The following is a 70602-nucleotide window of genomic DNA, read 5'->3' as shown; positions in this document are numbered from 1 at the left end:
AACGGTGAGGGCCAGGGGCAGCAGCAGGCGTTGTCGTCGGCCGGATCGGCGGCGGGCGGCGCGAGACCCCGCCTCCACTGTGGTGACAGTGACGCCGCTGTTCGGCAGGCGGCAGGGGCGTGGGTGCCGCGGGTCCGCCGGGCCCGCGGTCGCCCGGCGGCAGCCTCCACTGGCCGGCCAGCGGGGCCGGAGCGTCCGTCTTGTCCGCCGCGATAGCGACCTGCGCAATGTTTCCGCACAGATGGTATGCGTGCATTTTACGCGGGTGGTGGTACGAAGTACACGTTCCGTTTCCGCGACGTGCGGCTGCTGTATCGTGCTGGGTCTGCGGCGGGAGCAGATGTTCTGCGCTGCGGGACGTGTGTCGATGCCGTTCCTCGTTGCCAAACGCCCTCTTCTGGTGGCAAAATGTGACGTCACAGGCGCATCACGCACACTCGGACGAGTGTTCCATGCCAACCGTGTTGACGTGGCGACCTTTTAGGTCACGTTTACCGATCGGGAACGGTGTCTGCCTAGGAAGAGCGCACATCGCCTGTTTGTAACGGCCCGCTGCCGTGCGCCGTTCGGCGCTCCTGGGCGCCACACTATGGATTGTACAGCGTGCCCGCGATTGGGCTGGTGTCGGCGCCTGGGGCTGGGTCGGGTCCGTGCTGTCGCTTTGGACAGAGCCGTGTGATGTGGGCCGCGGCTGTTTCGGTCTGTCTCGTCCCCTCTGTCGCGTTCACATGGTGCGATGGGGACTGACGTCAGCTGCGAGGACGGCAGCGCACTGCTCCCGCACACCCAGTTATTTCCCCAGCGAATATCGTGATGTCGGTGCACTGCGTGCTATTCTGTGTCGCTCAGCTGGTGATATACGTCCATATCACCGCCGCCGCGCGCCTACCTGCTCCACTGTTCTCCCGAGCGTGGAGGAACGTCGAGTGAGGGAGGGCGGGTGGTCGCCGCAAGCGCCTACTCTCGCCTGCATATCTGCCGGGACTTTGTAACGTTGCCATTATACCGACATACCTTGCCACGTATACGCGATGTAAAGAGAATACAGATTGCCCAAGAGCAGACTGCTGATGAAGTCAGTCGTGCCTGTTCAGTGTTGAGGTTCGCCGTGAAGCCCGAAGGACTCGCCCATGTCGATGCGGTCGGTGGCGCTGGCTCGCGGATTTGGGTGGGAGCCATCCGGTGACTGGCTCCGGCGCGAGGCGCCGATCACTACTGTTCCCCGAGCGACCACTCCTGCCGCGCCAGTCGCAAACACGGCACGCACGCGTCCACACACATAACTGACGGACCAGGTGGCCTGGCAGCCGGCGGTCGTGCCGTCAAGGGATGCACTGTCAGGGGATGATTTGAAGAAGACAAGCTTCGGCCGACGCGAGATCTGCATTGCCAGCCGGGAATGCTCTGACAGTGACATTAAGTGCACAAGGCTGCACCTCGCGCGCGCAAGTTGTTTCAATGCTCGCGCGGTCATGCTGCTGCTGTCATGCTGTCATTCTCCGAGGGCCGAGCCACGGTTAATTTGACTCCGTTTTTGCCCTGGTTGAATATTATTATCAGCGAAACGGTGAAGGTGGAATATCAGGATCAAGTGTCCACAACAGTACTCGGAGAAGCAGCCGTACGTGGTGTCTGAACGGCCCTACGATCCTGTATATTCATCGGTCACCCGGTTCATTCTAACACTGTGGCTCACATATGTGTATTGATATCGGATCTGCGGGAGTTTGTACGTGCCGAGTTGTGCACTTGATTTCATCCGACTCGTAGGCTGATCAATGCACTTCTCACATTAATTCTGTTCTCGTGAGGTGGCTTGTGCGATGCAAGCCCAGCGACATCGGTGTCGATTTCTTAAAATTATTGGGAGAGGCCAGATTCGTGAAAGTTGTCAGGGAGAAAGGTCCAAAAGCTTCCCGGATTTTGCGCCTTATGTTCTGGCTATCCATAATGCACACGCACATATATATATATATATATATATATATATATATATATATATATATATATATATATATATATACTATCAGAACCGAAGGCAGCGGGCACAGAGGGCACGTGCCCCCCATCCCAATTTGAGAGCCCGAAGGGCCCGAAGGCCGACCGGAGGTCGTATTCAGAGACCTGACCCGCAAAGCCGGGCGCTCCAATCTCAGCCAGAGGGCCATGCGCGCTGACCAGGGGTCCCCTGAGTCGTACAGGGCCCATATGTCGGTTAGACACCAGCCACAACACACAGTCGGCTCCATGTCGGCGAGGGTTTGAGGGCCTATTCTCCAAGCAGGGACAAGGGAGGAGCCAGCGGTTTACCTTAGTTAGGGCCCCAGCGTCTGTCAAGGCCCCGCAGCGCCTAACAGGGGCCCTGTGTTGGTAAAGGCCCCAAAGTCGGCTGAGAAGCGTTCGAGGAGGCCCGAAGAGCATGGAGGGCTTACCGGGACTGGCGATCAGGGACCAGATTGGAGGACTTAGGGGCGCAAAGGGCTGGTCGGAGTCTTTTGCAAGGATCCCGGCATGCGGGAGCGGGCCCTTCAATGACAGTCGGAACAATTTGTGTCCCAATCGAAGGACCCTCTGTGTCGATATGGCCTATACATTGGCAAGGCATCACGAGTACCGCATAGCTGGCTTCGTGCCAGTATGGGCCTAGGGGCCAATTTCCCAGTCAGCCACAAAGCCGGGCCAGCAACTTACACTGATCGGGGACCCTGTATCTATCAGGGGCCAGAGTGCTTAACGCAGGGTCTTGTGTTCGCAAGGGGACCGAGCCGACCAATGGCAGTGTTCGATGAGGCCTGAAGAGAGGCCCGAGCGGCCCACCTGAAACGACGATCAACGACTCGGTTGAGGGCCTGAAGAACTGGCTGTAGGTCACATAAAGAATCGCGGCCCGTAGGGTCGTGACCTGATGTACCGGTCAGGGGTCCTTTTGCACATTTGAGGACCCCTGAGACAACGTGGTTGTCTCCTGGGGCCCCATTTCCTAAGCAGGAACGAAGTCGGGGGCCACGATTTGCATTGGTGTGGGTCCCTGAACCAATGGTTGGGCCCCGATGTCGGTCAAGGGCCCACAATGCCTAAAAGGGGATCATGTGCTGGCTAGAGGCCCCGAGTTGATTACAGGCATTGTTTGAGGAGGTCCGGAGGTGGGAGCGAAGGGTCTTAAGATCAAATATCAATGGCCCAATTGAAAGGCTGAAGGGCCCGAGGGGCTGACTGTGGGCTACCTGAAAGACGGAAGGACGGTCGAAAGGTCCCCACCCGCAGGATCGTGATCTCAAATTTCAGCAAGGGGGCCTCTTGTGCCGACTGAGAAACCCTGACACAGAGCGTCGCTCTACTTCGGCCAAAGGTCACCAATACCGAACAGTCGGCTCCTGACCAGTTCTGATCTCTTAGGGCCCACTTCCCAACCAGGGACAAGGCCGAGCCGACGATTTGCCTCGGTCGGGGCCCCTGCAACAACGCTCGGCTCCTGTATCGGTCAAGAGCCCGTTGCCTGACAGGGTATTCTGTGTCAACAAGGGGCCTCGAGTCGGCCAGGGGAGCATTTGTTCAACAGGGATGGGGACCGGACCCCGAATGACAGAGGACCTCTTGCGTTAGTCGGACCCTCTGGCAATGAACGGAGGCATTTTAACTTATGAGATTAATCAAATTAGCAATTATTAACTAGTAAATTAATTAATTAAAATATATGATTGATATAATAATTAACTAAAAAAGAAAATGACATAAAAAATAAAATTAAAGAAATAAACAACGAGGCAATGGAAGGGCACTGTCACAGTCAAGGCCCCGAGTGCGGAACGGTGGGTTATCCAGCCTAATTCCAGCGTGGGCCCGTTCAACCGAACTGGAGTCTGCGTGCCAATGATTGTACCACCTGCGCCGATCAGGGATGTTGTTGCGCCAATGAGGGTTCCTGCGTCGACCCGGGGCCAGCCGCGCGGGTCAGAAGGATTTCCGCGTCAGGAAGGGGCCAATGTGATATGATGTATCCCTCTAAGGGCCTCCGGATCGACCAGGGAATTCCGCCCCATGTCGGCAGAATGGCAGCAGCAAGACACACCGCGGTGGAATGGCATGGCCCTTCAGCTCCTGATCGGGAACAGTAAGGCGTTCCCTAGTGTCCTGCTCGAAAGGCCCCCTTGCCCGCAAAAAAAAATAGTGGTCCTATCAGTGTTGAAAAGACTGGATCGGAGTGAACAAGACGACCCATGTTTGCCTGTAGACGTTCCTTCTTTTGTAGAGTCGATCAGGGAAACAAATTACATGAAAACATTTAAGTCTGTGCGCCCGCAATCTCGGGAGCCATGACAGAGATGGCCTAGATTGCCGTTTCCGTAAAAATGAACGGCGTTGGCCACTGCAAGTAACACCAGGGAGCAAAAGCCGTGCGAGCAAGGACGACCGTTGTGAAATAATGGTTTGAAAGTCTTTCAAAATTAATCGTACCATTCAAAGTTTGGACCGGGCGTATCATTATTATAACTTTGAGGTTTTCTTCTGCACAGATGAACAGTTACAGCAATATAAAAAATAGACATTCTACCTTTACCCCGTCCAGTTCCACCACCAGATTCCATCCAGCACCACCCCCAGTGCTGCAAATGCCAATCCGTTCATAACATCAATCTAAAGACAGCACTGGTGAAATAGACGCCCGGATTACCTTTAAATATGTGATCTGATGTCCTGAAGCGTTTAAAGTACTTCTTTCAGATCCGTCATCATTTTTGTCCATCCGTTGGCCACGGGTCAGTGTCAGCAAAGGGCCGACGATGCGCAGCCTACGTAGACTGCAGCGCCGGGCGTCGGGGCTCTTGTTTATTAAGATTTTGCGAGTGCGCAAGTTCAAAACTACCGACGTGATTTGTACCACTGGTCGATTCTGAATTAATGCTGAACATTTGCAGGCAAACGGGGTTTGGCCAAGTTATACAAGTCGTTGAGCCATTTCGATCTACAATCAGCATTCCCAGGCTGTTCAGTCAGCATTCGCAACCGTTTAACACGTGATTTCTTCAGTTTATTGACTACAGAAATGAGTCAAACTTTATTTCGCGGTAGCGTCCGGCTTCAATCCCAGATATAGAAGTAAGTAATGAAGAGTATAAGTGGGAAGCACGCCTCATTAACAAATAGGCTATATCCGGCGTTTTTTCGGGAGCTCTTTTCACGATCAGGGGGGCCTTTGTCAACCCGCTGCCCCCCCCCCCCCCTGTCAAGGCTCTCGCTGCGCGCCTGCACTCACCAACATATTTACAGCCCCTTCTCGTTGAGGTATGTTTGTCAAATCTCATAAAATCACGGCTGGTCACGGACAAACATTCAAAAAGCACTGTACACCGAGAAACGGTTAACTCAACCGACGAACCTAAATCACCACCACAAAACATTAAGTGGAAGTCATCCAGAGACCAGCCTGAATTTCACCTTCAGGTTGACCATGAAAGGGACATGACTTTCGACGAACATTAGTCTGGCGCTTGGTAAATATTCCAACGCTTCGAGTCGAAATCAGACGGCAATCTTTTCGGTGGCAGGGACTGCCTCTCCTTTGAGTTTGACCTTGACCTTGAAGCGTGACATTGAGAGGTCGTCAGCTTTTGACGGACGCTATTTCTTTCTGTGGCGAATAGTCTGGTGCTTTCAAGTTTAAACTGGCTGGTAATTTTTTTGGTGATATAGAGTTTCCCGTCCTTTAAGTCTAATTTTGACCTTAGAGGGTGGCCTAGAGAGGTCAGGACTTTTTGACGAATGTTAATTCTTTTGCAAGTGAATATTTTGATGTTTGCAACTTTCAAATTGGCTGGCATTTTTGGTGGTATGGAATTTCCCTCCTCTGGACTTGCTTTTGACCTTGACGGCCATATGACATTGCAAAATAAATGTCGTTTTCCATGTTCTTATGCCCTTTTCCATAATAAGCTAAAACTGTACAGGAGGGGACCCCGAACGCCCGACGAGAGAGTTGTTTTTAGCGCATCGTGACGCATGTCATCGAGACCTTCCGCTCAGCAGCGCAGGCAGGGGTACCGAGGGCACATGCCCCTGCACCCCTGCCTGCGCTGCTGAAGCGGAAGGTCCCGACAAGCATACATTACAAGATGCTAAAACAGCTCTCTCGTCGGGTGTTCGAGTCCCTCTAGTACAATTTTAACTTATTTGAGGGCCCGGAATGCCTGAAAAGCCAGCCAGAAGTCTTATTCGGGGGCCCCGTAAGGACGGGTTGACCTTCCGTAGGGACGGGTTTCTAAATGCGAGCCAGAGGGACTTGCGCGTTGATATGTCCGTAAAGTTAGCGATTTATTCACCGATTTTTTAGCGATGAGTTGCAATTTCTCTGAAAAAGAGTCTCAAGGTCAACTGTGGCATGAGAACACCAAAACGACCCGTATTTTGCAATACCATATGACTTTCAAGGTTAAAAGCTGGTTCAAAGGACGGTAAACTCGATATCACCCAAAAACTACCGGTAGAGTTGAAAACTGTGAGCATCAAAATATTTACAAGCGCAAGAGCTAGCGTCCATCAAGAAATTCTGGCTACTCAAAGTCACCCTTCAAGGTCAAACGCCAGCTCAAAGAACGGGGAACTCCATACCACTCAAAAATTACCGGCCTATTTCAAACTTCTAACACATCAGCATATTTCCCACAGAAAGAACTACCGTCCGTCAAAATGTCCCGGGTCCTCTCAAGGTTACTCTTCAAGGTCAAACGCGGTTCAAAGGACGGTAAGCTCTATATCACCTCAAAAATACCGACTGATTTTAAACTTTCAAACATCAGAATATTCACCACCGAAAATGCCACCGTCCTTCGAAAAGTCCCGACCTCTCAAGGTCACACCTCAAGGTCAAACAAGGGCTCGAAAGACGGGGAGCTTCATATTACCGAAAAATTACCGGTCGATTCCATACTTGCAAACATTGGAATATTCACCACAGAAATAACTAGCGTCCGTAAATTAGTACTGACCTCTCGATGTCACATTTCAAGGTAAAACACGGACTCCAAGGACGGGGAACTCCATATCACCCAAAAATTATTGACCGATTTTTAACTTACAAACATCAGAATATTCAACACAGAAAGAGGTAGCGTCCGTCAAAAAGTCCTGACATCTCAAGGTTACCATTCAAGGTCAAACTCAGATTAAAAGGACGGGGAGCTCGATATCATCCAAAAATTGCCGGCCAATTTGAAAACTATAAGCATCAAAGTATTCACAGGCTCAGGAGCTAACGTCCGTCAAACAGTTCTGACATCTCAAGGTCATCCTTCAAGGTCAAACACGGACTCAAAGCATGGGCAACTTGACATAACACAAAAATTACCGACCGATTTTCGATTTACCAAGATCAGAGTATTCACCACAGAAGAAACTAGCATCCGCATCCTTTGAGCCTGTGTTTGATCTTGAAAAATGACGTTGAGAGGTCAGGACTTTTCGCGGACGTCATTTCTTCTTGTGGTGCATATTCTACGGTTGAAAGTTTCAAATCGGGCCGGTCGTTTTTGAGTGATTTTAAGTTATCTGTGTTTGTGAGCCCACGTTTGACCTTGAAGAATGATCTTGAGAGGTCAGGACATTTTCCGGACGCTATTTGCTGTTGTGGGGATATTCTGACCTTCGCAAGTTGAAAATCGAGCGGTAATTTTCGGGTTATATTAAGTTTCTTGTTCTTTGAGCCCATGTGTGACCCTGAACAATGACCTTGAGAGGTCAAACAATTTTTCACGGACGCTAGCTCTTTCCATGATGAATATTCTGATGCTTGCTAGTTTAAATCGGTCGGTAATTTTGGGCGACATGGAGTTCGCCGCCCCTGGAGCCGGCGTTTGACCTTGAAGGGTGACCTTGAGAGGTCATAACTTTTGACGGACGCTAGCTCTTGCGCTTTATTATATGTATATTTTGAATATTTTGATGCTCACAGTTTTCAAACTGACTGATAGTTTTTTACATGATATCGAACTCCCCGTCCTTTGACCCAGCTTTTGACCTGAGGACACACGTAATTGCAAAACAACGGTCATTCTGGTGTTATCATGCCACAATTGACCTTGAGACCCTTTTTCAGAGAAATCGGAACTCGTCGCTGAAAAAAAATCGCTGACGAAATCGCTAACTTCACGGGCATCGCGCTGATCACAGGCCCAGAGTCGATAGGGGCCTATATTCGGTCAGAGATGCCACCAGTACGCACGGTCGGCTCCGTGGCGGCAGTGCCTAAGGGTGCAGGAATGGAGGGGGTAGGGGACCAATGATCCCCCTAATTCCTATTTGTTGCTAAAATTTGCGTGCGCGCATGCTCAAAACTGCGGTACGTAAGTTGTATCACCAATCGATTGAAATGTTCAAAGGTACTTCTTCCAGAACGTCATAAGTTTCTGCTTGCATACAAAAGGAGATCAAGCCGGCAATTGGGTGTCCGTTTGGAACAATTCGTGCCTAAGGCAGGCAGCTTCCCCGAAAGCTTTTCTGCGGTGGTGTGGTGTAAGGGAAGATAGTTCAGAAAAAGATAATGCTGCGGGTGTCTAGCAAATGTTTGCATACTCATAAGTAGTAATGCTAATCCATAAATAGGCAGTATTCGAGTCTGTCTCCGCGAAGGTGCACACGAGCCGGCGGTCGGAACTAGACTGTATTTCTGTGCCCGCGAGACGCTCTGCCATCTACCGTTCGGACTAGACACTACTACTCGCGCGCTGTATTCGGTACTCGCACATGCAGCAGGGCGGCCATGTGGGTGGTTTGCGGTCGGCCCTGGGGGGATGGGGGGGGGGACTGCCGGGCTGGAGAACTGGCTATTGACGGCGGACGGGAGCAGGTTTTAGACAAGGAATTTATGACAGAAGAGCCTTCTTTTATGGCTTTTTAGAAAAAAACTCCAGTTTTTGTGGTTTTGTCACTCTGTTTTTGACAGTTAACATTTCAAGCTTTCGAAATTTCTTTCCGCCTAAATGCTGCAACAAATCCTATCTCTGTAACGTAGCTCGCGAAATCTAGGGGCGCATGAAAATCAGGCGCACTGTGGATCGTCGATTCGCATTCAACATTTTGACCAACTTATGTCGAGGTCGTATTTTGGTATCTACTCTGTGGAGGTAGGATGCTTCCTCAATGACTCAAAATGCCTACACGCTCGTGGTATTTCGGGTCCCCTGGGAAATAATGTTGAAATGGACGAATAATCGTGGGCAGCTGGGTAGCCTTCTTTGCCAAATGGCATAGATGAGTCGAATAGTCAAGATTGCGCACCAGTGAGAAACGGCTGTAGGTGTACATCTAGCCAGCAATGACATTTAAATGTTTTAAAAATCTTATGTGAATTCAGAGCGGACAATAGTCTCCGTCTCTGTCCCCTCGGTCAACGGGCTTGCTTCACAGAAAAAGTTCCTGAAGCATACCCTAAGCCTTCCCCCCTCTTTTTGAAACGTTTCTACGCCTACGCATAAGGGGCCATTTCCCAAGTACGGACAAAGCCGGAGCCAGCGATTTACATTGCTCGGGGTCCGACAGCGCCTAACAGGGTTGCCAAGGGGCCCCCAGTCGGCCAGAGGCAGTGTTCGAGGACGCCGGAAGAGCCTATATGGCCCACCGAGTCCGACGATCAATGGGCCAATTGGAGGGTATAGGGGCATAAAAGACTAGCTGGAGTCAAGTGGGTCGAAATGAGTTCAAAACGCACAAGGCCATCCCATGTTTCCTTGAGAACGTTCGTTATTTTGGTAGAGGCGACTAGTGAAACAAATGCCATAAAATTGTTTGAGCCTGCGCACCGGGTGCAGGCAGCGTGACGCACCGGCAGTGTACGCGCAGTTGTTAACGCACCTGCGTTAACAACTGCTACTTTGTTGCAGTTGTTAACGCAGGTAAGTTGCTAACAATGTTGCAAGGTAAGGTTGAAATCGCTAACAACAACTATCGTGTATTGAAAGCAAGTAAGGTAAGCAATTACTTGCTCCACAGGAGACTACTGGCTTTTTATGGGCACAGTTCTTCCTGCTTCTCCCAAATAGCAAGTCAGTGCCTTTGGCATGGTTTGCTGACAGATGGTCATTCCACCCACCCCCAAATAGAAATATTAATCACGATCGTCCACCTCCAAATTGTGCGTGGTAAACTGACGCGCAGGTGGCATTCATTCATCTTGTTAATTGCCCGTGCCGGCGTAGGTTGTTTTGGCCCCTGTGCGTAGGCAGGGGATGGTAATGGGCTGACTGGGATTGAAAGGAAGTTGTAATATTTGTTGTCGCTTACACGTGGGGTAAGCCTGGTTTTGTTTGTTGCCTTAGATCGCTGAATGGATAAAATAGTATGCTACCCGTCAATAGGGGTTGGAAGGGATGGAAGCGGGAAAGTTGGGCTTATGCTGGACAGTAGAATGCTTTGATCCAGCTGTAAAGACGTACCCTATAGCAAAGGTGTTTGATATCCTTACACTTTGAATTGTTAATCCCATATATCATTATCGTTGTGTTCCGCTGTACTCTTTCCAGCATATCCTTATCTTTTTGGAAGTGTGGGGAACCAAGCCATACACAATGTTCTAGGTGTGGTCTGATATAAGCTATGTACAGTTTTTTTGACAATATCCCTTCTCATGCAGTGGGTGTTCCTGTTATGAATCCTGGCATCTAAAATGCATTGCTCCTAGCAGCCCCACATTGCTTTTCAGCCTTCAAATCCCTTGAAAATGATGTCCTCCATGTCAGCAGCATGTTAGCAACAGTTGAAGCACATAAAACATGCTGTAAATTGAAGCTTTGGAAGTTTGGCACACAGTTAGCACTTATGTCAGAGGTTATCATGGAGAGGAAATGTTTCTAGAAATTCTGATACTCTGATCAAAGGGAATTTTGGGTAAAAATATTTTGGTAGCATTTCTGCACAAAAAACATGTGATGTCTGCCATGATTTGGCCTACCTGAAGATCAGTGCATTGATGCATGTTGTGTAGGCATTCAATGTAGTAGATAGGCCTCTTGCAGGGTGGGCTTTGTGTACTGGCTGTTGTCAAGCTCCAATCATGTGCAAACATAAGTATGTACATGTCTGGCCAAACTATGTACATGCCTAGCCAAATAATGTACATGCTTAGCTTCACTGTCCGTGGATTGATACTTTGATACTTTGAAAGGCTCAGAACTTGTTTATTGCACCTTATCAATGGGGATTTCTATGGCTTGGACTGAGGAATATATTTGAAGGTTTGTAAACACTTTTGAGTCTGCCATTGGATGCTGTGATATTATTGGAGCAGACTACACTTATGAGTACCAGATACAATGCAGGGTAGGCTGTTATGTCCCACTGTTCAGAGTGCAAGACACAAATAAGTGGGAAGTTTCAGTGCAGTGGGCTGGTCTTGAGGTCTGGTCACCTTTCCTATCATCCATAGGTTATGTTGGCCATCTAACTTGTGCATGCAGAGGGCTGATAGATGATGAATGGAGTCAAGATAAAATTGTTCTATATTTTATGAGATGCTGTCATCATGGGCTTGCACAGAGTGCCTATGGTGCATAACACAAATTTTGGTATAGATTTGGGTGCTAACGTTATATGACATTCAACCGCAAGCTGATTGCAAACATAATAAATGTGAGGTCGTATCTGCCCTGTCACCATTGTCACCTTGCTGTCAGACAATTCCCATTTTTGCACATAGCATGCATGCTGGAAAAGTTATGTGCTGCAGCTAGGGGAAATGTGTGTATGCAAGGGATTCAATTGGTTATACAACTATGACCATTCTGTTTAGATCTGTTCAGACATTTTGCTTTTTATAATTGACTGAGGGAAGACTTCTGGTTGACTCCATTCCAGCAGATTAATTCTGATCAACTCACATTGCTCTGTGACGGCGATTGACTCGGACTGTTAGCAGGCATCCCAATTCTGGCAACTGGTTTGAACTCAGCGATGTGGCTGTCTGTAATATATTTTTGCAGAGTTAATGCTGTTATCAGCAGTTAATCATATAAAATTGTCCTGTGGGCTTACATTTTCTTCACCAAGATCTCCATAGGTGCCACCTGTTTAGATGACTACATGGGGATCAAGCACAGGTAACTGCCATTCTTAACAGTGTGTTCCATTCTGTCACTTTCAGTAACCCAGCGTTGACACGGCCACCATGGAGAGCTGGCTAACCGAGGCTCTGGACGGCGCCGGCGCCGGCTCCACGCTGGAGGCGGCGGGCGGTGCCGACCCCGAGCTGGCCCTGCTGCAGGACCCCAGCCAGCTGCAGCTAGACTTCTCTGTACCACTGGAGCTGTTGTACGACCAAGTGACGGCGTTCCGCTGCCGCATCTGCCAATCGCTGCAGAGCTCGCACGCGGCCATCACCGACCACATCGAGCTGCGCCACTGCCAGGCGGACGAGCCAGCGCCGTCGCCGCTGACGCCGCCGCCGCAGCAGCAGCAGCCGGCACCGCCGCCGCCGCCGCCGCCACCGCCGCCGCAGCCACAACAGCCGCCGCAGCCGGCGCTGCTGGACCGGCCGCTGCAGAGCGACGACAAGCAGGTCTTCCTGTGCAGCGAGTGCGGCCACGTGTCAGAGACACTGCGGGAGTGCAAGCTGCACATGCGACGGCAGCACCTTGGCGCGGCAGCGGCCGGCAGCCGCCGACCGGGCGCCGGCGGCCGGCGCACCCGAGCCCAAGAAGAAGCGCGAGCGCCGGCCGCCGCAGAAGCTGCGCCACGACAAGCGGTTCCAGTGCCGTGTCGACAAGTGTTCGCTGCGCTTCACCTGCGAGCAGTACCGCAGCGTGCACGAGAAGTGCCACGAGGACGTCAAGTCGTTCAAGTGCTGCCAGTGCGCCGAGTTCGCCACTGGCAGCTGGGTGCGCGTGATGACCCACATGTGGCGGCAGCACGGCGTCGACCTGGACCTGTACGCCTGCGACAAGTGTCACTTCAAGAGCGCGCTCTTCAGCAACCTGGAGAACCACCGGCTGCTGCACGTCAGCGAGCGCCGCTTCGTCTGCACCGAGTGCAACAAGGGCTTCCGCCAGATGTCGCAGCTGCTGAACCACCGCGTGGTGCACTCGGACGGCTCGCGGCTAGCCGTGCCCAAGTGGTTCAGGCCGCACGTCTGCCCCACCTGCTCCAAGATGTTTTCCTCGGTGAAGACGCTCAAGATCCACCAGCGCATCCTGCACGACAAGGTGCGCAGCTTCTGCTGCCGCGTCTGCAGCCACACGTCGGCCACCAAGGCGCTGCTGCAGCTGCACATGCGCGGGCACAGCGGCGAGACGCCGTTCGTGTGTCCGGAGCCGACCTGCGACTACAAGACGCGAGACCCCAGCAGCTTCCGTCGGCATAAGGTGAACCCGACCGCCGGGCTCGTGGACGGCGCTCCGTTCATGTGACAGTTTTATGAGCGTTCAGAGCGGTGCTTGGCTTGCAAAGAAGTGCGGAAAGCTCGGTGTGTGAACTTGAAGTAAGCTGTGCTTGTCGGAATTAAGCATTGCACTGTAATGAATCTGTTATCAGGTTACTTATATGATTTCATGATCTAAATCTACATCTGGTAATGGTTGTGACGGCTTAATGGAGCCGCCCAGTGAATTACCTTACGCATGGACTGTGAGGTTTTTCCATGGAGCGCAATCGAATCAGTAACAAGGATGGATTGAACATTGTAACACTAATCTCAGGCGTGGCTGCAAAGCATGCCATTCAAAAAGAAAACATTTTTAAAACCTTAAAAGAGTATTCCGTTGGCTTCATCTCATGGCAAGCAACACTCCTTCTACGTGTTTCACACCTCTAGCTCATTTAGGGACCAAACGGATTGTCACTTTTCGTGACGTTACGCTTCACGTAACGTAACCAGGGACAGGGTTTTCATTCCGGGGTATCCTGAGCATAACCATGGGTGAAGATCATTAAAAAGGCGGATGAGTCAAAGATAGCTGAATATTTGTCAAAATGCACAACATGGCTCATGGACGGTCGCTTAGCCGGATTACCTCATTCATGCCTAAAGTCACGTGAACATGCTGTGCGCATCTTCATACCTGATTGCGGATGCATCCAGAGGCTGATCTGAATCGACCGGCGTGAGCCATTACGTGCCTGCGATGACGTGGGTAGCGGAACCGCGGTCAAGAAGTCGGCAGTATTCTCTATCTGTCCGGTCTGGCTGTGTGTGAGTGCGCCGCTGTGGTGTGTCGCGTGCTGAGCTGCCTTTCTCTGCAGATGCGCCACAGCGGCGTCCGGCCGTACCGGTGCCCGCACTGCGACTACCAGTGCATCCAGTCGTCGGCCATCAAGTCGCACGTGATCAACCGGCACGGCGGCAGAGGCGTATTCCGCTGCCACCTCTGCAACTTCTGCACCGTCAACGAGATCACCTACGGCCTGCACGTGAGCGACCACCAGAAGGGCCTGATCGCCGCCAGCGACGACGACGAGGACGACCCGGCCGCCGCCGGCGACGGTGCCTCGTCGGACGCGCTGGCCGGCTTCGGCGACCAGCCGGCGGAACCGGCGCCGCCGCCGGCGGCCGCGCCACCCGTGCGCCACGAGTACGTGTTCACGATCGCGCCGGATGCGCCGGCGGAGGACCGCGGCGGCATCAGCATCCCGGCCGGCCAGGAGGACTGCCACCTGGTGAACGGCATCATCGGCGCGCCGGCGCCGCCGCCCAGCGCCGGCGGCGATGGCCCTGTGCCGTAGCCGCGCTCGTCTCGGCCGGACGGCGGTGTGGGGTGTGGCGCGGCCGGCGGCAGAAGGAGGCGCGCTTGCGGATGTGGTGGCTGCGTGCAGTGGCGCGCGCCCGTGCGCGCCACGCTCAGGTGATTGATGTTAGCCCAGGACCCTGGTGGCCTGCTGGCGGTAGGGGTGGCATCGTAATGGGGGCTGTGCTGCGCTGTGTTCAGCGTGCCGCCCCGACTGCCAGGCGTGACAAAGTGCGTGTCCAGAATACGGATGGGGTAATTTTTTGTTGCAAGAGGTATCTGGAAGGTGGAATGGTAATTGATTTGCGTATCACTCTGACGCTGTGATAGTGAATGCGTGGTGTAGCTCGGAGAATGTTCATACTCAGTGTTTCCATGTCCAGCATGGTCAACAAACATAAGCCATGCATATACACCGTATGTACCTCGCCTTACGTGGGCCTGGAAACATTAAAAGCTCATGCTAGTTCGTGTTCGTCTTGTTTGAGTTTGGAGTTCTTAACGGAAAGAATCTGTGGTAGAGAGGCCAGTGGGCAAGGACACGAAAGGTCAGAAGAGACTCCCGGGAAGACAGATCCCATAATTCGCGAATCTCGCTGTGTACTCGCATGAGCCGGGAACATTTCAGCTGCGTCAACGTCAGAATTAATCACGGTCCGTGGGTACAGCGGAGCGGTTTCTGACAGGTGTGCGGCAGGGCGAGCTTTACGAACGATGTTTGTATCGGTGACTTGTAAAACTGGTGTTAATTTGTCAACTTAACCCTATGGGAAGCCAACGAATTTTTCGCTTGACCAGTTCCTGATGCAAATGCATTGTTTTGGTTGTGTTAAAGAACCCTGCGCCGGACGGAGGCGGGGTGAGAGACTATCCTGTGACCCCGTCAGGTGACGCAGCTGCTTGTGGCGTCAGCCTTAGGTTGATCGTGATGCTAGAACAGAGCAAGTCGACTCCTCTTAAACGCAAACCAACATCATCAGGCATACTGCGGTTTGCGGCGGCTCGTGCAGTTCCGTACACAAGGCATAGATTTTGACCGTGCGGTGTTGGTCATCTTATTTATTTTGATTCCTGCAATCGGCCACACGGAAGCTCCAATCACGCATGGTTAAGAGTTTCGTCCCGGGCGATTGGTGCATTAGTTAAAGTAAGGGAAGAAGTAATCGAGTGCTTCAGTCGTTGAGAGGAAGTTTTGACGGTGATGGTCAGTTTCTGCCATTGGGAAGCGTACGACCGACCCGATGAGTATGATGCATGGGAAACGAAAAATGCAGTTCCCCTGGTTACGTAGCATCTGGTTTGGCTGGAAAAGCTCAATGTGTTGCTACTGCACCATCCATCAAAGAATGGGCTGCGGGAACGGAGCATTGTTGCCCACGTTTACCCGTTAAATGCTTAAATGCTTGAACGCTTAAATGCTCTTTAAGTCGGTCTAGCCGTACATTGTAACGACGTTTCCCCTTCTAGATCTTAGTAATGTCGTGAAGTTTTTCTATCATTCCGCACTTGGAAGTTGCTATGATACGCACACCTGAAAGCAGTTTTGATTGGTAATGACGCCAGGGGATACCTTGAGTGCTCGCCCACCTACTATCCAGCACGTTTCTGAGGGTATGCTACGGTTTTTCCACAAGACGGCCACGGGACGGCTGCGCAGAGAACGCTGAACGTTCAGTACTATGGTATCTTCTTTTTGCTACACTGGTACTATGGTATTAATGGTGGTATGGTATCTTCTCTTTGCTACACTTTGTTTAAAGTTTATAAACTGGGTGTTCCAAGTGTGCACAAAATGTGCTCCCGATACGGTATGGACCTGAGGGTTCACTTCCCAATCAGCTACAAAACTCGGGGCCAGCGATTTTCACTGGCCAGGCCTCTGTATCTGTCGGGGCCCAGAGTGCCTAACAGGGGGGTTCTGTGCTCGAAAGGGGCCCTAGCCGACCAAGGAGGCATTCGACGAGACCAGAAGGGGGGCGCGGGGCGGCCCAACGGAACGGACTGTCAAAGACCCGGTTGGAGGGTATAGAAAGCCCTGTAACCAGGACCCACAGCCAGCCCGAAGGACTGGCTGTGGGTCACAGAAAGGCGAGGACTCCTGAGGCAATGCGGTGTCTAAGTCGGCCAGAGAACACGAACGCCGAACAGTTGGCTCCCTGTCAGTCTGATCCCTTGGGCTCCTTTCCCAAGCAGAAGGAAGGCCGGGGCCACGACTTGCATTAGTCTGGGTCACTGAAGTGGTGGTCGGGGACCCTGTGCGGGTCAGGGGCCAACAGTGCGTAACGGGAGATCATGTATCAGCTAGTGGCTCCCAGTCGGTCACGGGCTTTGTTTGAGGAGGTCCGAAGATGGGCCGAAGGGCACCTTGGGAACAAAGATCAAGGGCCCGATTGGACTTGGATCCCTCCTCCCCCCCCCCCCCCCGAGTCCATCTGAGCCCTTGAGACCCATTTCCCAAGTAGGAACGGGGCCGGGTCTGCGATTTGTAATTTTCGGGGTGCCTGGCACAATGAGGGGCTCATGTGTCGTTCAGGGGCCTTAAGAAGGGTCCCATGGCGGCAAGTGGCCTCGTGTCGGCCAGGAGAGGTATTGAGGGGGCCGGAAGGGGGCCAAAAGGTCTCTTAAGACCAAAGATAAAGGGCTCGATTGGAGGGCTGAAGGGCACAAAAGGTTGCCTGTAGGTCACATTAAGACCCCTTGCCGCTGGGCTGTGATCTCAAACGTCAGTTAGAGGGCCTCTTATACTGATTGGGATCCCTGAGACAGAGCGGTCATCTGTTTCGGCTAGAGACCACCAACACCGAACAGTCGGCTCCTTGTCGGTCTGAGATATGGGGGCCCAATTCCCAAGCAGGGACATGGGCGGTCCCCCAATTTACGATGGCTGGAACCCTTGTATCAACGGGGTCCTCGGACAATGAAAGGAAAAACGAGAACTTATGTTGGGTGCTCAAATTAAGACAATGGAAAAAGGGCCCTGTGTCAGTCATGGCCCCATTACCAAACGGTGGACTCTCTAACTCAGCTCCAGCATGGCTCGTTAGGCCCAATTGGAGTCTATGCGTCTTTAATTGGACCACCTGCGGCGATCAGGAATGTTGTTGCGTCAATGAAGGTTCCTGCGTTGATCCAGGGTCAACTGCGCAAGTCAGAAGGCCTTCTGCGTCAGGGAGGAAACCAACATGCTATGATGTTCCCTCTAGGGGTCTCCGGATCGGCCAGGGGATTCCGCCCCTTGTCACCAGAATGGCAGCCGGAAGACAACCCGCGTTGGGACGGACTGACCCTTCTGCCCTTAACCGGGAGCAATAATAGGCTCCTAGTGTTCTACTCAAGGGGCTCCACCTGGAAATAAGGGGTCTCATTAGCGTTAAACTGAGCGGGTCGAAGTGATGAAAAGAATGAACAAGGCCATCTCATGTTTGTTTGAGAAGTTGCATTACTTTGCAGAATCAACAAGTGAAACAAATTACGGCATTAAAGGCTTGAGTCTGTGCGCCCGCAATCCCAGGAGCAAGGACGGCGATGGCCTGGGTTGCTGTTTTCGTAAAACCGAGCGGCGTTGGCCGCCGAAAGCAACGCCAAGCGGCGGGCACCGTGCGCGAGGACGACCGTCATAAAATGGTTCTGAATATCTTTTCAATTAATTCGTACCGTTACAGATAAGACCGGGTGAATCTTTTTCACGTCTTTGAGTGTGTACTCGGAACAGATTGATAGTTACATCAGCACGAAAAATACAGATTCTATCTTTACTCTTCCAGTCCACCACCATATTTCAGCACTACCTCCGTGCTTCTCGTCAATCTAAAAAATAGCACAGATGAAATATGCCCCACACTGTCATCTAAATGTACGATCTGATGTCCTTATGAGTTAAATGTTCTTCTTATGAATGTGTCATCATTATCGTCCATCCGCTAGCCACAGGCTAGTGTTACTCGTGGACGCGACGCTGCGCGGCCTATGGAGACTGCAACGCCTGGTCTCGAGGTTCCGGAAGAACCTTGGAACATTTTTGGTATCAAACCAGAGATCCATCAATAATCAGGATTTAACATTGAATGGTGCTGAAAAAGTGGTGAAAATCAGGACCAAGTTTGACGGCAAGTCAAGAAATTTGGAAAGGACCAGGATTCAGCCTGTACTATGCGCAGGGATCCAGCAGTTCCGAACAGTACCAAGTCCGGAATTGTCATGCAAACAATCGTTCATGTTAAATAGCTTGGGGGGGGGAGAGGCAACAACATTCTCTTGCCACCTGCCTGCCGACAGGGGATAACTACCCCCTCTGGGCTCTGCCCTCCTCCCCGTGCTGCACCACCCGTGGTTCCTGGATCCCACTGGTTGTTTTGCAAACGCCGCACTTCGATTTCTGGTCCTCTCTGGTCCTGTCGTAAATCAAAATACGGGTTTCAGGTCCTCACTGGTTCCTTCAAAAACATCAGAACTACTTTGCTTACTTGTATAATAGTGTCATCTCCTGCCGTGAGCGTCTCTTCCACTAGCGACTGACAGACAAGAAATGACCTGAGGGGAACTGCCGGGAGCATGGATAGAGGCTGACAGGGTACTCTTAGCAGATTAGCAGCCTGTTAGCTTCACCCCTAAAAAGATCCGGGAGACGTTTTCTGAAAAGGCATCTATCGAAAATTGTCATGATGCTCAGGCTACTTTAAAGAAGGGCAAAATAACTTGTTCAATTTCTTTGAGACCTATTTGACCAATAACGATATACAGGAGGCGTCTTGACGGAGAGCGGGGCGATTTCTTCATTCAGCAATGATGCAGCCTCTGAGCCAGGAACACGAGGTCCCGGACTCAACAACACATTTTTGAGAATGCCACTGGGCCTCTGAGTCCTACCTCACGCCCAGCGTGCGCAGGCACAGCCGCCATATTTGTACGTCAGGATGACAGGTCTGTTACCTGGACTTCAGTGGTGAATAGCTGCTTTTAATAGCTGTGTTAAGCCTCTGCCCCCCCCCCCCTTCAAGATGATGCGCATTTGCAAGTGCCTCAAGCTGACTTCATTTTATTTCATCCGTGAATGGGGAAGTGGGAAATACTGCCAAGAAACTGTGGAATAAGGACCAACAGTGGTGGACCAGATGGATCCCTGCTTCTTACAGTCATGCTTCTTCAGCAATGAGCTGATGCACTTCGCAAGGCAACCAATATTCTGAGGTTGTGTGGAAGCATTCTGCTGAAACAGAAGAGCACCAAAAGGTTCCAAACTTATGGCTCTTTTAAATGCCTATATTGAACGATCCGAGATCGCACAAAGTTCTCAAATGTTTCTGACTGCAGGGCGGGTTGCGTATGGTTTTGTCTTGAAGACGTGCATGCCGGCTGCCGCTGGGAGCGTTTGCCGGATGAGCGCGAGCGGGCCGGGAAAAGACGGTCCAGTAATGCGACGTAGTTAAACCCATCGAATCCAAGGGGGCATCCGGATGCAACAGGCGACATCCCTTTTCATGCCACGTGTCAAGTTATGAAGACTCCTTGGTTTTAAATTAGTTTGACTAACTGCTAGTTATTTTTTTTTATTTCAGTCTGCTTTTATTCCTGCTTAGTTGTTGCCCTTTGAATTGTTTTCAATCTGACAATTACCATTTCCAATCTTTAGCTTTGTGCCGGTTCGATTGATTCCTGTCCACTTCCATCCTCTTCGACACTTAACCCTTCGTATTTTTTCGATTTACTGTTTTCCTGTCTCCTTATATTCTTCTAGAGCGTTTTCCAGTTTGACTTGCATCCCTGTCGACTTTTTGCCCTTGAACTTATGCACTTCGACTTTTCTGATTTAAAGCTGCTGACTCGTACCCCTTTCGACATTTTCTTCTACTTTTTCCAGTCCGACTTTATGTCAATTTTTATCCTGTCAGCTTTTGTTGGACTTTTTCCGACTGAACTTTTATTACATTCGACTACCTGCGTTCAATTCTGTTTCCTTTTACTTTTTCCACTCGACGTTTTGCCTGCGAGCCAACTGTAAAGCACCCACATTTAACGCCAGTACTCATGTAGCGGGCCTTTCGTGGTGACGAAGGTGCACAACTGGCTCCTGGCCACAAGTGGGATTGTTGTCCGAGCTTACATCCGGTCCAAGGAGCCGCCGGAAGCTCTGCAGCTCCGGTGGCCCGGCACGACCCGGACAGTCACGCTTCTGACCTTTACGCCTCACGCCTTCACCTCCACTGATCGCTGCGCCGTACTGTGTTCAGCAACACGTGGCGCATTTCATTGCACGTTGTGTGGAATCATTTCAAAGAAACTTGCATGCAATCTTTATGACCAAACGAGGTTTTCCCGCAGCATTACAAGCCGATCAAATGTAGTCTTCCACAGCCAGTGTGTTTGGTAAGGTGTTCTCAAGCCAACAGTGAGAATCACGGCAATTGCCTAGTCATCGTTGCCTAACGCACATCGATGCATTAGTCTCGCACTCAATCCCAAAGACATGTGATATTAAATATCCTTACCTTCTCAGTGAAGTGAAGTGTCAGGAAATGCACTGCCACGAACAAACACCCCGAGAACAAAAGACGCACACAAACGGTTGCAAAAGAACCCGTATCGCTTATGAAAACTACATTCATTCTGAAATATCACCACCTCGGTTCTAAAGAGCATTGTAAATCACACACGCTTTCCGTTATGGCAGTGAAGAGTCTGAAGACGGATGGACAGTGACCGCAGCAATTATAGATGTAACGTGTGAGGAAGGCAGGGACGTACGCAGGATTTCAAAGTGGAAGCGAGGTGGACACCGGGGGGGGGGGATCTAAAGGGGGCACGGGGTCATGCCCTCCCCCCTTGGGCCAAGAAGAGGTCCTGGGCTCCAAAGGCGCCAAAGCCGGCCGAACAGATGCATTTTTTAAAACACAAAACGCAGCAAACTTGGACATGTTTGGGCTTCCAGACGTCCAAGAACAGTCACAAGCAAAAGTGAGGGGTCCGCGAGTAAATTAACATTATTCTTCACTGATTGAGAGGATCGTGATTGGAATATTACAAGGCTCATTTACGCTGTCCAGAAGCCCTTTGCGGTTTCTGGGGAACCCATATGCCGACTTGTAGGGTCAATCCGACAGTTAAAAAGCCTTCCACGCTGCACTTACTTTCTTTGCATTTGCTCGGAGGGTCCAGGACTGTTGCTGGAGCCCTTACTGCTATCGTGTCGGGGTGTTCTTGTCAATCAAGGGTCTTCCACGGATCCTTCTCGTTCGTCCGAAAGGCGGATGCTATAGCCGGGGGTTCCATATGTTAATCCGCCAGGGTATTCGCTGCTGCTCAGGGGCCCTTTGCGTTGGTCTCGGGTAACCCACGGACACACTCGCGATAGGTTTGTGGGCCCTCTACGTTGATCTAGGACCCTTCCAGTTCTTTATCACTTGCTTAGGGCCCAACGCTCTTGTCGGGAGCCATCTGATGACCTGCTCGCGTACACTCGATCTTTCGAGGGCCCTCCAAAGTGGGTCTTGGGTGCTTCTTATTTCAACGGAGGGCCCTACGCTCTTGTCGGTGGCCCACCTGATAACCTGCCCGGGCACATCCGATCGTCGGTGGGGGGGGGGGGGGGGGGGGGGGCGGGAGAGGGGGAGGGCCCTTTGCATTAAGCTTTGGGTAGTCCATAATTTGAATGGAGGGCGCTACGCTCTTGTCCGTGGCCCTAGCTGTTAACCAGCTCGGGCACACTCGATCCTTTGGAGAGCCCTCCATTGACGTCATTGGATACAGACGACGAAAAGTAGTTGGAAGCAAAAGTGAAGAGCCCATGAGCAGACAAAGTTCATTTCTCGCTGGCTGAGGTGTAGGGGGAATTTTGGGGGCTCATTACGACGTTCAGAGGCCTTGCGCTGTTGTCCGGGCCCTATATGTCCATTTGCCGGGTCAATCGGATCGTTAAGGAGCCTTCCGCGCTGCCCTTGATGTCTTTACATTTTCTTGTAGGCCCTACGCCGCTGTCTGGTCACCATCTGTTTACATGCCTGGACGTTCTTGATCGATCAGGTTTGCCCCCCCCCCCCCCCGACTCTTCCCATTCGCCCGAAATGCTTTATATACTTTTCCGGGGCCCCATATGCCAAGGTATACTCAGTTACCCAGGGACCGTTCACATTGGTGTCGGATGCTTCCAACTTGTTTGAAGGGCATTGCGTTTTACTGGGGCTCATGTAAGGTAAGGTACCGAGCCCTGCGATGCCCAACGGCTCTTCTCTTTGAACCAGGACTCTTTCTTTTTGGTCTCCTTTGCAGAGGGCCCTTCACTCCCATCGGGGTTCTTTCCTTTAACCTGCCCAGGCGCTCTTGATCGCGCAACGTTTTTCCTCAGTGCGTAGCTCAAAATGACAGGATTTACCATGACGCGGAGAAAACAAACAAGCCCCATGTTTGGGCATACGTAGCGCGCCCAGCTTTCTAGGGCTGCACACAGTAAGATGGGTTCCTGTGTTTACCATAGCATATACATGCTTTTGTATATACTTATGTATATATACTTATACATATATACTTATATAGACTTATGTACATATATACTTTTATATACATATATACTTACATATATATATATATATATATATATATATATATATATATACTTATATAGACTTATGTATATCTACATGTACTTTTCATCTCAGGATTTAGTGGCAGGAATACGAGTAGTTTTTGGATGGGTCCCAAACTCTGGGGGCCCGCAATCCTGCGTGGTCCCCTTGACGAAATCCTGGATACGCTCGTGATGGGCACAATCCAAACATTTTCGCTGAACTCCGAGTTCATCGCGCCGCAGACGCGGGCAATTTCTTGCTGGTCGTAAAACAATGTCGCTCGCTCTCAATGTTCCCATTTTCACATGGGGGCCTGGAAATTAAACGGCCAACATTTGGTCACGTGCATATCAATACATGCCATGGCTTTGGTGAGGGGACAGGTCATGTGACCCGGGTAGTTTACGTGTGCGCACGCTCTTAGCGGGAGGTAGCAGGAGATTGGGTGGCATAAAAATTCGATAGATTTGAAATTGTCTTGGAGCACGAAGCAATATTGAGCGATTGAAGAGATCCCGGATCCCTTCCCCCAATTGAAGGGAAAGGAGTCATTGAGGAATAAAGTCTAAATTACCTCGCAGGCGATCTGATTGTCACGAGAGAACGCCAAAAAACATCACGATAACGAAACAAGCAATGAGCAAAAAAGGACCATTGGTACTCGAACAGAGCAGCGTTCAGGACAGCAACGTGCCCTGAGCAATCAGTGTGTCCCGCGACGTCCAAAGGTCTCCGATAAAATATCTGCTCCTCGATGGTTAAAGGGTGTGTCCACCTTTGGAGCATATTTTAAAAGCATGCTTTGGTAAAACTTCAGGATCAGTTACGTCTAATGATAGCACTGGGTGGTGCCACAGCTGCACTGTCAATACATAGTGAGGAGATTAATTTTGATGATTTTTCAGACCAAATCAAGCTGTCAACGTTTTGTTAGAGCATACACTTCTTCCTCCCTTGGTAGCCCCAGACTGAAGCCCTAGTTCGTGACGACTGCAGTTGTCGCGCCTGCCGTCGTCATGACGACGGCATTAGCTGCTAAGGGCCGTTGCCAGCTATTATGAGGTAGAAGCGCCACTTTTGAGCTGTTTTATCCCACGCATTGCGGGCCTGCGGACATAAAAGTGGAACATGTGCTGGTATTAATTACGTCATTCAGGCCTGTTGCTTTCCATGTTTTCGAGGGGAAGAGCCTTAAGCCCCCAACGCTGACCTGAACCCGCTCAATGTTCATCTCATCACCCAATGTATATGTGCAAAAAGGGAAAACTGGTCCAATGAAATGCAGCAAGTGTCGGAACTGGTGGCATGCTAGGTATCTAACCGCACCCCTATCAATATCATCATTATCATTGCGACATCGCCTTCAAGTGGGAGGTCATTTTCCAACATAAAACAATTTTGAAACCATCTAAATGCATTTTATTCTCAGTCGACATCAGGGACGCAATCGTAGTGGCCGAAGCCCGGGGAGAAATCAGGATTTGAAGGCAAGTTAGATCAGCATTATAAGCTCAGTTCCTCCAACTGATTTTTAACACTGACATCCCTGACGACAATTAAAGGAACGTTTGTGATTGGCTCAGTGGGCGGCGAAGGCCATTCACCGAGGGCCCTGCACCCCAGTACCGGATAAATAAAGTACCAGTGGTGCGTCAATTATATACCAGTGGCATTTAGATTATATGCCAGCGGTACTTCAATTGTGACAATGTTGGATATTGTTGGAAGACCGCAGCATTGCCTTCGACGATAAGATCTAAATGCGGCCGCAACTCCACTGTTCGAGATTGATTTGAATTAAAAGTGACTTTGATATCAGAATCGCAGTTTGCATTTGCATTCACATTGTTGATAAGCTAGACTGCGTGCAGGTAATGCTGGTCAGCCAGGGCTCTGCAACAGCTGTACCACGGGACAGTCAAAACATACTGAGAAAGCCTCTGTAACGGCTGTACCACGGGAAAGTCAAAGCATAGTGAGAAAGCAACGCGTCACGCATAAGCTTCCGGCTGGCTTCAGTGACATCCTAAAACGATCAAGGTGCTGAACAATTAAAAGGCTTAAGTTACTTTGCACACCTGAGGCACAGCGCTAATCGCCAGACATCTGACTGACTCAGAGCGGCTCAAATGAGACATCGAGTTGTCTGAAATATTTGGGGGCCACGGTGGGAGAGAATCTGACTGAGACAAATCATACCGAAAACCTCCCAAAAATGTTGTTTCCAATCTCAAAACATGTCGATCCTTGTCCTGATCCGTGTCGCCAACTGTGTCTGGTTGGCTGATGCAAACGTAGGTCTCCCCTATTTAGCTAACCTCAGCTTACTGTGGCGGTATGTGTGCAAACCAACGACAGACATTTAAACAAACTGTGTTAAACAAGGCAACCTGGCTGGCTACGAAGTCACCTTTCATATATCGAACCAGCCCCGCGTTGAAAATACTTGTCCGACGGTCTGCGGGCGGCGTCCCAGCGCACAAACAGGCCGAGCTCGTGCACCAGGTAGTGTCCTCAGCTCACGTTCTGGTGTCTCGGCTGTGAGAGGAGCCAGAGACGAGCCAGAACCGAGCTGTCGAGCTGAGCTCGCCGGCGGTTACAACGGAGCTGGTCGGGCGCGTCCTGTAGTACCGAGCCGGCGCCATCTGGCCTAGTCGTCGCGAACAAGGCACGAGCACAACACGGAGGACTATTTCTGGAGTGCGCGTGCCGGATAAGTCAAGATCAGCTGTCTCCTAGTTTTTCTTTCGCTATCGGTGCTTGATTTATCCTGTTGTGAGCAAAGCTGTGTGGTTTATCGCATGATTATTTCCAATTTCACCTTGCTGTTCGTCTTATTTACCTTGACGATTGTCCTAAACCGCTTTTTCGACAATATGTAATGCATACTGGTAAAACTGCCTGCATACATGCAAACATACACACGTACACAAAAACACATACACGCTCATACATACATACACTCATGCATGCATACACGCATGCATTTCCTTTCGCATACAGCTTCCTGATTCGTTAAAAAGCGGTGAGGTTGATGCGTAGTCAGAGACCCTACTCCACCCGGAATCATGATACGCGTTTGCGTGCGCCGAATCGTACAAATTGGCCGAGGCGGTAGCGTGATTACACTGTTTAGCATCATTAATTGAATTAGAAAACGACATGGGTAGTGCGGCAGCGGACGCTTTTCAGGATGGTGGCCTATGGCGACATGACCTGAAAACGTGACGTTTCAACGATGTGACCTCACTTGGCTAAGCTTGTGACGAAAGGGATAACTTTGCAAGTTAAGGCTGCTGCTCATTTACCACGACATTTCGCACGCTCTCGTAGAGTCGTGTAGCTGGTTGATTGGACCAGAAAAAAACGCTTGCCTTGTGGCGGAAAACCCAGGCACCAGCCGAAAGTGTAAGGTGGCAAGCATTGGCACCTTCTGTGTGCATTGGAACTTCTACGAGGTTTGTTTACGTCGCTGGCTGGAGCCATTTGCCTAATTTTGAGAGGTTAGGAGTCATCCATGAAATCAAAATAAAGCATATAGACGAATGTCTGCTGTCATCGAGTCTCTGCATAGGTTGGATCATGGCTGAATGGCGATCAGAATGGCTGCGATTCAATCGCTGAGTCGCCGTTAGCTGAAACTGAAAGTCAACATCTTTCGACCCGACGAGTGAAGTGGCCGGGCGGCAAGCCGTGAGCGGCTGTTGTTACTCTGCTCCTGGCGCTGTCCCGCGGCTGTTGTTACTCCTCTCTTCGCTCCACTTCCGTCCCCCCGCCTCAACAGACACCCTCTGCCACGCATGCTCCGCTACCGCGCCTCTGCCGCTTCATCCCCTGCTGCCGCGCACCGGCCCCGCAAGCCGCTGCTCCAGTACCCTCTTATTCTGCCGCCCCTGGCTCCGCCCCAGCCGCTGTACCCCGGTCCCTCACCCCCCGCTGTCGTACCCCAGTCCCTGCTCCGGTGCCCCGCTCCCGCAGCAGCAGAGCCCGGACGTCCGCTGGCGCGGCGGCCGGCCGCGGCGCCCTCCGCCGCTCGTTAGTCGGGTGCCGGTGTCGCTCGGAGGTGGACGCGCCGCCCGCAGCCGTGTGACTCAGCGGTGCTGCCCCGTCGCCCGGCCGTGTGCGCGCGCCGCACCGTGGGAAAGCCGCCGGCAGCGTGGGAGCATGACGGTAGGTGGCCGGCTCAGGTGCGCCGCCGCCCGGTATGTGTTGGGGCGCGCGGCGCAGCGGGGGCGGGGAGGGTGTTGGTGTGCCTGGTGACGGGTGATGGAGCGGGGCGCCGGGCGGGAGAGGAGTGGGGGGGGGGGAGGGGGGCTCGTCTCCCGGCGACGCCTCGCCACGGGTTTGATCTAGAGCGGTTCGCCAGTGCCACGCGGGCTGTTTGTTTGAGATATGTCATCATCTGTATTCACCATGGGCGCACTCTTCGCAGTTTGGTCGTTCGTGGAAGTACTACGATAATTCATAACACGTGGACGGTAAACTCGGTATTTCTCTGACTTTCCGGAATGGACGACAGGCAACGTTCGTGATTTGTCAAGCCCTGCGTCAGCTATGATAGGAATTCGGAACGCAGTATAACGATTGGCAAACGGTCTTATGTCAAACGCTTATTAGAATACATGCTATCGAGATGGGCTCTCTTAGTAAGGTGACCAGGGCTGTATCGACGTCTCTCCTGAGGGTGAGGAGAGGGAGGGGACGAACGCGAGTCCTATGTCGCTATACACCACGTGCGTCATGAGGTGGATGTTAGCATGTCCAGAGACGGGGGCCGTCTCCCATCTGCAGTCCGCCCTGCCTCCCACCATCCTTGAAGAACGCGTTCTCCGTTATCTCGAAATTGAACGGGGCGCCTCTAGTGCCATATGGACCTTTCTGTGTTTGATAGTCTCAGCCATGAGCGGGCTGCGCTCCTAATGTCTGTATTTCACCTCAGCCATGAGCAGGCTGCACCCCTGCTGTCTGTATTTCACCTCAGACACGAGCGGGCCGCGCTCCTGCTGTCTGTATTTCACCTCAGACATGAGCGGGCCGCGCTCCTGCTGCCTGTATTTCACCTCAGCCATGAGCGGGCCGCGTTCCTGCTGTCTGTATTTCACCTCAGCCATGAGCGGGCTGCGCTCCTGCTGCCTGTATTTCACCTCGGGCATGAGCGGGCCGCGCTCCTGCTGTCTGTATTTCACCTCAGCCATGAGCGGGCCGTGATCCTGCTGTCTGTATCTCACCTCAGACATGAGCGTGCCGCGCTCCTGCTGTCTGTATTTCTTCTCAGACGTGAGCGGGCTGCACTCGTGCTGTCTGTATTTCACCTCAGCCATGAGCAGGTCGCGCTCCTGCTGTCTGTATTGCACAACCTTAGCCATGAGAGGGCTACGCCGCGGCCGTACGTGGTCTGCTCAGGAAAGCCGGAAACTGCAAGCAGCGCGCCGCTGCTTGCAGTTTGCTTGCTCAGCCCTCCTATATCTGGGGCTGCAAGGCCCATCAACTCGGTCCAGGACTCTCCTCAGCTTTGCGGCAGGTCGCCCTGGGCAGAGTTGACCTGGACCCCGAGTATGAAGCGGGTCATATTCGTAGTTTTCAGGTTTGGGACAGATTTGGGTTACGTTCGGTGCTCAGCAGGCTCAACCCCAAGCTGATTAAGTAAACCACATTGGTGAGTCACGACCTTGGATGGAACGTCGAAAGTTTTCAGGTTATCCATAACATCGGGCTATTCTCACCAGCTGCAACGTGATTTTATCTACCCAGAACCCATGCCCAGCCCCTGAGATGGATTGCAGAAAAATTTTTACTCCTCCCTACGGCTATATCGCAATGAATGCTAAACTAACCACGTTGCCTGTTGAACATCCGGTCTCGTGCATTCTGTTGCACTCTGCCAAAACGAACAGACCATTCAGCGGCCAGGCCGCTCTGAGCGCTACCACGCATCACGTTACAGGCCGGCAATCTGGACCGGCTGCCACAAGTTGATTCAGCAATGCATGCACTCGAAGTCCACCTATCTCAAAGAATAACTGTCTCCCCTCCCCCTCCGCTCTAGCACGCCTCGCGCGCGGCTACCGTCTCTCCGCCGCCCGCGCCGCCGGCCACACGGCGGCTGCCGCGCCGGCCACCCGCTGGCCGTTACTGACGCGCGGCACGCGCCGCCGACATTCAAACGGCCGCGTGCCGTCGGCAGCTGCCGGCGGCGCCGCTCCCCCGCCGCCGCCGCCGCTGTGCGGCTGCCGCGGCCCGGCGCGTCCGCGCCACACCAGCTGATGGCGCCACACGCCATCCCTCGTGGGTGGCAGCGCTCAGGCTATGACGGTGGGAACGCAGGTTCTGCCGCACGGAGGCCGGAGGGGAGGTAGGGCCTGCTTGACAGTGTGACGCGGCCTTGTGACGTGACGTCGGACCGTAGCGGTATACCGCGGATGTCATTCGTGGAATAAGTGCTACGCCAAGCAAGTGCGCTGGTGGTGTCACCGTCCAGACTCCGGCGGAGGACTTGTGGGATTTAACCTGACCCCCACATGTGCCGTGTCGTTCCCACACTCGCCCGAGTCTGATTTGAATCTGATGGCTTGATTCAAGATTTGAATCAATCTTTCTTTGCGATTAGTGTTGGTAATGGATTAATATTTTTAACTTGACTGCAGCTGAGATTATTGTCAGGCTCCTTCGCTCAGGAGGGAACGTGAGATGTTGATGGCGTAGCAGCCGCTTTTCTGGATATTGCAGTCACGTTCTGAAGATGGGCAAAAAACGAGGTAATAGCCCATCATATCGAATCGCATCGGTGAAAATATTACGCACCGTTTGATCAAGTTAAGCTGGCTTCTTTGCTGTGTTACTATGTTCTCGAGCTGTTATGCAACGTTTGCGCTGCCTGCAGTGTTTGCACTATTTGCACTATTTACACTTCGAACCCTGCAATGCTTTCTACGTATCCATGCAATGCAGACGGTTCTCATCTGTCCTGAACCTTCTGCCAGTGAAACCACTTGGTGGTTTCGATGGGATTATCTGTTTTGCGAAATTACGCGCTTTTAAGTGCTTCATGTTAGCGGCATTCCTTGAATTCAAATCCCGTCGATCCGACTTCGACGAAGTCGGAATCAGTCATGCCGATTGGCTAAATCATGAGGTAACTATAAGCTTTATTTGGAAAGGTTAGATCAAGCTCTGATTTAGCTAATGCTTGTTTCGATGTGAAATCGATTCGGAGCAGGATGACATAACGAAGCGCAAATGTTCTAATAAGACTGGTGCATGATTTGTGATATCCCTTGCACGTTCACCAGTCGAAATAAATGTATTGTCTCAAAAAGCTGCAAAACGCGTTCAGACCTGTTCAGAAGCTTCTCCGGTTGCTTTTATAAGAGCTGTAAGGTGCTTACGCACTTAAGTAAGCAAAAGGGTGCCTACGAATTTTAGGCATGCGCGCATTTCAGGGCAGATACTTTAAGATAGCGTATTTTACTCAATTGTAATGAAACTGGACCTAACACGCCTTTTTAACACACCCCTATTTTTCTGGAACGAGGACAACTTTTGCTTGGAATGAACAGCTTTTCCAACCCAAACCAGCGCAGAAAATTTGACTGCTGGCTCTGTTAGACGCCATGCCCCCGCCAAAGCCCCGTAGCGCTGTGGCAGAAAGCACGGGTGGTTGGGGATCCAGGGGAGTGCCCCGGACTCTCCCTACCATTCACAACGAAATGCCCGCCGTGCTTAGCAAATATTTTCCCTAAACAAACTGTAAACCCCACTTCTTTCAGTGGTGGGGATTTCAAACCTCGGCCTATTACTGTCATTGTTTGTGTCGGTATGACATCCTGATGTCACACAGTGACCGTGTTAGCACCGGCAAAACGGTCCTTGAGATCAGACGTGCCGCAACGTTCTAGATATGTAACTTCTTTGTCAGCAATTCGGATCCTTCCGGGGTCATCGACATATGACGATCAAATGATGTGATGATATTATGATGTGTATATATACCTAAATATTTCTCATTTGCCTAGCTTTTTTATTTGCCGACGTCACATAGCCTGCTCACTGTCACGGTATGTATCGTTTCTCTAGAGCTTTGATAATTATGTCATCGTTAAGTCTCTTCTATTTAAGACGACCCGTTATGTTTCTGGTTATGTGCTTCTTTAGGCGGTCATGTTCTTATCAGACATCCTCATGCTTCTGGGCTGCGGCTGTGTGAGTTCGCGGGCGGGGGGCACACGCTCCATGCGCCCCTGTAAATTTGCCGCAGTGCCCGCACGTGGTCTAAATGCCATAGATTACTGGTTCTGGGGGCTCGAGCTCTCAAAATTATACAAAAGTACCACCCGTGAGTGCGCCACCTGGTAATGAACAGCATAGGGTGTCAAAATAGCTAGAATATGTACGCGATACACACCTATGCTTCGTGAACGGCTAGTGTGACCTGCAGGGAAGAGGACCTATGATGGCCCCAGGAATGCCTACACATGGCTTGGAATACTCCTGTATTGCACTGTTATGCCCGTCACGAATTTCAAAGTACTCCCATGGTGCTGATATCGTATGTACGCGTGCTTCCCATTACCAATCTCGGCGTGTGCTTTGTGCCTTGGCTGCTGATAGATGCAGTTTCACGACAGTGCGCGAACAGGGGCTGCCAGCAACAAGTTATTTCTGCATGAAATATGCCAAATGTCACGGCATACGTCACTGATCGATCGAGCTGTATTTTGCAAGCACTCAGTAATCCCTTTACGTTGCAATAGATTTGTGAAGTTTTGGTCTCTGCACATTATGACAACGTTTGAGTCCGAAGCGTTACGTCCATGGTTAAAGCGTTGCAGATCTTTGTGGAAGTCTCCCCTATTCCTTTCTTACACGATGTTTGTCTCGGCGCCGCACGCCCTTCGTCTCAAATCACCAAAACATCGTTAAAACCACTTTGAAGTAAACAGACCTCGTATTTTTAGAAGCGATGACAATTTGTCTTCGGAACAGGGGTGACAACTCTTTGAACATTTTAAGTTCCAAAACATCTGGCTTGCACTGTAGCCTAATGTTAGATTTTGTCAAACTGCGTGGGCCCAGGCCGCCACCGCCACCACTGGATCTCCAGCCATGGTTTTAGGAAAATCTAGGCTTAATTTTGTCATGATAGACTTGACGGTGCGGCCGCAAAGGCACGACGCATTGCTTATCTAAGGTGATAAAATATCCGTTGTTAATCAGAATTTCTCGCGCGTTCTACGAAAAGGAAATCAAACTGTATCGTGGTTTACCTTTTAAAGCCGGTAGCCCCGTCCAGCCCGCTTTCATCCAAAGCACGGCTCCCATACCTGCCGAGGCTCCGGGGGTCCCGTGGAGGCGAGGACCGGGGTCGGCCCTGCACCCGAGTCCTCTGCGTCGACAGCCCGCAGCGGGGCCGGTCCGATTTCGCAGAGCGGCCTGATTACAAAAACAGTGTGGCGGCGCCGGATCAGCGGCCGTCGTCGCGCCGACCGGTCTGCGCCGCGGCCGCGGCCCGTTCCCACGGTGCCAGCTTCGGCCGGCGGTGGATAGATGGCACCACCGACTCCGCGCGCCGTCGGGAGCGTGGGAACGCCGGGCGTCTCGCCGGCTGTAATTGCAAACATCCTGTGCGTCGTGTGGTCTCACCCCGTTGAGAGGCGCACCGGAAGGATGCTGGCCCGGCGAAATGACGGAGGGGTCCGAGACGGCGCGCCGGTCGGTCCTAAGCACAGATGGGATGGGCCGATTAGCGCTACCGGAGGTCGTCCGGACGCCACAGGGCAAGCCATCACTCAGTGGTTGCCCGGGGACGGGTATCAAGGCGGGGAAACGGAAGTGATATTGGTTTTACATTATGCGATGCAAACTAAACACTGATGGGTGGCAGAACCAGAAGCAAGATAGAGAAGACGCGCAGTGCAGGGCGGGCCGTGAGAAGGGAAATGGTCATGTAGGAGCGTCCTTATTATCGTATTATGCGATCACGCTAATTATTCGTAGTTTCCGAAATGAGCCGGCGGTCAGGTCTTGTTAGGTCTTCCAGAAGCGTTCTTGGCGTACGTGTTGATAATTTGAATGTGGTGGAATGACGACATTTCCGATAGAGCGTGTTAGTGTTTTTTCATCAAAACTTTCGGTGCATTCATGAAGTACAGCGCCAGGCCGTATTATCGTGCTCACTACGCGATCTCCAGTGCTAGAACACTCAATTGAGCTGGTGTATCACCAGCGATACACCCAACCCAGTTCAGTGACATACCGGGGAAATGGCATGTTCAAAAATTCATAACGTGTTATTTCGTTTGTGTCCTTCAATGCGAGAAGAGTTTCGATTGTCGGGATTTCCATGTTTTTTCTTGCCACGCAAACACACACAAGCACGCACGCACGCACACATGCACGCACGCACAATATATATATATATATATATATATATATATATATATATATATATACATTGACAGAAACATAAACCTACAAATTCGCGGGAGGTTTAAAACGGTAAGAGCTTAAGTCAATCTAGGTATAAATCCAACATATTTTGATTAACGTTGGGTTGTCCACTGCGTTGACGACGAAATCAAAACGCATGCAGAAGGAGAAAAAGTGACAACAGCTTCAACGAAACGGGCAGAAACACGTGACCGAGCTGGACTATTCGATGGACATTGCATCATCTTTCAAAACAAGCGAGCGCATCGCTCAGGAAATCATTCGAGACAACGTGTCGCGCGCCAGCGGGACATATCACTATCAACTCGCCGCCTAGTACAAGAAGAAAAAAAGCAGGCAACCTTTTCGCCAAATACAGTATGACGGCAAACATAATTTTTAATTGCACCAAAGCAGTTAATCGATTATATTTGAAGGTTCGTAGATTGTAGGCTGTGTGGGACAGACTACGCTGGCATCATAGAATGCGTAGAGGTGAAAACATGTCACAAATGAAAGCAAATGCAAACATGAAAACGTGCATATCAAATATGTATGGTGGGGTCAGCTGGCAACTGACAGCTGGCCATTGTGATGGTCAGTACTGCATGGGACGGCAGTGCCCAAAATCGGAGGGAAGACCCCTCGGCAGCTCTTGATTAAATGTAAAACGAAAACAAAAAGAAAACTACTTGTCGGCACATGAGGAAATGGCATCGCATTTAAATTGGATTTAGAAATGCGTCATTCAGATTGTCGTGGTAAGCAGTGTATCACAATTGGAACGCCCTTTATTAGAGTCACAACCCTTCCCTCCATAGCGTTAAGAATAGCTTTCAATGAGATCTCTCGGCATTGCACGGGGAAATTGACACTTGCCTGCTTTTTTATTATTATTTTTCCGGGATGCAGTGCGTAGTAAACAAGCCCAAATAAGAACTACCCTTAGTAAAATAACCAGCAACGTCACTTGATGTTTGTTTGTTGGCGTGAGGTCAGGAAAGTCGTCACTGGAGTGATTTTCAACTTCGGCGTAAAATTACCTCCTTTTATGAACAATTCGTAAGGTAAATATGACCGAACAAGATGTCAAAAGGAGTTCTGTTCGCGCATGCCTTCACATGTCATTAGGGATTACAGGTTACAGCTACTCGCATGTTAACGGTTTAGTCAGTGATGACACTGTATGTTTAAATCTCTCCTGTGCATGTTTTTGTCATTCATATTTTGAAGCAAATGCAAATGCTCCTCATGATTTCGACGCTGCATGACAATGCACTGATAGGCCAGCAGCAACGAAAAAAAATAAATTTGAGTCACACACATGGACAGTTTGCTGGTCCTGCCCATTCGTGCTGCACCTGTCTTGTTTTTATTCGTTTGACATTTACGCTGCAATAAGGACTTCTGCAAAGCTATTGTCAGTAGAGGCCTGGCAAGGACTGCAAACTAAGGACTGCAGATGAGTGCAGAATAAGAACTGCAGAGGACTGAAAACTAAGGCTGCAGAGGGCTGCAGTCTGAGGACTGCAGACGCCCGGCCCACTTCTGGCGTATTGTCTGTGGCGCGCTCTTTGATGTTATGTCGAGATACCGGTCGGCGATAAAATTACTGGTCGGGAAGACAAAGACGCCACTGCACAATCAACCTTTGCATCATTATCGAATACTGGATTCACAATGTTAAAGATGTCCTTTGTTGCCATGGAAGTTTCATAGTCCAGGTTCTTTGATCACTGCTATTTAAGCATCACCACTGGTGTAAGTCAAATCACGTGCGTTAGATGACACTGGCATGCCATTTCACGCGCACGTTATGCACAGGTCTAAAATTAAGGGAAATGACATAATGCAGATTGCACCTCACTTGATACTTGCGGGGTCATGCTGGGTCAGCTATGTGTGTGGCGTAACCTTGACTTCTTCTATCATTCATCAATTAAACAGCAAGGACATTATTGGCGCCATACTACCAATGCAGTTGGGTGCCCAAAGCTCAAACAGCAAAGCATCGTCAAGCTTTGTCGTAAAAATGGTGCGCCCGCAGGCTCGTTGGCGGTGAACCAATCGCTATAAAACAACTAACTTGCTGCGGGGATGGCGGCGAGGCCTTGGCGCGGATGACGTCAGGCGGTGTCTGTCTCACGGGTGAGAGCCAAGTCGTCGAGCATTTTGATTTACATTTTCCCATCGACATCTTCATATTAAAGGGAATGTTTTACGTTTGAAGATATTGAAGTGGGCATCACATTTGATGGAAAAAACGCATTTGTAACTATTGGTATAGTTTGAAGTAGAAAAGAATTGCTCTAGACACCGCAATTCTTCTCTTCAGTAAATATTTTCCTCGATGCGTCATTGTTTAATTACGTCATCGCACCTTGCACAGTATTGATTGAGAGCCAATTGACGGCCGTTGTAGCCGGCGATCATGCTCACAAACGCCAGATGTGAACGCCTCGGCAATGACATTTTTCTTGACCTTGATCGCCGCATGGCTTATGGAATGGCAGGACTTGAAAGACGTTATCATGACGTCATGAATGCTAAGGTGACTTTGAAATACGCTCCCCGATATACCTCGTCCCATTTTCACGGGCGTGCAGCTGAGAAACCAGGGAGGCTTAATTCTTAAGAAGAACAGGATTATGAACAGCACCGAAAGGTCTTCAAGATGGATATTTCAGTTCAAAGCACCAAATGAATGCGGAACACTCCCTTGAGGTTTCTATTCGACAGGTAAAATTGTTTGGTCATAAAGTGTACTGAACAAATGTTTTGGTCGCCGGTAGATAAGCGCAAGTAACTATTGTCGAAGAAACTGAAGAGCAGGAATCGGAGCAGGGTTCTAGTCCCGGAGACCCGACGTGACCACGATACGAGGCCGACACCAATTGATTGAGGAGAAAACGGACAATCGCACTGGAGAGAGAATCCAGGGGAGGGGGCAAAGGGACTGTGCCGTCCCCCCTCCCCCAGAGTTCCTGAAACCTTGATTTGCCCCCCCCCCCCAAACGGTGGGACGTATGCTGCGTATGACTTACATTTGCGTGGATGCTAGGTCATACATTTTTTTGTGATAATCGGGTAGATTACTAGTTTTGGTTTTGTTGGGGCAGTCAGGTGTGGAAGATTTTCCCTTTATTTGTGGAAGATTCGCGAGGGCAAAATGGTGCAATGCACCGCGCCGCGAGGACACAGCCTACGCAGCTGCGAAGACGTTGATCACGCAGCCTTGACAACGTGTGCCATCGCGGAGGCACGCGATAACCCGGCGTAACGCGACAAAACTCCGCCATCGCGAAGGCACGCGTTGTCAATGCAGCTTGATCAGCGGATCTCGTTTGTTGTTTCACGCCCGCGATGTTCCATGGCAAGCCGCCACGCCCTCGATAAAGGCAGACGCGTCCGGCGCAAAAGTGAATGGCATGACGTCATATACTTCCGGTACGAACGGTATCCCGGTATCCCAGAAATGGACGCGGGTCATGAAGCCCCGCTTCCGTCTCTCGCCTGTCATGCTATTGGTGGAATTTATAGACGTAATGTGACTAAAGCTAGAGTGTTGAAAATATGTGGCTGACATCCACCAGTTTTGAGACTATAGTACTGGCTTTCGTTCGATAATGGCGGACATTAGAAAGCATTTTTAAATAGAGATTGGTGACTACCCTTTGTGATTTTTATTTATCAGCCGGATAACAAAAGTGAAATTACAACAACGTGTGCTTAACATTAACAAAGCCGGTGCGATATATTGTGTGATGAGCGTATGCGTAGGGGTGGATACTATGAGATGGCCTGGTACGGGCGCACTGGGGGTTCTAGGTTCATGCCTACTATTTATTGATATCAAGGTCGTTGGCAGATGCTAAATACGTCTAAGCCATTGAAATATAAAAGCAGGGAACGTGCGGTTTGATGAATCCCTCACATTATTTGCGGCCCGATCGAATTACATTTTCTTGCGGCGGTGGCGAAACTTCTTGGATGAATAAGTCACTGTTTCAGGTTTTTCGAATTCGGTTGCGTTACGATTATTTTGCATAGGGAAATGTTGATCGCGTTTTGGTAATACCTTGATCTATATCTGCAATGTTTAATGTGTTTGATATCCTCTGCTCCGTATATCTCTGCATGCATTTGGACGATAACGTGTTGGCATTGATCAATTGTTCGGTAACTATAGCTATATTGTAGATAAAGTGATAGAGTGTAATTAATAAATTGTTCTTATAATAATATTCCTCCTTTGTGGATCCTTCATCGTGTTGTTACTTTGGGTAGCGTTTCACACGTCTCTCCTCTCCGACCTCTGATCAGTTAGGTCCGAGCAGTCCTGTCCGCGTCGGAAACTCTAAGTCTAAACGCACATTCGGCAAGGCCGAGGGGACGCTAACCTGACTCCGAGCTGCCATGGCAGGGGAACGGTTAGTGGCTGCGGTGATGTGCCAAGCGCGCCGTGAGCTCCTGCCCGAAACAGCAGACATTCACCCAGTCTGGGGCACAGAAGGCCGAGCTAAGCCACCTGTTCTAAAGCCTGGTAAGAATTGTTGTGACGCGTACTCGCAGCCCACGATCGTTGCGGGTCTAACGTGAGTAGTTCATTGCTCTTATTAAGGGAAGGAAAGACCTTGAGCTCTCGGTTTTGCGTCACTATGAGTTCAAAGTTCCTATGTTGGGTTAACGGCCTTTAATGTGCTCATCCACTCTTACGGATGAGCACAGCTCGAAATATTGGTTGCCGTCAATGAATCGTTACGTAGCATTACAACGTCGCTTAGCCAGTACCTTCTGGTATGTTGAAGGCCGTTAACCCAACATAAACACTTTCAACTCATAGTGTATTTCTGGTGGATAGTTAACACGTCATCACATTGACATTTCGGGAAGTGACTTAGCCCGCTGTTCTGTTGACCGGGTGCCTCAGTGATCCGTTAATATCATCATCACACCCAGCCTACCGGTCACAGATTAACCTGCACCCCACACACCAGGGGTGGAAAAGTGCCTTTTCTGTCACCGACGAAAGTTGGCGCCGTCTAAATTATCATCTGGGGCCAAATCTTTCAGGAAACCGTCGCAATAGAACTCTAAATGCGATAAACCACAAAAACAAAGACAATTCAAATGGAATGCGGCATAGCCATCCACCAGTTTTGTTTCGGAAGTTCATTTGCAGTATCATTGAGTGGCTATGAAACACTGAATGATGGTTGAGGCTAACCTAATAGAATTACCAGATAAAGGCATGCTTAACATAGCCAGCCTAGAGGCGGGTAGTATCCTTTTCAGTTTAGGATGAGAGGGATTATGCCTCCTAAGCAGGGATGAAGTTCAACTATTTTAAGATATCATTTTTATCCGTTATGTTTCGTTATTCATGATTTTTAGGGTTCAGACCACAAACTAATTTTGAGAAAGGACACCACAGGTTCCCAACTGTGAAAAGGAGCCGCGTCAAATCTGGGGAGAAAGCTGATTTAAGTGCATTTCGGAGGAAGGCTTAGCCATGCATTTCCTCTGCGCATTCCTCCGCTCCCTGCCTCACCCCTATGTATTCTTGAAAAACTGCATCCTCTGTGGCCCTACATTCACCTGGAGACAATATCACTTTTGGTTTTGTGACGTCATCGTATATCAGCTGGAAACGTGGGCGACCCTTCACTATTTCTGCATAATCGTTACCAGTGCCGAACTTGTCCTTCCTAACATAATCCCAACTATTTAGAGCAAAACCCACGCAACGTTGGTTATGGACGGATGCAAACATTACCGAACACCTCTGGCACCTTGATTTAGCTTTATATGTAATCTGATGAAAATTAAAAGCATTTTATCTCACGCCTGTCCACCGATCAGTACGCTAACTCTGAGGCTGCAACGAACAATGTGAGAGGCCTGCGCCAGCGATGCTCGGCGTCTTACCTCAAAGGCCGCTATCCCTCTCAGCAGCAGGAAGCCCCTGATGGATCCTTGACACGTGTCGCTCCAATGTCCTCCGTTTACCTCTGAAGCTACAGCTTGGGTATCCATAAACAACAATCCCCCTAAATCACGAGAGCTTTTTAACGCTGTTATCTTAAAAAAAACTGACGATTAGCTACATTCTTCTGGCCAGTCAGCTTCTCACGACATGTACACAACTAGCAGCAGCCCACAACCTCGCGCTGAACCCAATGCATCACTGCGTGGCGAGCATCCGCGCCCATCTGCTTCAAATGGCACGACGCTTTAAAACGTTGCGTGGCAAACTGATCACATTCGTCGCAAGATGCTGCGGCCAACTGCGATTCTTACGACTAGTAATAAGCCTAGTTATCTGGTATTTTATACTGTTTAGTATGTAGAGTGAATCTTGGCTGAAAAATCTGCAAAAAGCAATGATTTGAGGGGCATTGGAAAAGCATTGTGCCACCACTGATCTGTGACGTCAGCGCAGATATAGTATAAGCTGTGGTAAATTTCTGTCACCAGCTAAAAACTATCCTGATTGAAGCCACCATGTTTGGCAGCATCGTATGGCTCAACCTCTTCATATAGCAAAAAGTTAGCGTTTCCGCATTTGCTCTGCACATGTTTACACCGCAAGCGTTAGCGAGTACAGACCAATATTAAGCTTTGAGTTTCATCTAGCTAGCTGGGAGAGGCTGTTGTAATATATTACGGTATGTTAAATCTGTTTAATTTGATTCATTTTCGCAATTCTGTCACCAATTGGTTCGCAAAAGTCTCAGCTTTTGTGACCGACTATATCCGGTAAATCAGAGGCTTTTTCGCCCCTGCAGTCGTTCCACGCGCAACGCGGCGACGCCTACATGCATGTGTAAAAGCATGTCTGAGCGTGAATGTGACAGACACTAAGCGTTTTAAATGACATCCTGCAAGGACGACCTGCCCCCCAAAAAATTATGGATCCGCCCCTGATTGTACTGACAAAGATGTGGGTATATGCACACAACCGGTGACGTGCACTGGGGTTCAAGATGTTGCTACGTCGCGTTGTGGGTGCTTTGAAATATTGTTTCGAATAGTTTTTCATTCTCATCATAGTCGTCACCATCATCGTCGTCGTGATCATCACCATGATGTACGTCATTACTGGTATTATTGTATAATTGTTATTGTTATCATCATCATTATTATTATGAGTGTCAGCTGTTTGATTGATTCCTATTACCATGAGTACTTTTTATGATTACTATTTGTGACGTTGTTATTAATGCTAACGTTATTGCTTTGGTATCATAATCATCATCACAGATCATCACACTATTTTATGTAAAGTCGGCTCATGGGCAGACAAACGTAAACCAGGTAAAACGAGCACCGGAGACGAACAGCATCACCATGATGTACCTCATTACTGGTATTATTGTATGATTGTTATTGTTATCATCATCATTATTATTATGAATGTCAGCTGTTTGATTGATTCCTATTACCATGAGTACGTTTTATAATTACTATTTGTGACGTTGTTATTAATGCTAACGTTATTGCTTTGGTATCATAATCATCATCACAGATCATCACACTATTTTATGTAAAGTCGGCTCATGGGCAGACAAACGTAAACCAGGTAAAACGAGCACCGGAGACGAACAGCAAGAGCGAGCCACAAACACATGCGATAAAAAGCACACACATCGCACAATAGAGGAAAGCGGAAGTGAGAACTATGGGACTGCTTGGCAGACTCATCCGAAACAGGCGTTTCTGTGATGCGTCCTCGATGTGCTCGGACCAGGTAGGTATTTCGCAGCACGAAGGAGTGGTATTGCGGTGATCGCCTGGCTCTTATTTTTGTCTTGGGTAGATCAAACGCTTTGCGCTGAACCCTTGGTTGTTGATTTCTCACCCGCTTCTCACACCTGATTTCTCACGTCCTGATGTAAGCAGCGTCACCAGCGCCGGAGACGCAGACGGCGAGGTGATCGTGGGATGTGTATGCCATTATGCCGTCTTTGCGCTGAACGACATCTTGCATGGATCTCCAGCTCGGTACACAGGTCTGGTGCGACCTCTTCGTGACGTTTTGTCGTGGTTCGTGCGGCACAGTTGAGGGGAAGCTTTTGGAGACGCTGTCTCCGAGTGGCTCCGAGTGGCTCCGAGGTCTCCCTAGATGGGGGTGCGGGAAAAAAGAGAGGAACCCACTGGGTTTGCCAGCTCGTCTCTGGGGAGACGTTTCTCGTGCTTTATATGCAGAAACAAAATGCTATTGCAGTTAATCAATGCACGACAGTCAATGTGCTTTGCAACCAGAAGAGGTAAAGATGAAAAGCAGCTGCGGGGTACCACGTATGCATTTTGAACTCCAGTTTCTTTCCTGGCGGTGATCGATCTTCAATGTACCAACAGGTACTGGACACATAACACTACCACGCAACGATGGTCATACTATCAATGCTCGATGTTTCAAGGCTTATTCATAGTACAGCTTAGAGCGCCGAGTCATTCACAATCACGGGTCAGCAAGGAGTCGGAGCCTCGCAGAGTTTAATGGGGTGAGGAAGCCCAGCTATTCCTGAAGCACTTGCAGTTTTTACCTCTTCGAATAATTCTTTTTCGTAATTTGGGGTTCTTGTTTTCTAAGGGACGGAAGAAGCATGGGGGATTAAGGCGAAAGCGCAGATATAAAAAAGAGTCGTGCATGCCGTCCACACTAGAATCGTATCACGGCGATATATTCACCAAACCAAGCGGACTTTCTCACGTATTTTTTGACAGTCTGGGGAGCTAAACACTTTAGACCCGCTGGCTGAGGAGCTCCCCGGCTTTCCCAGCCAGTACGAACCGGATCCAAGCCCAGAACTCTGGGAGCTGTCAGCATCATTTGCGCCTCTGACGGCTGACGGTAATCGCGGCAAACGACGGCACGCTCCGCTGCTCTGCATGGGAAGGTGGCACAAGGCGGCTCCAAAGGAGCGAGCACGCAAATAGATAACCTATTTGCTGGGGTGGAGCGTTGGACGTCGCTTATTCAGTTTTCCTTCCGTGGCCCCGTAACGAACGGAGTTAGTAGTCTGAAATTTTTCAGTACGTGTCAACAGGTGCTCGATGCACCTCGTGTCAAAAAGGTGAGTCGGGTCCTCCTGAGAAAATGGCATCCTAAAAAACCACGCATAATGACGTGTTGAAGTGGGCCGACGATGTATATCTTTGGCTTCCGAGCCTGTTTTCATATATATCAGTACATGCTACTCCGCCGATTCAGTCTAGGTAGCGCCAAAATTACGTCGTGATGAGTGAACCTCCTGGCATACAATCGGTTTCCAAGCATCTTTTAAATTTGTGCGTTTGAGGGTTTTTATCTTGTAGATCGGTTGCCGCTTGTATCACAAGCTCACGGCAGGTCAACTTGTAGTTATCAGTTTTAAAGTCCATTGAGATGGGTTCATGTGATTCAAGAGCATATTTATCCCTTTTTGTCAGCGCGATTGGACCGATGGTGTTCAGTGATGATCAAAAGGAGAGTTGAGCTTACAGACTGTAATTGTACAGAAAGCTATGACATGTTCTCTCGACCACTTTGTGTTTCCGCTAGGAGTTTTCTATGCCGTAAGAATTCTGCCAGTGTCGCCATCGACAGGGGTCCAGTGGGAGGCGGCTCCAACGTGTTGGCACCTCGAACATGGCGACATTTTAGTCTATGACATCAGCGCTAAAAGCAGCGCAGTGTCCACATTCCGGGTTGCCCAGGGTTCGTTGGCTGTAAAACTGTCTGTTGGAATAAGAATAGGACAACGTCTAGGAGAAATGACTTAAAAGGCTTTCTATGCACGCCCACCGTCCTGACTCATCCTCCCCCCCCCCCCCCCCCCTCTACCCGCCCGCTCCGTCCTGCCCCGCCAGCAACTGGAAGTAGGCCAAGATTTATCACGTAAACGGGAATTATAAGCAATGATTTGCGGGCATGCGCCTGGGGTGCTACTTCGGCGAAACCGATTCGCGGGCTCTCCGGCCGCCGTCCTCAGCGTGACGTCAGTCTCCTGGCGTTCGCTGATTGGCCGACGTTGGTCGCGTGCCGCCACGGCTACCGTGGAGCGTGCGGCGGAGGCCGGGCCGGCGAGTGCGACGAAGACTCTTGCGGCGGAGACAGCTGCCGTGATTGCACCTGTAAGCAGGCGCGTGGGACGGCTGCTCGGCCTGCGCCTCCGATGTGGAAGCGACGAGTCTGTGCGGTCGGACGTTAGATGAGTGACGTCTGAGCGGTTGTTAGGTTCGAAGAGCGCGCGGCCCAGGGCTGCTGCCGTCGGGTTGTGCACGCGGGTCGACTTGAGGTGTTGCTGATGATGAACGACGTGTTCGGCGCCATGACAGGCCAGGTTAGTCCAGTGCTAAGACTTTCCGCGCAACATGGTGGGCATTTAAATATCATTTCGAGTCTATTTTCTCCATTCAACACCGCAGATCTAATGTTATGTTACTAAAATGTGAGCGATGCTACTGTATCCCCCATGAACAGTGAAGCCACGCCTATGGGTCAGTCCCGCATGGATGAGGCCACTGTGTTTCAGAACAGAAGGGCGGCTGAAATAGGGGAATACGCCCCCTAGGAGCGTCCCAAAAAAATAAAAGGCTTGTTTTTCTAACGACAGTAAAGAAAAATAGTCATAGCCCTGACCAAACCCCTTACATCCGCCAATAGCTGCCATTTGGAGTGTGCTGCCGTTTTGCATATTCCAAACACGCCATGTTGGCAACGTTTCCACGGAGGTAAAAACAGCAAAGTAGTAAGGGGCCCCATACTCACCTGACCCAGGCGACGAAGGACGGTAGTTGGACAGACTTCCGGATAGCTGGTAACTGCGCAGCAAGTTTGACCGGAATCTCGATGGCTCTTGCAAAAAAACTTATGAAGCCCATAACGTAAGCGTTAGGAGCTTAAGCACATGCCAGTGGCCCAGTTGTATTAGGCAGAGCCGTCTGTGATATGGGACGTGGTCAGGAAGGTTGGTTGCTTTTATCTCCTTATTGACCACTCAGTCCACAATGGTCTTGGGTGAGTCACAGACCCAGCCGTCCTTGGACTCCCTATACTGACCTTCAGTCCCATGCGGAAACCGCCGGAAAGGCTGCCGTTGTCGTCGAAAGGAAACGGTAGTGCGAGTCGACCAGGTATTCCTTAGCAAAGATAGAATCCTTCGCTAAAGAGAAGGGAGTGGATGCCACTACAGACCAGTTCTCGCGCCACATTGCTGTGCTGTAGGGCTACGACTATGTGGTCCAGGCTACAGAGACCGGTCCGCTTTTATCTGTGCGATATCCCCAAAACACAACAATCAGGCCCAGAACGGGTCTGTCGCCCGTGCCGCACTGACTCCAGTTGTGGTTTCGCCCATAACCCATTGATGAAAGCATAGAAGATGCCAGTCTTAGATGTCGCGAGTGTGTGTGCTTCCCTCATTTGCGGGAATTTCTTTGCTCCCTTTCTCATGTTCTGTTGCCAATAGCCTTTCCACATACCAGCGGTGCGTTGTTTCTCACGCCTCGGCTCGGTGTCTGATCCAGCCGTCCACGTTCCGCGCGGCCTGCCGACCGGCACCGCCGCTTAGCCGGGCGGTGAGCACGGGTTGGCGGCTGACGGCCCGCTTAATCAGACGTCTGAGGGGCGGCTTACCCGAGCGGTGAGCACGGGTTACCGGCTGACGGCCCGCTTAACCAGACGTACGAGGGGCCGCTTACTCGGGCGGTGAGCACGGTTTACCGGCAGACGACCTGCTTAACCAGACGTACGAAGCACCGCTTACCCGGGAAGTGAGCACGGGTTACCATCGCATGTCCCGCCGTATCTTGTGTCACGCGGGCCGCCGGCTGGCTCCAGAAACGCGAGACAGGGGTAGGCCGTCTGACCGGGACATGAGCGCAGCCCCCATGAACGGCCCGTCGAATGAAACGGTCAGTGGCCGTTTACCCGGGCGGTGGGCACCAATTGCCGCCCGACTTTTGTAGACTACGCTCTCTGCCACGGTCGTGAGTTGTATCCCTGACAACAATGGATGCTGTGAATGAACTGCAGCAGGCTCGGTGGGCGCCCTGGGAGACGAGACCGGCGCCGTGCCGCTCTCGCAGCGTGGACCCGCCAGTCGGTGGGTTTAGTGCGTGGTATTGAACCCGAGGTGTGGAAAAGGCAATTGTCATTCCTATCGCGTACGTGAATTATTTGTACGTAAGTCGTTGGAAAACATTGATCAAAGGTGCCAAAAGATGTTGCTGCTTGCTTCAGGGTGCCAAAAGCCGTGTTAAGAAGCCTGAAACGAGACGTGAAACATTGCCCAACAACAATTTCCAACAGGTGCACGATGGTCAGGCGCAGCGTTAATCCTTCCGTTGATTGCCATGAAGCCTTCGACATACACGAAAATACTATCAAACTACCAGCGGAAGCAACGAAAGAGAGCAACAGAGGGTAGGGGACGGGGGCGAAAGCCATAAACGAAAATCGTACTCATGACCTTTGTGTATCACTACATTCCTAGAATGTTGGAGATAAACCCTATGGTGGTGAAAGGAAAGAATTGACCCCGGACTCGTTTTTGGCACCCCTCTTCCTATTGCGTCCTCTCCGTTAACTTGCGCAAGGATGCGGGTTACACGCAGGTCCATATTGACGAAAGCCTCCGGTTGATAATTTCTTGTTTGATCCCAGCACCGAGGATCAACTTTAAAAAAACATCCCTGACCACAACTACCTTGTGATAGCCCCATGTGGCATCTCACGCTTCCCTTTTTGCTATCACCTGCTGCTCGTCATAAGAGTGCCATCAAACGAACTGGGGGCCAAGTGTTTGACTTGTCGTGCTTCTTACTAGTTTGCCGTTCCAGGCTTTTGACGCGCTTGGATGGCGACGGTCAAATGTTAACGGGACGGAAACAAACGTTCGGGACTGGGAAGGAGGGGAAGGAGATGAGAGGAAGGAGCATCAAAGACACTCAAAAAGGCACACAGCTCCGTCCATAGTTTTTTTTCGAAATTATTCTACGCATTGTGATAAGCATCTGGTTTGCATGAAGGCAACTGCTCTTCGCGCATTTGAGCTGTTGTCACGAAGCTGACGCTAGCCAGCTGACGTCCGGTTCCTCTAGAACATCAGAGGACGATCCGTGCTTGTATAGCAGAGAACTCCCTGGTCAGTGTGCGCTGTCGCGCGCTCCGTTGACGAACGGTAACGCTGATGAAATCTAGCAACGGGCCTGGCTGGCTCAGCCGCGATGCTGTATTCTATTCGATAAGCTTCTTACCGTGGCGGCGCTACAGAATATTCCAAGTATCGTCATTCGTCAGCAGCAGCCCGCTCATGTGCGCAGAGAATACCGACGCGAAAGTCAGTCGCCCAAGGCTGATCACAAGGCTGGCGCTGGCCGCGGCCGGCCGGGCGCCATGTTTGTTTGTCGTGGCCGGTCGGTGGCCGCCGACGCTCCGCTGTGATTGGTCGGAGTCAGCCGTCTTCGGACCGCCGTCCGGCTCCACACCGCCCGTGATTGGCCCACGCCCTGCAGACGTCACGAATTTGCGCCAGCCCCCGATGTCTGTGGAAGTGGTCACTGATCAGAGCGCCGGCTCCGAGAAGTGCCCAGGGCTTCTACCATAGGCGCGGGCATAGGAACGGGGTTGGGCATAGGTCCGTGGGTGCCATGACACCTCCTCTTGATTGTACTCCAAGTGTGCTCATGAGCATTGACTGGGGCCTTGGCTCTCTGAAATGTTCTGCATGTTAGAATCTTTGGCTCCGCTGTTTGCATGCATGCGTACAAACGTGACAAGTAGCGAAAGGGCACCGCTGGCACCCAAATTCTGACCAAGACACGTGCCAGTTATGCGTAGCTGAGTAGAAAAAGGCCCTTGCTGAGGAGCTTGCCATCTCCACGCGCGCGACGTCACCAGGTCTCACCATTTGTTCCCCTCATTCTCCAGCATCTCTGGATGTGCAGTGCGGTCCTGTCGGATCGCTCCCCCGGGTCGATCGGTCTCACAGCGTGGATCGGTCTGGGATCAAGTATGATCGGCACGTACCCGTATCTGTGGACTGCAGGTACACTGACGCTGGATTGATAGGACGATCGTAGGCAATTGTCGTAGGACATGCATGTCTCATGATGTCACCCGAGAGCTTTAGGGTTCAAGAGATGTGTAACTCACCTGAACATACCTGAACATTGAACAATACGGGTTAGGACGTCTTCAGACATCGCTGTCATTCGCGGCGAGAGGCATGGGCTTGGTCAGGATGTCGACCGAAGTGCCAAATCGCGGTATTTCAGCTAAATGGCCCACTTTCCTGGTAAAGGGGGGGGGCTGTTTTGGATTCGTCGTACCCTTGTAGGCTCGGAATCCTATTTTGATGCATCAAGGGCTCGTTTTGTGCTTTAGAAGCGCTACGGGTATCTTAAGCCGCTTAAATGCTAGCACCTTCGGTTCCAGGGGCCCCGCCAACTCCAGGTTTTGGGGGCATGGCCCCAGAAGCCCCCCTTGGCTACGCCACTGCTGTGGAGCATGCACTTCTGCGGAATATGACGCTGTTAAGGTGCCAGCTTTCAGGGTATGTGGTTTGTCGCACATCTTGTATTGCAGACAAGTAACATGTCCTACGTCCAGCTGACACATCTACACGGCCGTCACGGCGATGATGATTGTTGCTGTCTGCTTGCTGCTGCTATGCAGTAAATCGGGTCAAAACCCTCGATTATAACCGTCCTGTGGTAATCGTTTGCGGCGGAGAGAGCTAGCGTCGCATGCAAACGCCTCGGTTGTGGTGGACGTCTTGTGCGACCCTGGGATGAGCTATGGTAGCGTTCCGGGCCTCTGTCTGGCCTCTAGAAAGTGCCTCGTCGGGGAGTGACGCAAGCGTTTTTCCCTTCGTGCCTCTGCGGCGGGAGATATGGTGTCTGCGACCTCGATAAAGCCTCAGGGACGCAGTAAAATGCGCACAACGGTGCCATGAAGTTTGCCAAAATGTGTTTGAACTAGTTACTCTTCTCAACGGCATTTGCTGCTCAGCAATTGAACTAGTTACTTTTCTCAACGACTTTTTCTGCTTTGCAATCGCCCGTCGAAATCCACCATATCCTTGAGGCCCTACGGCCATGTCCGTGCATAACGATATCTTCCATAAGCACCCAGAGAACGGTAAATACTATTTGAAGAATCTCTCCTGTTGTATATTTGTTGGACCATTGGCAATGCTAAGGACGCGGCGAATCGTGCCACAAAACAAAACACCGACATACGCGGTGTTCCATCTTTTAAAGCACTGCCTCATTTCGTGACGGGCTCAAAGGACGTCGTCTGACGTCACTGGGCGGGTTCTGACGTCACTCGGCGGGTTCTGACATCCCTCGCCGGGGCGGCGGCTGCGGCCGGTGGCTGACGCCAGGCTGGCCGCGTCGCGTGCCGTCGAGCGCCGGGCCGGCCAGCGGTCCGGGGCTCGGTCACACGGCGGGAGGCGCGTGACGCCGGCCGGCCGGCCCGGCCGCCGCCGGCGCTTCTCAGGCCGCCGTGTGAAAGGCGGCCAGCGGCGGCCGGCCGGTTCGCACGACCACGCCGGCGCGGTGCGGCCGGCGGCGGCGTCCTCTGCAGCCGCCCTCCTGAGCCGGGTGGAACTCCTGCGCACCAGGCGCGAGAACTCCGGAGTGCCGTGCTGTGGAAGTCGGGGTTTCTGACTCGGAAACTCCGGAACGGAGGTCCCGAGTCGTACTGGGCCCCGCCTCCCGAGTGGTACTGGGCTCCGCCACTCTCTCAGGGTCGTCCGCCGACGCGGAGGACTGGGAGCCACCCCTCCACGCGTCAGCACCATCTGGCGCCGCGAAGGACCAGAGCCTGCCCGAGCCACCGCTGAAGCGTAGTCTTCGGCAGGCGGAAGCGACGCGGCCGGCAGCAGCGTCGGCGCGGCCGGCGGCGACTGTCATTAGTCGGCCACCGCCGGATGTGGCCTGGGAAAGGTGGAGGAACTGCTCTGGATCGTGGGACCGGCGCTGCGTTCCCAGGCCGGCCACCGACCGGCTGGCCGTGCAGTGTCCACTGACGCGCCGCCTGAGAAACCCATCACGCTCACAATGCAGCGGCGATTAGCGGACAACCCGGCGCATTGTTTGCGCGTCGGGGGCGACTCCGTACTGACGTAGGCTGCGCTGGCGAGCGACTCCATACTGGCGTAGGCTGCGCTGGCGGGCGACTCCATACTGACGCAGGCTGCACTGGCGGGCGACTCCATACTGGCGTAGGCTGCGCTGGCGGGCGACTCCATAGCGACGTAGGCTGCGCCGGCGGGCGACTCCGTACTGACATAGGCTGCACTGGCGGACGACTCCGTACTGACGTAGGCTGCGCTGGGCGGGGCGACTCCGTACTGACGTAGGCTGCGCTGGCGGGCGACTCCGTTCTGACGTAGGCTGCGCTGGCGGGCGACTCCGTACCGACGTAGGCTGCGCCGGCGGGCGACTCCGTACTGACGTAGGCTGCGCTGGCGGGCGACTCCGTTCTGACGTAGGCTGCGCTGGCGGGCGACTCCGTTCTGACGTAGGCTGCGCTGGCGGGCGACTCCGTACTGACGTAGGCTGCGCTGGCGGGGTTCGTCGCTGCTTAAGGGCACGCAGCCGTGCGAGTGGAGCGATCCGTGCGCACACGGGTTGGTGCGGCATTTTGTGCGGATTGTGCGGCAGTTTGTACGGGCTGGCGCGGCAGCTTGTACGGGTTGGTGCGGCAGTTTGTACGGATTGTGCGGCAGTTTGTACGGGTTGGTGCGGCAGTTTGTTTCCGGTGTGGTACCGTCCGGCGGAAAGACTGTGCTCCGTGGGCTGCGCTCCTTATCTTAGCGGGACGTTGGTCAGGCACTGTGCTCTTGGTCCGCAGTGGACCATTCTTCGGCACATTGTTCGTGTCGCTACGGCGCACTGATCTGATATCATCCATTTCTCGTTTTGCACAGACACTACTACGTCATTCAGTTTCCTCTCACTTCCGACCGTGTACACACCGACCCTCTGCGCGCATGCCACCGCATACCGATGCCGCCCCAGCAGCGGCCGCCAGCCGGCGTCGTCGCCCAGTCTGCAGCAGCGAGACCGGCCCTCGGCCCCGCGGCAGGTGCCGGTGTAGGGGGTCGGGGTCGGGACGCGTCTCAGGGGAGCGAACCCCTGACGGCAGTCGGCTGGCCGGGCCGCGGCAGGTGTCCTTCTATAGGGCCGCTCCGGCGCGTCGGGCGGCGGCGGGCTGCACGGGTTTGTCCCAGGGGATGTGTCCCCCGTGGAATGTGGCGCGGCACCTGCCCGCCGCCGCCGCCGTCGACGCGGCGTCGGCGTGCCACGCCGTCAGCTGATCGGGTCGGGGCGGAGGCGCTGGCGGCCGGCGTGAGTCGGCAGCTGGCCACGGCCGACCGCTGGGCCGCCGACCGGCCCTGCTCCGCGGGCAGGACGGGCCTCGAAGCCCGGATCGGAGCTGGTACTTTGCGTGGGGAACAGGCCGGCAACCGTCCGAGCTTGCCCGTAATAGGTCGTCACTCGTCCTGAAGCAATGCTTTCTCTGCTGTACCTGTGCTGTGTGATACCGTGCATGGATGATCCTTAGATCACCGCTTCGCGTAAGCTCCCCTCTCCCCCTCTCTCTTTTTCGATCTTCACTGTACTTCACTCTAGAGTTGTGTCTGATCTCTTCTCTCTCCCCCCCCCCCACACCCGCTATTTTGCTTTGCATTGGTATACTTCAACATTGAACAAAATTGGATGCGGGAAACAAACGAGGGAGAGCGAGGAGGCGAGGTCACGGCCGACAAGGTCAGACGCAGGCGCGTGGTCTGGACAGCTGGCAGTGGGAACCGGACTACGGTTTGTCCCTGGCTGTGAATAATCTTACGCATGGTCCCAGGACCCGCCGTGTCTGCCCCAGACTATCGCCCGCGCTGACTCATCGATTCGCTCTCGGATACAGTGGCACGCACCGAGGGCCCGAATTGCACCATGTACGGTTCACAAAGGGGTTGGACGTTTTTGGCTTTTTCCTGTCCACTTCCATGAGAGGGCCTATGTTACATTCCCAGGGAGTTGAGTGGGGGCTCAGCCCCTCCCCCTTTCGTTCCAGCGCCCCTGTACGCGTAATCCCGTGGGTCGGATCGACCGGCGTAAATGCAGTGAACATGTTGCTATCCTGAAAACCGATGCATCAAGGTGCATCATATGAGGTTTCTGTTATGGTTGCCAATTCAGGTACAAATCGCCCATCCCCGGGTCCGGGGTGCGTAAAAGCACCATGCTCAGCAGCCTGGAATGCCCCGCTGTTAAAACTGCGTTATGCAGGCTGTGTTATATTAGGGTTATAATTTTGTTCATGGCTGCACACGTATAGAAGTCAAGCTAGCAGCTTCGTAAAATGGATAAATCCAAAGCAAAAAACAAAAAACAAAACAAAGCGGTCCCATTGCGTGAATAATCTAGTGAGAATTGTTTAATTGTGCTCGCATTTATCTACATGCTGTTTTGCATGTAAAAATCCGCAGTTTCTGCCATTTCCGACGTGCCCCTGTTTCGTTTAGGTGGTATTTGCACAGCATTGTTAAACCCTAAATCAGTCTGCTAAACTCATGGTTGCGAAATACTCATTTTGCTGTGACGCATTAAGTACTTCAGGTAATTCATTGATATGTCCGGTAAACGGCAGATAAGGCTCGCTACGATTCTCCCCACAGCGAGAACACTTTCCAATGTTATTATTGTCGAAGCGGTGGTACTTAGACCTTGATGAGTCACGTGCGCATAACCTCCCCAGCCCGCTGTGCGCCTGCAACAAAGCTCTACAAAAGCCCAAATCCAGCTGAACGGTATTCACTGGCCAAATAACTCGGTCGTGGCAGTTGATCAAGATGGGGTGAATTTAGGTTCGTTGCCCCGCGGCTAATTAGGTGATTGTTTGGCTGACTCTCCTCTAGTTCGGTGTTTCCATGTTGCGTGTTTACTTAACCAAAATAGGAGATCCCTAAAAATGTGTTTTTATAAGATAGAAAAACCCGGCGTCGGAAAATATGAATCCGGGATCGGTACTGATTTCAATCCTGGGATTCCGATCCAAGAAAATACCTCCTGATTTCACGGGACATGCGCAATATTTTGTATCGCCCCGGTTGATGAACTCTTAAAGAGCATTGCTGCATATCGCAGCACCAATGCAGATTTCTTATGAACGTATACACTTAACCTATCGTTTTACTGCCATGCAGCACGCTGGGAGCCCCCGACAGCAGGTTGAATGTGTTCCCGGATGACGAACTCGGACAGGCTTGTCGGCTCCATGTGTATACCGACGTGCCGACATGTCCGGGGGCACGCCTCCATGCGCAGCGGCTCTGTCGAAACATCGGAGAACTGGCTGATATCTTATCAACCAGACACATCTGCTCTTTCTCATGGCGCGACGCACGAGACAAAGGCTGGCTCTACTTCGCACGCGACACCTGTCACTATCATTGCTGCATAACTTGCGACAAGCCCAAGCTCGTTGAAACAGCGCGTTGACGACAGCCGACGAGGGATGCTTTCGGTGCCGGTCAGCCGCCCCGCGGTATGTGATGGCCGAACCCGTCACTACGTACCCTGTCGGCCCGTGCTATTGCGGCCGGGCACCGAAACAGGGACTTTGGTACGCCCCTGGCCGCCGTGCTGAGGCTGCAGCAGCAGCGACTGCTCCCTGGCCTGCTGTGGAGGCACAGCCAGGTGTTCCCGAGTGTCGCCGCTCTGTTCCAGCGATATCGAGGCAGCGGAGAAGAAAGGGTGGGGCAGGCGGGATGTTTGCTGGCGTTTCTTGCCGTGCGAGGTCGGTGCGAATGCATTAAGAGATAGGTATGGTGATGTCTGCCCACTCCACTCCCCGCTTCCACCCCACTGTTCTGTGTGTGTGTGTACCCAGTCACCCTCTCTCCCGTGAAATATCTCTCTTCACGAAGGAACACCCATGTCTATGTCACGTGATTTTGGCAAGAACCGAGCGGCCTGAGCATGAGAGCATGGTGTAATATCTGTGATATATAGCATCATGCGAGCTTATTGTGCGTAATCTTATATCATATGCAATCATACGTTGCGGTACATGTATACTTTAAACGAGAATCTGCCTTGTATGAATCGTGCTTCAAATATTCCGTGTTTCAGTGATGTTTGTGTCTTTTTCAGGGTGCATACAGCTATCACCAGTACGACGACAGGTCTGAAGAAATGTGGCCATCTCCGGGATCGGAAGTACCCTACTCCTCTGCTGCGCCGATTCCCCAGCAGCACGGAAGCAACTTTTACCCCGAGGTCAGGGATCATCGAAATCGGCGTCGTCGAAGCTACCATTGGCTTTTCTCTGTGCCTCCATTCCCTTCCTCTTTCTTGTCTCGTCTCTCACTCTCTCCCTTCCTTTCTCTGTTTCTCTGTCGAGACCCTCTCCATCTCATTCTCCCTCCGCCTTGTTTCCACTCACCTTTTCTCCCTCTTCTCATCTTTATCTTTTTCGACCGTTTTTAATAACATGCCTCTACTGAATTTTAAACAAGGTTCCCTTTTATGCCTTGGTGTGTTGGTGACGCCACGGTTATGTCGGAGTGACAGTCAGAGCACCGGCGCACTGCGTGCCGGCACGGACGCGCTCAGTGGCCGCTCAGGTGGGTCTCCTCCGTCCCCACGTCTCTGCGTCGCCCTGCTGGCTGGCCCGAACCGGGGCCCGCGCTGACCGCCGCCGCTCTGACCTCCGCAGGGCGAGGGCAGCCTGGCGGACCTGGCCGCCGACCTGAACCAGGCCGGCGCCGGCGGCTACCTGCCCGGCTACCCGGACAACCACCCGGTGGACCTGAGCTCACCGCGACCCGAGCTCGACTTCCGCCGCGACCCGTACAAGCCCAACGGCCTGGGCCTGGGCGTGCAGGACGGTGAGTGTCGTGAGCGCGGCGTCCGGCCGCCGCGCCGGCAGCCTCTGGCCGTCGAGACCGGTTGCCTCATTTCGACTCTCCACGCCCTGGCGACGTGTGGCTGATCGATTTGGACGGATCGTTGCGCGACGGTGCGATCACGAGCCATCCGACACCTGCTGATGGTGATGGAGCCCCAGCGCCTGACGCTCGGTCCGCTCTCGGAGTCGGCGCGCACACCGACTCCGGGTGGGACTGGCGGCCGCCTGGAGCGCCGACTCGCGGTCTCGTTCACCCGCCGAGCCGGCGACGACGCCCGCCGCTCGCGTCTGGCGTCGTTTCATTAAGCAGCGGCGGCCAATTTACTTTCACCTCGAGACAAATGCTGGCGTTTGCGAACATTTGGCAACTGCAATCAGCGCAAGTGTCGTTACCGGCGTGCGGTCGGCGTCGGTGGCGGGCCGCGCCGCCCGCCGCCCGCCGTTCCCATCCTCTCACTGACAACGGCCGCCTGATTATGGCGCCCCCGCGGCGAAATCGGCGCAGGAAGGCATACATCACGGCATTCAAAGAGGGCGCGCGGTGTGACGTGCCGGGCAGTGAAGTCGTTACGGAGGCGGCCGCTCCGAAATGGAGAGTGGTGACCCCTGACCCGCGGGTGGCCGGTTCCGGCGGCGGCTCGGTTCCCGCGACCCGACCCGACCCGGCCCTGGGAACGGCCCCGGCCCGGGAGCGGCGCGGAGGCTGCGGTCGCCGCGGCCGCCGCTCGGCTGGTGCCTGCCTGGACGAGGATTTGTCCGCCTAGGGCTGGGCTTGGGGAGGGGGCTGGACGGAAAAGTGCTGGACACGAGCTGGAATGCGCTCCTTATCGAGCACAGGTCGTGGCCTGTCCTCAGTCCTGCCCCGCCTTCTTGTTGAGAGTGTTTTGGTTTGCGTTACGTCACACCTGTCTGAAAAGTCCTTTTTCGTCCTGTAAGTCCGTATCCAGTCATCGAGCCTATCTAACGAAGTCACGATATCGGCGGACTGCACGCATTTAAGGTCCTACTGAACGAACGGGGAGCCAGCCGTCCCAAGGCCTCGTCTGCTAATCTGTGTGGCAGACGTACCGCTCCTGGCAGCCCGCCATCCCCGCCATCTCGGGGTGGGAACCGCGAAGGCCGCGTCTGACCCAGACGGAGGCCGCCCGACCCGCCGCCGTGTGCTGGGTCGCACGGCTGCACGAGTCTTCTCAGCAGGGATGTGCCTGCCTGCGGCGTGATGATGAACTAAGTGAGAGGTTTGCTCAGGATGCCGTGCCAATTTGAGCCCGATGGTCTGTTCCATTTTCTACGGCAACGATTCACTTCGGGAACGGAGGTTGTTTGAAAGCTAGCCACTTCCTCCGTTTAATAACATATTCGCTCCATAACTGCCCCGCGATCTGTGCGGAAATCGGTTTCAAATACCAGTGGCCTTGACAACCTCGCCGTAAGACAAACGTCAATCACATCAATCAAACGGACGGCGAATACGGATTATTAGGGGTGGCTCGACATTTGACGAGCCAATGACGAAATTCCTGTTGATGCATACCCGCAAAGAGGAGTAGAGTAATTGATGCCTTGATTGCCCACGGATATGATGGACCGGATTGCTGGCTAGTCAGACGCATCCCTGAGTGGGAGCGTACCCCCCTCTGTTGCGCGGATTTGGACACGAAGCGACTGTCGGTCCGTTCTTCATACCTTTCCATATTCGTCGCTCTCGCGATTATGCTATCCGGCGCGTATTCGGTGATGTCCGCCAGCTGTTGGTCTTCCCCATGTGTTCCCTCGCTCCTCGCTATGCCTGACGGGATGTTTGCCCTCATTCGCACTTCAGGCGCCACCAAAAGGACACAACGGCTGTGTGCGGCTTTAACCAGCAATGCTATCTGATAACGTTGTTGACGCAGGCATTGGTAGTGTGTGCTCACTGAGTCTGTGTATACTAAGCAGCGCCCGCTGTTGGCTTACGCGCCTGATCTGACGCACTCACTGTGTCGCTTCCGCAGGATGGGGAGCGCACGACGCCAAGTATAGCGAAGCCTACCACAGATGTGAGTATGCGTGGAGACAGTCACTTCTTTGTCGCTGACGAAGTGATGCCGTCAGTATGACTGCTGCTGCGGCAGCTAGCCGGCTGCCTCCGGGGCACGTACGGATTGCAGTACATAGATGACATGGAGGGAATCCATTGGGCTGTGGCTGCTCCTCTGCGAGAATAGGGGCAAATAGAGCGACCAGTAGTGGAACGCTGGGGTATTGATAGCCAGACGACGTATCCATTGGTGGGTATTCCCTTTTCCATAATAAAACAATCAGCACAATGCAAATACTTTTGTCTTCACGCTTAACCCGCCTGTCCGAGGCGACTGAAAACGGACATGGAAAATTTTAGTACGGTGCTCTTACTAGCATAAAGCTGTCGATGCATGTTGACATAATTCGCAAGTTGTTCAGTGCATTAGCGAGGAACACTATTCGCATAGATACGGCAGTAGTATTAGCCGTATTCCTCGGAGAAAACCAAGAGAATGGAGATGTAGTTGGGTTTCCTACTTTGATCTCTTTGAACCCAACTATATCTCCATTTTCTTGGTTCTCTCCGAGGAATAAGGCTGATACTACTACCTTTTCATAATTCGATGAGCTCGACAAGAATACACACATACCAGGAATAGGTTTCATGGCGTTTGCATGTATGCCTTCATCCCTTGCACCACTAAACCTTGACTGCCATCTCTTCAATCCAGGCATCTCTTTGAGTCGGGTGTGTCCCACCTTTCACCTGTTCCGATCCATATTGACATTGTTCACGTCACCATATCGTTACATAAACTCACTACTGCACGGCCACACCGTCTCATTGCTGCTTCGGATCACCGTTACATCGTGGAATCTTCCCAGCGCTCACCACCATATTGCTTTGTTTTTGCAGCGCGCTCAGCGTGACGCCGTCACGTCGTTCTGTCGCACTCACCGTCCCACCGACGCGTCACACCGCCACATCGCCTCATTGTCTCATGACGTCACAGCCTCATCATAGCGTTGTCCTGTCGCGCAGGAGCGTGGGAAGGTTCCAAAAGCGGTTGGGCCAGCCCCCTCCCTGCCCGTTTTTAAAAGTCGGTCCTTTCCATGCACCATCGCAAAGTTAACTTTCGACTTTAAACAAGCGGATGCCCTGGCTCCCGCACTCCACGCTTGGTGCGTCATTCACCCTTACACTGTTCCTCCCGCACCCCATGCTTGACGCTTCATCCCGTACTGTTCCTCCCGGACCCCATGCTGTTTTTCCCGCACCACTGGCTGTTCCTCCGGCACCCACACTTGACGCTTCACCTTACACTGTTCCTCCCGCACCCCATGCTTGACGCTTCATCCCACGCTGCTTCTCCCGCACCCCATGCTGTTCCTCCGGCACCCCACACTTGACGCTTCACCTTACACTGTTCCTCCCGTACCCCACGCTTGACACTTGACCCTACGCTGTTCCCACTCCCCGACGATATTACATCCTTAAATCGCCTCACCGCTATCTAACCTCACCGAGTCGTACCGCTCGGTCGTCCCGCCGTCGCCTGGTGACCGCTCGGTCGTCACGCCGTCGCCTGGTGACCGCTCGGTCGTCACGCCGTCGCCTGGTGACCGCTTGATCGTCACGCCGTCGCTCGTTGTCACGCCGTCGCCTGGTGACCGCTCGGTCGTCACACCGTGCCGGCCGTTTCAGACACGCCACCGGACCGGCTGACGCCGGTTGGCCACCCGGGCCAGCTGCTGGGCGGCGGCGGCCTGCTGGCGCCGCACGCGCCCCCCAGCCCGCTGCCCACGCCCAGTCCGCCCGTGCCTTACCCCATGGTGTGAGTAGCCCGGCGACACCGGCGGCGCCAGCGCCGCGCCGCAGTGGCGAAATCGACCGTCTAAGGCAACGCAGTTCGCGCAATGCAGTCTGGTGATAAAGTTAGTGTATGCTTTGCAGAAGGATGTCTCGCACAGCGCTGCTGATCTCTGCTAGATGACGTCCCCGCTACAACGCGCTTGTCAAATTGGCAGATGTTCTCTTAGCCAATTGATCATATTCGAGCGCGATTACTTTGGGTTCTTCTACACTGACGCTGGCTTAAGAGCGGCATTTGCGTCCGCTAGTGCCGCTGCTGTCAGCCTCTACAGCAAGGGCTGCCAGCTGACGCTCGACGCGCTGTCCACCAGTATGAAGGACCAGCGCCTAAGTCGGGACGCGATGAAGAGGTACCTGGAGGGCGGTCACAGCGACCAGGTGGTGGTGGTGCTACATGCCAAGGTGGCGCAGAAGTCGTACGGCAACGAGAAGCGCTTCTTCTGCCCGCCGCCCTGCATCTACCTGTACGGCGACGGCTGGCGACGGAAGAGGGAGCAGATGCTGAAGGAGGGCGAGTCGGAGCAGGGTGCCCAGCTGTGCGCCTTCATCGGCATCGGCAGTGCGGATCAGGACATGCAGCAGCTCGACCTCAACGGCAAGGTGAGACCTGTGACCTGTCCGAGGTGCACCAGGCGCTGAAACATGCGGAAGTTTGACTAACTGGACAGGTGGAGAATGCGGGTGGATGGTGTGGCGGCGGCCCCACAGCCTTTCATAGAAGTTAGCGTAGTTTTATCATTTTCCCATCGGAAAGCGTGGTTTTATCATTTTCCCGTCGGAAAAGTTTTTACTCTACTAGTTCTGCCGCGCAAGCTTGTCTCGGCACTCGACATTCTCCGCTTGTGTTTGTGATGCCGTGCGAAACCGCTGATCTGTTCACCCTGCATTTTTTATTTGCTTCTAATGCTTCAAATGATAAAAATTGCAATGTTTTGTTATCGCTCCAACGATACTCTGGCTGAACCCGTCTACAGAATGGCGTCTCTTCAATGCCTTGTCCTTGACCCACAGCACTTCTGCGCGGCCAAGACCCTGTTCATATCCGACTCGGACAAGCGGAAACATTTCATGCTCAGCACAAAGATGTTCTACGGAAATGGAATGGACATTGGGGTGTTCCACAGCAAGAAAATCAAAGTGATTTCGAAGCCCAGCAAGAAGAAACAATCGCTGAAGAACGCCGAACGTCAGTACCTTATTGCTGTGTGCGCCTGTCTGGCGTGCGATCGTACCAAACGTGTCTGCGAAGTATTTTCATTGATACATGGACGAAATGCGATAACTGCGGCGACCACACTACAAAGGGTGCAGCCTGATTCGGTCCTACTTCGTTCTCAGCTCCGTGCGTTTCGCGGTGTGATTCTATTGCAAGCGCATCGGCACTCTACTGTAACGAGTATGCGGTATTGTGTTACTGTGTTGCATGTGTTTACACGAGTCTCGCCCTGCCGCCCCAGTGTGCATAGCCAGCGGCTCCAAGATCGCGCTGTTCAACCGACTGAGGTCACAGACGGTCAGCACGCGCTACCTGCACGTGGAGAACGGCAACTTCCACGCATCGTCGGCGCAGTGGGGAGCCTTCACCATCCACCTTGGTAAGCAGCCGCGTGCCAGCTGTACGCAGAATTTGTGTGCCCATGGAGGCCACGCGTCTTAGTCAGCGTGAGGTCTAGAGCTGATTCGTCGCGTTAGGGCTGATCCTCCACCCCCGCGTCACGACAGCGCAGACGGGACAGAGAAACGAATTCGGGACCATCTGCGTGATTAGCGTACGAGAACACCCGGGCTTGACCAGTACCTGGTCCGCCGGTGACTGGTGGAGCGAGTTGGAGCCGGCCCGCCCGTTCTCTCGCAGGAGCCGCGTCTCAGCCCCGTCTGGCAGGGAGCGGAACTGAGTCAGAGATATCCCCGTGCGACAGATCTCCAGCTCTGACAATCGCGCACTAGAAAACAACGAGTCACCGGCGTTCGTTTTCTATTCCGGACAACAGTTCGGTTCTTCTCCGCAACGGACGGGACTGAATCCGTTTTGCTCCCCCTCTCCTGCCATGGACACCACGGCTCTGGTCTCGCTTCAGTGGACGAGGGCGAGTCGGAGTCGGAGGAGTTCACCGTGCGTGACGGCTACATCCACTACGGCGCCACCGTCAAGCTGGTCTGCTCAGAGACGGGCATGGCCCTGCCGCGCCTCGTGATTCGCAAGGTGGACAAGCAGATGGCGCTGCTGGACGGCGACGACCCCGTCTCGCAGCTGCACAAGGTGGCCTTCTACATGAAGGACACGGAGCGCATGTACCTCTGCCTCAGCCAGGAGCGCATCATTCAGTTTCAGGTGAGCGTAACCGGTGACCTAAGCGCGCCAGGTCACGCGCAAGTGGCCGGACCGAGTCACTGTGCGGCCGATGACACGGGCTCACTGCAAGGACGCCCGGATCAGGCCACCGCACCGATGAACAGGATGGGTTGCAAGGACTGCCGGCGCATCTGGTGGCACAAGTGCTCAGATTACATCGCTGCGCGGAGGTCTTGACCATTTTTGTTTCGGTCGGTGGCCGCGCGTTGCTTGTATTCCGATGTAATCTCCGTTGGTTTGATGCCAATCTCTAAGTTTGCTCACTGTTGCGTGTGGATGAGCGTAGGCAGGTTTCTGAAATCAGTTTTACGGGGAACGCTTGGCTGCACGTCTCGCCCGCCGGCGACGCAGCCACGCGTACAAAAGTTACATTCAAAGCCTTATAAAACTTAAGACTTCAACATAAAATCTTATTCTGCTCGTATCTTTTTCCAACGAACTGTCTAGTTGATTAGAGCTGTGAAATTTCATCACACTTCGTTACCGCACGTCCAGGAATCGCCTTTGGTTCTTCATAATCGTACACAGCTTGCCGTCCTACACATTCATTTCTTCATCCAGCAACTTGTGAACGCGCAGCCCCAGCTGCCACGCTGGGCTAATTCATCACGAAGCCTCCAGCTCAACCTTCCTCGACGTGCCCGCCGAAAGCGTGCTGTCCTTCGAGGTATCTAGTGCTTTTCTGCGGCGCCGAGCGTGACGCCACCCTGCCCGCCAGGCGACGCCGTGCCCCAAGGAGACCAACAAGCAGATGATCAACGACGGCGCCTGCTGGACCATCATCTCGACCAGCCGCGCCGAGTACAGCTTTCACGAGGGCATGGGCCCGGTCCGCGCGCCCGTCACGCCCGTCCCCAACGTGCACAGCCTCCACGTGAGTGATCGGCCGGCGCCGCCCTGGCCGCGACGCCGCTTGCTGATGTGGGACGGGCGAGAGAATACGGGTGCTGTTACCTCCGATCTAAAGATGCCCATGTATGATACGTGCGCGATGACCGGGCTGTATGCTGATGGAGGTTTTTGACGCGTGGTATGCCGGCACTGATGCGCGGTGTGGGTATGCCGGTGCCCAATGCACGGTGTGACGAAGCCGACGAGTGGCACCCCGTTCACCAGATCTGTTGTTTCCCGGAGGGATGGTCGGCACGTCGGTGCCGATGTGCGGTGTTGCTGTACGGGCGCCAGAGAACGTGGCCAACCCGCTCTGACCCGGCGCGGGTCTGCCCGGCAGCTGAACGGTGGAGGCGAGGTGGCCATGCTGGAGCTGACGGGGGAGAACTTCGTGCCGACGCTGCGCGTCTGGTTCGGCGAGGTGGAGGCCGAGACCATGTTCCGCTGCGGCGAGTCCATGCTGTGCGTGGTGCCCGACATCTCGGCTTTCAGGGGCAACTGGCAGTGGGTGCGTCAGCCCACCAACGTGAGTACCGCTCCAGCCGAGCGGCCGCTTTGCTGTCTCGCACGTTGCCAGGATGCCGTCGTGCTTACGGCGCCATTCATGTCCGATTGTAGTGAGCTTTGTGTCGAGTACGATTATAAACCTGCATGCGTCGGTCAGTAAGATTTGGCCGAAATTCGTTTTGATGACGTGGTGCTTTCTTTTCAATGAGACGGCTACAGCAGTTGCTAAAAAAGGCTGTGACATCACAACTCGGGCAGTTGTGATGCCACAGCCATTGGAAAATCGAATAGCCTTTGGCTGGTAACTTAGTCTGTTTCCATCAAATACAGAACTATGTTGTCATGAATAGATATAGTCCAAAGCTGCCTACCAAATCCCCACTTGCTAGCGTTACATTTCCACGGTTTATTTTTGTTCCATGACCATGCCCCGTTTATTCGCAGTCCTCCCCCCCCCCCCCCTGTTCAGTGGGTCCCGCCTGGTCACTATCGTGCTGTCCCATCTCGACCGGCGTGACGACGGCGCGCTAACTTCTCTCGCCTCGTGCAGGTGCCGGTGTGTCTCGTGCGTAACGACGGCGTCATCTACTCGACGGGCCTGACGTTCACCTACACGCCGGAGCCGGGGCCGCGGCCAGCGCCGCTGGGCGTGGCCGAGGTCATGCGCCCCGCCATGACGCTGCCGCCCGCCGACCCCGGCATGCCGTTCGACGCGCCCGCCGGCATGTGAGATGGCGCTGCGGGCGCTGCTGTCGCCGTCGCCCGCATGCCGCCTGGTGCGGCCGGTGCCTTGCGAGATGACGCTGCACGCCGTGCTGTTACGCCGCTCCACGCGGCGTCCGGCGCGCGCGCGATGTGGCGACACCAGCGCCGCCTGCGCGCCCTCCAGCGGCCGCCGTCGTGGCGGCGGGACGCCGACGGCGGGATCGCTGGCGATGTGTGTCGAGCAGGCGGCCACGGTGACCGTGGAGGGGTCCTGGCCTGGGAGGCCATGACCTTGGAGACCCACACGCCGCCAGGAGCGGTGTGTTCGATTGATGGGACCGCCCACCGGGGCGTGGCCGCGACAGCCTGTGATAGGGTGGGCAGTGCCTCGTGCCAGGACACGCCGAGGTCGCCCGGGGAGTGAGGTCCGCTGACAGCGCGTGAGCTGGTGGGAGGGGCACGGTGGCGACACGCGCCGCCCGCTCCCACGGCCGCGTGGAGACCGGCTGCCCGCGCAAGTGCTGGGCCGCGCTGAGGTTTTTGTGAATCGCGTCCTGTTGCCGCCTGTTTCGTGTGTACAAACGTTGTTATCATGTTCGCGATCTCCATCCATGAGGCTCGAGAAGCGGTGGGGGTGGCGAGGGGTGGGATGCGAGAAGGGGTGTGGGTGCGACACACGAGGGGTGGGATGGGCTCAGAGCGGAGAGAGTACCTGTAAAGAAAGACAGCTAACAACCAAAGCCAACTAGCGAGGCCTAGACCGAACCAAGGTCCAGCCTCGGTGTGAACGTCTCTGCGCATCTCGGGTCCTTCACAGTGCTCGCTCTTGAGCTGCATATACGTCTGCTCCCCGGGATTCATTCAGTCGTGGCGTATTCCTAGCTCTTTTTCGCCGAATGAGTACTATTGAGAATGCTGCGGGCAAAGATGCGTGCTTGCGAGAGATACGCATGTTGAAATGTCGAGCAGACGCTTGGTGTGTGCGTATGCGTTAGTTTGGCTGCTTTGCGTCCGCCCTCGTGCGCCATGGGTGCGACGAGGTGCAAACGGGGTTTTGTTGAGTCAGTGGGTGTTTTTGTCGTTTTCTCGAGTACCTGTTGCAAATAAGGGGCCTGTGGATGCTAGCTGAAATGCAGTGACACATTACTGTGGTTTTGAAACGGACCTATGTGACTTCCTGCGAAAGACACCCTTCGTCACAAGACGTATCAAATAAAATATAGAATGCGACAGCGTGGCATGTTTGTGCATCCGTTTGTGAAGCAAGCGTGTTTTTACCATCATTCGCCTCGCCGATTCACGCTTATTGACCACGACGACAGTTCGCAATCACAGCGTCATCGCAGTCATGCGTCCCACAAAGATTGGGAGACATCTGTTCGCGGCCTCACCCGCCCGTCTGTCGCGTTTTCAAAGCTGCCAAGCCGCTGAAAGCCTGCGCTTCGGCTGTGGTCGAAATAAGAAATTACATTGGTTGTCTTGCATGAAAGGGGATGGGACCGTAAATTGCGGCAAGCGCAGCCTGTTGCGATGCCCCCGATCACAGCCCCTCCCCCCCCCCCCCCCCACCGCGGAAGAGACGTCCGAGACCAGCGGAAGTTTTTGCATTGGCCTGCTTGCCGGACGGCAGCGCAAGAGACTGCCGCCATCACAAAACCCCGGGGCCCGTGAGCTCTTGGCCGACCCGGCTTCCTCTTCGCCAGCTTGTTGCCTTTGATGATCCAAGTACCATGGGCTGATCAAATACCGTCTTTGTCAACCAAATATACTAACATTCAAACGCGACGCGTTAAGCATAGTAGCCGTAAGGCTGTCATATATTTGTTGATTTCATGCTCGTGGGTCACGATAACCATTCATTGTATCTGTTCGTTAGGGTCAGTACAAATGTAGTGGCACATCACGTCAGTATATAGGCATATAAAACGCATCTCGCGCCTGTGAAAACCCACCGGCGCCACGTCAGTACCAGGTCACATGGCAACACTACCCAAAGTGAGGACCACACAGCGGCCGCATTCTTACATTCGCACGTGCGTTACATACGCACGTGCACTTACACGTGGACGCACATTCGCACGCACGTTACATTACCGGACTCTTCTTCCGTGACGTCACCAACGAATAAAGTGCAACACACACGTCTGTTCAATATTCAACCAGCTACAGTCAAGTGCAGGACCCATGCAAACAGCGCCGCTTACATACACCGATATACAAGACGCTGTTGCGACGCTGCGGCTAGCAATCGCAACCAATAGCGGCTAAACGGAATATCACAGTTGGCTACGGGCGATGTGCTGACTTGTACATGACAACGTGGCCAAGACGTCCTCTCCCGGGCGCTGTGCGAGGCCTCGGCGAAGGTGCACGACGCCCGGCAGAGACTCGGACGGAGGGCAACAACCCTTGAGGTCCGGGGCCAGCCGGTTCAGACCGGAGGCTCCGCCACTGAGCAGGCCCGGAACAGCAGTCCGGACGAGGACTCCGGACCCTGGGGAGGCCCGGACCAGCAGTCCGGACGAGAACTCCGGACCCTGGGGAGGCCCGGACCAGCAGTCCGGACGAGGATTCCTGACCCTGAGGAGGTCCGGAACGCAAGCGCAGACAACGTGACAGAAGCTCGGACGGTGCCGGACGGCTAGCGGAAGCAGCGCGCCAGCAGCAGCGCCGCCACCAGGCTCGCCAGCGTCGGTGCTGACACCTGGCGGCGGGCGGCTGAACTGCGTCGGCCCGGTCGTGCTGAAACAACCAGAGCCATCTGGTGACGCCAAACGACAGCTGCAAGGCGTCAATCGGCTACCAGGGCAATAGAGCACTTCAACGTTAACAGAGACGCCAATGCATTCCGCATGGTGATGGGTGGGGTGCGATTAAATTGGCCCTCTATATCCGGAAGGTGTTCAACATCGCACAACGATGGGCGATCCTCATCACTGACCTCAGATACGTGACAGTCACTGACCTACGACGGGCAAACGGCCACGACGAACCTGAGACGAAGGTGACCCCTGACCATCCGACTGACCTGTGATCGGCCTCCAGCCGCGGGTGGTGGTCCGGTTGGGCCGGCTCGGCCTCGTCGGCCGGCGCCGCCCGCTGTCGCCGGCGGGCCGCCCCCGCGCCGGCGGCGCCCGGGTGGGCGGCGCCGCCTGGGCGGGTCCGCCGGCCGTCGGACGGCCGCGGCGCCGTCGGCGGCGGCGGCTCCGACGTCTCGGCACCGTCACGGCAGGGTGCTGCCGTGCGAGCGCAGCAGCACGGTCAGCTAGAGAGACGACCAAGGCACATTCCAGGGACAGGGACACAGTTTAGCGCGAGGCGTCCATGCGAGCACGTCGCTTACATAAGTAACGACCGGGACACACACTCACTTGTCCTTACAATGTGAATCGCGTCTTTTTGATGCCCTTTGTGCCAAACTGCTAATTAGCTTCCGTGATATGTCTTGAAGATGAAAAGGTACTTGTTAGCAGCTGCAGCTGCGTAATGTCAGCAGATGACGTAAAAGCACGACGGGCTGTAAGTGCCGGCACTTGACCAATGAACGGAATCTGTAAATTAGCCCTGACGAAAATTTGTGCCGCGCGCTGCATACACCTTCGACAAAGCTAAGATATTGCAGAGTGGTTGGCCAAGACTAATGCTATCCCTAAAAGTCAGAAAGGAAGGCATGGTCTGAGAAGTTTGCTAATCACTCCAAGGTGAGTAAACAGTTATTCCTTAAATATGCCTGAAGCCCGGATATACCACGCGGCAAGGCGACATGGCACAGACTTTCCACAAGTTTTTTCAAGTCTAAAGCCCTTGGTGATATTTGCCACTTGCTACTTGCCACTCACCGGCTCTGTGCTGCTTGACATTTGGCACAGAACCGGTGAGTGCATCCTTGTTCCATCCTGGCGAGTAATGACTGCCATGTCCTTGGCCGTCTCCCCCCGGCTAGGACCAGTGTCGTCGCGCGGTGCGGGACTCACCCGTCTGCGTGATCAGCATCCCCGTGCGCGTGGGGTCGACGCGTCGACGGCAGCCCTCGTCGGTGCCGGCCTCGCCGATGAAGACGCGGCCGTCAGCCATGACGCGGCCGACGAAGCACTCGTAGGAGAGCGCGTCGCGCCGCTGCGTGTACGTGTACAGCACGTCGCCCTCCGTCCACGAGCCCAGGCAGCGGTACTCGCGCTCTGCGGACACCGGAGGCGCCGGGGTCAGGCAGGCACGCTCACAGCTCCCTCTCGGGCGGAAAGGCACGGCGTCTACGCTCCCGGCGTGGACACCGGCGGCGCTTCAGTGGTTCCTGGCAGGAAAAGAAGAGAGGGAATTGCCTCATGTCTTGCGTTGTTGTTCCCAGATGGCTGCCACACCACGCGCAGAATATGCACAAGCAGAACAAACAGGCCCATTTGATACCTCAGGAGACTTTACAACTTGCAGCCACTCAGACTCAAAGGGCGAGGCCAGAGAATCTGCATTCACGCCGATGATTTAAATGATAGTTCACTAGCGGAAGAATGCCCAAGCAAGAGGGCGCGTTGGTTCCCAGAGTTCTGTCCATACGTTTTCAGTCGCAGCCAGGCTGCTACACAAAGCCGCCAGTGGTGATGCGCTTCAGAGCGCCAAGTCACATAAGCTCGCGGCATAAAGGGCAGCCACTGTGCTCTGAGATGGGCGAATGCTAACAGACCTTGTAAAAAGGCCTACGGGAGGACAAAGACTCTGCACAAAACGGCAGCATTGTGTGGGAAAAAGCTAACAACACACTTCAAACCCCAGGGTGCAGCGAGCTACAATAGCGCAGTGCAAACAATGCAATGCAAAATGTGCACATTACGCCATGCGAGGACAATGAAAATTCTTCAGTGCAAAACGTAGTTTGCAAGTGAACAATTTTTAGGCAATTAAGCCCTCCGTCTGAGACACTTGGAGCAAAGTGGGGGGAATTGTCCCTCCATGAACCCATGTAAGTCCCTCACGTAGTTCTCGTTGAGGCAGAGACCCGCGTCTGTTTACAGCCCTGCCAGGTTCCGGCACGTTTATCCAGTGAAGCTTCACGCCAGTCGTTTTGCAGCACACCTGCCACACCGCTGCAGCCAGCGTTCATGGATCCATTACCCGCCGAGACGAGCTCCAAACGAAATGGCCTGACCTGCCCACGGAGGTGGACGGCACATTTACTCCTTAGCGTTTTATCCTTCAAGTCTCATCAGAAATCACGCTATTTTCTAACTTTTTGCTAAAGACAATTAATTCTGTCGATCAACTGCATCCTGCCATAGGTAGAAAGTCTCCAAAGAGACCTTCAAAGACAAAACCTATAACAACCCGCAAATGCACATCCGGAGTAGCAGCAATAAATGCCTGCAGTGTCCGGCACCGATGGCACACATTTTGGTACGGTTGTTCCTCTCTTAGCGTGGAGGCACGGCGTCCGTCCTGTAGCGCTCCACCGAGCACGCACCACACGCGCGCGGCACGGGGCGCGGCCGCCGCGCGCCAGGTGTAGGGGAGGGGCAGGGAGGGGGGGGGGGGGGCGGTGGCCGCGCACGACGCCCCGCCCCGGAAGTGGCGACCGGGCACAGGAAGGGCGAGCCCGGCCATCCCAGCGCCGAGCCGGACCTCCGGCCCGCTGTGGTCTGACCGGCGTGGAGGGCCGGCGCGGCTCGCCGATCGAGCCCGGGACGAGAGCAGCTCCCAACCATGGCAGATCGACGGTAACGTGGGAGCGGGACGGGGCGGGGCGGAGCACAGGGCACGCATGCAGTATGCTCCCAATTATCCATCAAAGGCGCTCCATTGGGCGTGAAAAGATGAGAAACAAACACATGGTCCGCAATCTGAGGCAGACACAACCGGCTTGTAAGGTTTAAAGTCGCCACTGGGACGTTTCGAAGCGTTACAATTGCAACACTATCGTGGAATGATTACCTTGTGTGTTTAAACCGGGCATGGACACAAAATGCAAAGGGTCGGTAATCGAAATGGCCTGGAATTCAGCTGCTCAGCTGAACTTGAGTCCAGTGCAGACAGGAGCACATTCTACATAACGCGTAACCAAGGGACGACACGCCGCATGAAAAAGACTGCAGACAAAGGTCTCGCATGGTGAAGACACCATGGACCGTCAAAGGTGCCGGTGGGGAGGCTTCTGTGGTTCGTGACAGGTAACAGGCACTGTGGGCCGTCACAAGTGCCGGTGATGAAGCCACTGTAGGCAGTCACAGGTGCCGGTGATAAAGGCACTGGGGCCGTCACAAGTGCCGGTGATGAAGCCACGGTAGGCCGTCACAGGTGCCGGTGATAAAGGCACTGTGGGCCGTCACAAGTGCCGGTGATGAAGCCACGTAGCCGTCACAGGTGCCGGTGATAAAGGCACTGTGGGCCGTCACAAGTGCCGGTGATGAAGCCACGTAGGTAGTCACAGGTGCCGGTGATAAAGGCACTGTGGGCCGTCAGAAGTGCCGGTGATGAAGCCACTGTAGGCAGTCACAGGTGCCGGTGATGAAGCCACTGTAGGCAGTCACAGGTGCCGGTGATAAAGCCACGGTAGGCAGTGACAGGTGCCGGTGATAAAGACACTGTTGGCCGTCACAAGTGCCGGTGATGAAGCCACTGTAGGCAGTCACAGGTGCCGGTGATAAAGCCACGTGGGCCGTCAGTGCCGGTGATGAAGCCACGTAGCAACAGGTGCCGGTGATAAAGACACTGTTGGCCGTCACAAGTGCCGGTGATGAAGCCACTGTAGGCCGTCACAGGTGCCGGTGATAAAGGCACTGTGGGCCGTCACAAGTGCCGGTGATGAAGCCACTGTAGGCCGTCACAGGTGCCGGTGATAAAGGCACTGTGGGCCGTCAGAAGTGCCGGTGATGAAGCCACGGTAGCAGTGACAGGTGTCGGTGATAAAGGCACTGTGGGCCGTCACAAGTGCTGGTGATGAAGCCACGGTAGGTAGTGACAGGTGCCGGTGATAAAGGCACTGTGGGCCGTCAGAAGTGCCGGTGATGAAGCTACGGTAAGCAGTGACAGGTGTCGGTGATAAAGGCACTGTGGGCCGTCACAAGTGCTGGTGATGAAGCCACGGTAGGTAGTGACAGGTGCCGGTGATAAAGGTACTGTAGGCCGTCACAAGTGCCGATGATGAAGCTTCTGTGGTCCGTGACAGGTGCCGATGATAAAGGTTCTGTGGGCCGTGACAAGTGCCGTTGATGAAGCCTCTGTGTGCCGTCACAGGTGCTAGTAATGAAGTCACTGTGGACCTTCACAAGTGCCGGTCATAACGCCACTGCGGGCAATCACAGGTGCAGTCGGTGCAGTCCCGCGTCGAGCCGTGCAGTGCTGGTGCAGTCGTACCTTCGTGGTAAGCGGCCGGCGGCAATCGGCGCTTCTTCTCCGGCGCGGGGGCGACTGTGACGGGGTCTGGCACCGGCAGCTCCGGGCCCCCGAAGTGCGGCGTCCGCGTCGGATCGAACGGGGGCCGCGCCGGCCGTATCGGATCTAGCGCCGGCCGGATCTGGTCTGGTCGGATCGGATCTGGCGCAGGCCGGATCTGATCTGGCCGGATCTGACCTGACGCCGGTTGGATCGGATCTGGCGCAGGCCGGACCGGCTGGATCGGCCGACCGCCGCTGAAGCTGCCCATCGGGTCGTCGGCGGGGTCCGATCCGCGGCCTGGACTCCGG

At 53.2% G+C, this 70602-nt stretch overlaps 4 protein-coding genes across 4 annotated transcripts in view; 2 read left to right on the top strand and 2 right to left on the bottom strand.

Moving 5' to 3' along the window:
• The first annotated feature begins 10218 nt into the window (after positions 1–10218).
• LOC119092274 (zinc finger protein 668-like) lies at positions 10219–14700 on the top strand. The gene is made up of 5 exons (XM_037215245.1): positions 10219–10279; positions 12128–12403; positions 12675–13343; positions 14221–14388; positions 14620–14700. The coding sequence occupies exons 2-5, from the start codon at positions 12152–12154 to the stop codon at positions 14698–14700; spliced, it is 1170 nt and encodes a 389-aa protein (XP_037071140.1). The 5' UTR covers positions 10219–10279; positions 12128–12151.
• Positions 14701–28176: 13476 nt separating this feature from the next.
• LOC119092273 (golgin subfamily A member 6-like protein 22) lies at positions 28177–28626 on the bottom strand. The gene has a single exon (XM_037215244.1). The coding sequence runs from the start codon at positions 28624–28626 to the stop codon at positions 28177–28179; it is 450 nt and encodes a 149-aa protein (XP_037071139.1).
• Positions 28627–58351: 29725 nt separating this feature from the next.
• On the top strand, positions 58352–63265 carry LOC119092272 (suppressor of hairless protein-like). The gene is made up of 9 exons (XM_037215243.1): positions 58352–58438; positions 58788–59076; positions 59488–59662; positions 59934–60071; positions 60555–60808; positions 61548–61703; positions 62061–62246; positions 62778–62860; positions 63247–63265. Exons 1-9 carry the CDS (start codon positions 58434–58436, stop codon positions 63263–63265), a joined length of 1305 nt encoding a protein of 434 aa, XP_037071138.1. The 5' UTR covers positions 58352–58433.
• A 2308-nt stretch (positions 63266–65573) lies between these two features.
• Positions 65574–70602, bottom strand: part of LOC119092271 (uncharacterized) — a 33480-nt gene continuing 28451 nt past the window's right edge. Inside the window, exons 10-12 of the mRNA XM_037215242.1 lie at positions 66907–67110; positions 66122–66168; positions 65574–65636 (exon numbers count right to left, since the gene is read on the bottom strand). Coding sequence (XP_037071137.1) covers positions 65574–65636; positions 66122–66168; positions 66907–67110 — 314 coding nt within the window. The remainder of the gene's footprint in view (positions 65637–66121; positions 66169–66906; positions 67111–70602) is intronic.

Source organism: Pollicipes pollicipes, unplaced genomic scaffold (assembly GCF_011947565.3).
Source record: "Pollicipes pollicipes isolate AB1234 unplaced genomic scaffold, Ppol_2.1 Scaffold_3447;HRSCAF=4054_pilon_pilon_pilon, whole genome shotgun sequence".
Lineage (NCBI taxonomy): Eukaryota > Metazoa > Arthropoda > Thecostraca > Pollicipedomorpha > Pollicipedidae > Pollicipes > Pollicipes pollicipes.
Note: the sequence above shows the minus strand (reverse complement) of the source record. Positions and strands in the feature narration are given on the sequence as shown.

Coding starts and splice junctions, on each gene's coding strand:
- LOC119092274 (XM_037215245.1), top strand. CDS start 12,152: ATGGAGAGCTGGCTAACCGAGGCTCTGGACGGCGCCGGCGCCGGCTCC. Junction 12,404..12,674: donor ACTGCCAGGCGGACGAGCCA/GCGCCGTCGCCG, acceptor GGCGCACCCGAG/CCCAAGAAGAAGCGCGAGCG. Junction 14,389..14,619: donor AGATCACCTACGGCCTGCAC/GTGAGCGACCAC, acceptor CCGGCCGGCCAG/GAGGACTGCCACCTGGTGAA.
- LOC119092273 (XM_037215244.1), bottom strand. CDS start 28,626: ATGGCTAAGGTTGTGCAATACAGACAGCAGGAGCGCGACCTGCTCATG.
- LOC119092272 (XM_037215243.1), top strand. Junction 59,077..59,487: donor AGCTCGACCTCAACGGCAAG/GTGAGACCTGTG, acceptor CTTGACCCACAG/CACTTCTGCGCGGCCAAGAC. Junction 62,247..62,777: donor GGGTGCGTCAGCCCACCAAC/GTGAGTACCGCT, acceptor CGCCTCGTGCAG/GTGCCGGTGTGTCTCGTGCG.